Source organism: Rhamphochromis longiceps, linkage group LG13 (genome assembly GCF_057381845.1).
Source record: "Rhamphochromis longiceps isolate RC_006_pf linkage group LG13, R_longiceps_female_GT1.1, whole genome shotgun sequence".
NCBI lineage: Eukaryota > Metazoa > Chordata > Actinopteri > Cichliformes > Cichlidae > Rhamphochromis > Rhamphochromis longiceps.
Genome location: NC_140569.1, coordinates 7,104,104 through 7,176,192, shown reverse-complemented (window position 1 = coordinate 7,176,192; position 72,089 = coordinate 7,104,104). Strand labels below are relative to the sequence as shown.

Here is a 72,089-nt window from a genome sequence, read left to right as displayed (position 1 = left end):
CATACATTTTAGAAAGGGGTTAGTGGTGGGAACAGAAACGTGGTCCTCTCATTGTTATGCATGAAAAGTCTGGCAGACAGAGAAGGGAATGTGGAAAGAACAGAGGGGTGTAGAGGAAAGAACCAGTAGCAGTGCTTTCTATGCTATTAGTTCATAGAAATAATCAATTGGATAGAAAGGAACACTGCATTCAAGGACACCCCCCCACCCCCGAAAACAACCTAGTTTCTAATAATGGCTGCTAAAAAGTGTTTGTAAAGATGACATTAGACAGTTTATGACACAGCACAAAGAAATGTGATAAAATGAGTTTCTAAATTGATAGAAATAAAAACAGCAAGTGAAGGCGAGAAAGCTCTGTGTTTTCAGTTACGTGTCACTCTTTAAACTCAATATTTACATTTACATTAGTTTTCTAACTTATGCCATCTGATTGATTGATATTTCAATGCATAAAAATTTGGTTCTTTTTTTCCTTGAATGAACTATAGTATGAACCATTTGTGTAGCCGGTTCAAAAGAAAAGCAAGCCAAGCAGAGAAAACAGTTGAATCTACATTAATCTGGAAATGTGTCATATGTTTGTCATGTAACTGTTGTGTGGGGATTTTTGTGTCCCCCAAATTGGGGACTGTGTATAAAAATGGCTGGAATTCCCGAAACACAAAAACAACACATGTGATAAACCACTTGAATTACAGCTAGAAGATTCCACTCCAGTCACGTGTTGATTGTTTGATTTAAAAAAACCACTTTGGTTTTGTAAGTAGACAAAATGTAATAATTTAAAACCGTTCCACTGTCCAAACAGTTATTGACCTAGCTTTAAATCACAGCATAATTTGTTGTTTACTCGTTAGTGCTTCCGCTGTTACACATGTAGAGAAAGCCGTGTTTATTGTAACTGATTTCAGAGCCATGCAAGCTAAGGAGTGGCTTGTCTACTATGTTGGTCTCTGTAGTGAAAGACCACTGATTTAATACACATGCATACACACATCAAAAATAAAAAAGTGGCTTTTCCAGTGACAGTATTAGTTGAAGGGACATAGACAAGCTTGTGAAAAAAGCTAGAACTATACTAGTATTTTCCAATAGCTTGTAGCACAGCTAGCTATCAGTAGATGGTAGTAACTGCAACTCTCCAACTGCAGGGAAAAGATGGTAGTAATTTAATTTATGGATGTTGTTTGAGCTCTATGGAGAGAGACTGTTTCTCTTTTGGTATGTTTTAACTGATGCATATCTATAGATTTCATTTGGTGTCCTGTGAATATTATTGGTTGGCTGCAGATGCACATGTGTGCAAAGTTTTCATCAGGCTAATCTCAGGTCTCCTCATCTGCAAGCCAAAAACCTGATTAGGGTTGGATAGACCTAAATGTTTTACTTTTATATACTGTTGAAATTTAATGTGGGGCAGCATAGTGGCAAAGTGGTTAGCACAGTTGCCTCACAGCAGTAACGTCCTGCTGGTCCCCACTTAAAGATGGGGAGTTTGAATTTTCTCACAGTGTCTGTGAGGGTTTTCTCCCACAGTTAGTTGGGTTAGACTAAATGGTGGTTCCCAATTGGCTGTAGGAGTAAAGCTGAGTGCACATGGTTGTCTGTCTCTCTGTGTTAGCCCTGTGACTGGTGACCTGTCCAGGGGTTACCCTACCTCTTGCCCTATTCCAGAGAGACAGGCTTCAGCCCGCTGCAACCAAGAACTGGATAAGCAGAACAGAATGAATTGATGGAATTGATATAAAGTAATCCAGAACCCTTCTGGATCGTTTAGTTGTGCTGATGGGAAGAAACCGCATGAGATAAATGGACAGAAATTATGACACGGGAGATGTGGAGGCAGACTTTGTGCTAACACATTTACAGGCCAAAGCATTTAAAAGGGAGACTGGAAAGTATGGAGCAGGAAAAGTAAGATTCATGCAAGATAAAATTCTGTAATGGTTTTTGTTTTGTTAAGCTTAAATTTCAAAACTTACATTTAACTACTGATTTTATCTACTGTTCTGATTTTATCTGTTTTGATTTTATATACTGTTGTTTGTTTGTTTGTTTGTTTGTTAATTAGTTAGTTAGTTTATTTGCTTGTTTTATTCAATTTTAAATCATGCTTTTTATTTGTTCTTGTTTCTAATGTCTCTGTAAAGCACTTTGAATCACCTTGTTGTTGAATTGTGCTATACAAATAAACTTGCCTTGCCTTGCCTTACATTGTTTAAACATGTCTAATTCAATTAATCTTTAAAAGCCAGCAAATGTGTAAACAGAGTGGTTCAATTAAACTCAATTTCTTTATATTTATATATTGCCAAATCAGAGTTCCTTTGTATTGTGAAGTAAAGACTGTATAATAATACAGAGAAAATCCCAACACTCAATACGCACTTATGAGCACTTGGCGATGGCAAGAAGAAAACAGAATCAACCCACTAAAAAAAAACATACTCAGGTTGTGCATCCATCTGCCACGACCGGACAGGATAAAAAAACATTGGGGAAGGAAGCCAGAGATTAATAATAACTAATCACTAAATATAAAGTGGCATAGACACGCATTATGAGTAAAGACAAGGTGAGTTAAGAAGAAAGCCACTAGCAGCCAAGGCCTATTGCAGCATAACTAAGGGAGGGTTCAGGGTCACCTGATCCAACCCCTCACTATTTGCTTCACCAAAAAGGAAAGTTTTAAGTATAATATTAAAAGTGGAGGGGTGGAGCAAAGGGTTCATGGTGTGGTGCTGGAGGAAGGTTGGCTGCCGCAGCTGACATCAGTCATCTAATCACAATTCCCCTTATTTCAGTAGGACACCAGAACCTGGGGGAGAGAGGAGTCTGGATCAGTGCCGCAGTGACCGGCACGGAGACAACAAGGAGTGACTGGAAAGCTGCTCTGTACAGAAACTGCACTGTAAATAAAACAAACACAACTAGCAGACATCGTAGTGTGTGTCTGCGGTGCTGGGTTTGAGGACTGGGGACATTACAGATACTAACCCCACGTTTCTCTGCACTGAATCCATCAGAGTGTGAATGTTCTTGAAGCACTTAAACATAGAAAAAGTGCCTGTGTGATTAAGTGTGAATGGGTGTATAAGGCATGTTGTATAAAGTACTTTGAGTGCTCCGGAAGAGTAGAAAAGTGTTATATAGGAATCAGTCCACTGACCAGATCAGTCCAAGGGGGGGCTTGAAACCTGAATGCTCTGCCTCCCATTCTACTTTGTAATACCCTATAACTACAGGGAACCAGCAGTCTTAGACCAAAGTGCTCTATTGGGGTGATGAGGTCTTAAAGATAAAATGGGGTCTGTGTTTAAGTTCAATTTTGGATTTAACCTTTGCCAAAGAAGAGAAGCTGATATGCAAGAAATATGCTCTCTCTTTTTAGTCCCTTTCAGTACTCAAAAAAACCAAAAAAAAACCAAGCAATTTTAATGGATATTTAAGTTCAATGCCTGTTTCATCATGATGTTCACTCAAATCCTTTCATCCTTTGTGACTTCTTAGTCTATTATGCCTACACGAGTAATGTATCTTATGATAGCATTGCTCTGCTTGTCTTCCTGTCTCCATCCAGCAAGTAGAGTAGACCGAGAAAGGTCTCAAACATAATACTTGTCCTCATGCTCTTCACCGGTGTACTCCAGCAGGATGCAGATTGGCTGGGCAGGCCTGCAAATATCCCAGTGATTCAGTGTCATTGGCATTTTGAATCATTTTCTGAGTCCAAATAGAGCCTAAAGAGAGCGGGGCTTCTGCAGCAGAGCTAAGGTGCATATGAACGGACCATATTCTTGGTTGTTAATATAGTTTATTTCATCAAGTTACTTAGTTCATTCAACATTACTATGTAACTTGGTAAAACTAATAGTTTTAAATTCACATATAGAAGAAGACATTATGTCTGATATTTTATTCTAGTCTAATAAAATCTGTGGTTCGTCCCTGTATTCTGTACTGACATAATTTTAGAGCCCAAAACATTAAGTATCAAATTGGCTTCGTAGATTCACATGATGCCCAAGGGGATTATTATAGAGTAGACATGTGATATGAAGCTCATTAGTAGCGCTCTAAGACCTGACCTGGCATTTGGTTAAGTATTTTGGCAGTTTACTTTCTAAACTATCTCTGGTACCGGAAGATGCAACAGATGAAGCTTTAACAAAAATGGGCGCTCAGATACAGAAATGGAAGCCAATAATAATCAGTAATTTTGGAGAGGCGAGGGAACAGGGTTCCCACACTCACATGTCTTGTTTTGTTAACTGTACAAAGCACTTTGCAGTTTTATTAATGAAAGCAGCAAAAGAAACAATGTTCACTACCAATATGACTATTTTGACTCCTCCAAATGGAGGTGATATTGTGTAAGACTGCATGAACAGATGTGCAGTGCAACTGTTTAATGCTATCATGTCAATAGTGATAAAGATCTCTGAGGAATGTTTCCAGCATCTTCTTGAATCTATGCCATGAAGAATTAAAGCAGTTCTGAAGACCGAAGGCAGTACAACCTTGTAAAATATGTCAGTCAAACCAATCTTTTCAGACATGCTTAGTACAGTAACCAAAGAGCAAGTTAAACGTTCCAAAACTAACCCACATCAGAAGTCCAGTTCACTGACTTAAATTAGCTCAGGTAAAGCTTAACAGACACCTTGACACCAATGGGACTATGTATAGATATATAGATATATATCTGGACTGACATTTCCTGAATTTGATCTGAAAATACCACGAGAAGAAGACAAGAAAATCTTTTTGGCTATTAAAGAAAAACCAGCATCTGTAACCTTTGATTCTTGCTGGTTCACAAACTTCTGAAGGTTGATAAATTACAAATAAACATAAATAATTTTAAATGCTTATTATGTTAAATTATTAAATTCCAGTGAATGTTAAATGTTATTCCAGTTTCTAGGTAGTTGGCCCAATATCTAGTATTCCAATCATTAAATTATTTTATAACAGTATTGCTAGTTTCTGCAACTGCAGTATACTTCTTTTTACAGATTAAGTTGGCCAATTGTCAGTCAGTTGAAACAAAAACTGCAGCCTACACATTCTAGCTCCACTTGACCTGTCCTCACCCCTTGTCTTATGAAACACATTTACATGCCTGTAAAATCCTCAGTGATTAAGTCTCAGGCTGCAGGAACGAGGACAAGAAGTGGCATAATTAGCTGAATGAAAAGCATCAACTATGGAAGAGGTTGTTTTGAATGATCTGCGAGATCCAGTACAAGTTTCGCTTCACCCAGTAAGATTTGTATGCCATCTTATACAGTGCAAGTTGTCTATTGAGTTAAGCAGTCATGGACGCAGCTTATAAAATTTATGCTACACTGAAGCCCGCAAGATGACAGTCTCCTGTTCCAAAGCCACCTTTCCAGTGATACAAACCACTAAGGTAGAAAGTGGAACCCGACTGTAAAACCAGCATGCCTTGATTGTATTTTGGTAGTAAATAAAACTCTAGTTGTAAATAGGCTGTGTTATATATACATAACTGAAATATAACTGCTATAACCATTTTGGTAGAGAACTGTGTAATCATATTCAGTAACATGTAGATATGTCTTGTAATTAGGAGGATTTAACAAAACCAAAGCCTTTTTTCCCCAAGTCTCACAAAGCCGTTTACATTGTCCTAAACATGGCAGCTAGCTTGTCTAATGTAAATTTGCACTATCTGTTATATGCAATTATTGTTTTGCAACATAAAGCTGTGTCACACAAAAGCATCATTTGAATGAAGACTGATATTCCTAAACTGTGTAGCTACAAATTGAGCTTGTGCTTAGTATTGGATCTCAAGACTGCTTCGAAGCATTAACATTAGCTAGACAAAAAGCCCAACATATGCTGCTGCTACAGATGCTATCATATACCACTCATAACCAGCACAATTAGTTAATAATTCATGGCACGACAATGAGGGGAAGTGCCAGTCTGTCAGAACGTGTGTGTGTTTTAATGAGTAAGTGTGTTGTGTATGTATGTGAGCATTTGTGTGTGAGAGACAGAAAGCACTCTGGCCCTCAGGCTATGAGTTAGAAAGCTGAAATTCTAAAAAGGATGAGAAAACGATGTGGCCAATGCCGTTTCGTTGCTTTTCTTTAATCTTCCCCTCCTTTTTCCACATTAGGCAACAATTGCAGTCAACATGTGTACATTTACTATATTTAGCAGTGAGAATTTGGTCATCAGTATGTTGACAGTTTAAACTTTGGAAAGGAGCTCACAATAATCTCCCAAACACACAGAAACACAAACACACACCAGCTACTCACACCCATACATCTGCTTTATTCTTTTGAATGACTTATTGTTCTTGTACCCTAAGTGTGTGTGTGTGTGTGTGTGTGTGTATTCAGCAGTCCTGCAACATCTGCAGCTGTCTTCCTCTGATGCTTGCTCTCAAACACATACAAACACATGTACTTTTTTCCATGCATGCAAACATAAACACACACACACACACACACACACACACACACACACACACACACACACACACACACACACACACACACACACACACACACACACATGCATGCTCAAACACACACAGTGTTTTAAAAGCAAAAGAGATGCAACACAGATGGGGACAGTTTGTGTGATCTTTTTGAAGTGAATAGTCATTAACTGGAAAATCAAGCTGCTTTGAAGACCTCAAACACACACAGAGACTTTAATGATATGTGCAATACAAAGAGTTAGCTGAATGTACGGCACATTGCTTCAAGATGGTTGCAACCAAAATCCCATCCAGACACCTCACCATAATCTCACAGACATAAATATTTTATTCTTTTCACACACACGAGTCATTTTGTCTTATGCTTTTATCTCCCATGCTTCTTTTTTGAAGGCGGCAACATCTATTCCTAGCTTTCCAGGCACATGTGTAGTAAATGCATACAGAGACCTTTACTTCTTTGTGGCCTGCTGTCATGTTGAATAGCTAGTAGCAACAGCAGGTATGTTCAGGCCGAGCCACTGTTTGCTACCAAGCTGCCTGTTCTCATTGAAAACGCACAGAAATATGACACAAAGTGACATCGTGGCTGGGGAGGAGAAGAGATTGAAAAAGACAGCCACTCCTTCTGCGTGGATTTGTATTCTTAAATGTTTTGGGTGGGGGTGGTGATCCCTGTAGATCAATTGGATTGTCAAATAGCACTGTCAAGATCATGTCTATAAATAGCAACATATATCTTAGTTGACAACTTAGGGATTTTTTAAAAATCTGGGCTCATTTCCCTTTTTTTGGATCTAAATTATAAAAGGAAAGATAAAACATAAAAAAGAACATAGATGTTTGGAGATAATCCAATCTAACAATATAACTGTAAAACAGTATGGGATAGTGAAACCACAGTTATATGCACTAAAACTGGCATTTCAAGCAATTCTGTATTCAGTTAGATTTTGTTGTTTGGCTAAAACCATTAACAAGAAATAGTTGGCACAGTGTAATTTGTGCAACAAGTGGGTCACACTCTGTACCATGTGAATCCCACACTCCAAGTGAAAAACACAAAATCGCCAAGTCACTCCTTTACCAGAAGGTAGCTATTTTTCTAGTTCTGTTCTGCTGTGGGGCAGACTTGTGACTGCCAGTTTGATTGACCAGAAAGTCCTGATCCAATTTTTCTGGGAACAACACATGGTTGTCTTCCTCAGTGCATCATTGTAAATATACTAACCTTATAAAGTTATAAACTGTATATTAATATGCATTCAAAGCACCAATGCTAACTAAATACATGGTATGGTTTGGTCTGGTCCACTGCTTTTCATTATTTCATTTACTTTGCAAAAGTGAAATTAAAACAAAGGATTTGTTAAACACTTTTGCTACATATGACCACCTACAATTTTCACTTGTTTACAGGCTAAAAATGTGGAAAGTTTGGAGTATGAATGTGCATGAATGTTCTATAGAAATCACTGTGTAAATTGTCTGAATGAATGGATGTGAATGGATGAGACAAGATGTATACAGCCAACTAGGGATGGGTATCGTTTAGGTTTTATCCAATACCGGTGCCAAATCGGTACTTTTGAAACGGTGCCGGTGCTCAAACCGGTGCTTAAAGAATGGAGAACACAAAATTGGTCCAAAAACCTCTCATGTTCAGCTGGTTTTTTGTAAAAAGATAACAATGTTAGCCTTTTCTGCAGCTATGGGGCATATATGGTATCACTCTTGGCTGGAAGCAGTGCTTAATCAATGGAAAAAAACACAAACTTTGTCCAAAAACCTCTCATGTTTAACTGTTTTCCACTTTTTCTTTGGTCATTTTAGCCTTTTTGGCCAGGGTGAAGGGAGTATCTGCCATCAAACAAGAAGACAGCCGCATGTAGCTATGATGATGTTTGCTAGTTCACCTTACATGCATTAATGTAATAACGTGGTTAGCCTACTCAGCGTAAATTACACATGAACAACATTAAGCTACTCACGCAGAGAAGAACGGCTGCTGCTGCATCATCATCCTCATCATTTCTGCTACACTGACAGGGCTAGGGGCCAGGACTCTCCTCTTCGGGGTTTTTTGGGGGATATTGCTAACTCCGGGTCCGATAACAGGCAACCCACGCATAGTAGATGTGCTCGGTGTGAGGTCTCGCAGCAAACTATCATATGGCGCATTTCTGGGCTTTTAAAAAAAACGCTATGCGTCGCCAGGTGTTTCATCGGATTTGAGGTGTTGCCTCCTTTGACAGTATCACAGTATCAGCTTAAAGCACTTGTTGCTGCTGAGTTTGCATATTTTGCTGTGAAGTACAGCCAGACTTTGACCGCTTCACCTTGGGCATTTTTAATCTGTAGCTCTGCTCTAAAAGAACGTACGTACCTGGGCCCGCCTACTATCCTCGGAAACGTAAAATTATTGGCTAGAAGTGTATTACAGCTCAGGAAAAAAAAGCACTGAAATAAAGCACCGAAATGTGCACTGCTTTTCGGTCTGGTTACTACCGTTTATGTCAGAACCTATGTCTATGACACCGGTACCCATCCCTACAGCCAACGCATAAAAATACATTATAGAGCCAGAGAAAAGCATTAAGTGTTTATTATCATTATTATTTTGTCACCACTTCTTCTTTGTGGTTCTTATTTTTCTTATACAAACCCAGTAATTTTGGACTCATTTTGTAGGTGTGTCATTACAGGCTCTGGATAAGAATTTGTGTACACATTGAACAGATTGCAGGCCTTACAGTATAGTTTTTTTTAATTTTTATATGACTACATTACTCTGCAATTCTACTGGTAGACAAACAACTTAAGTGTCACTAAATAAAAATCTTTCAAAGCGTTTAATATTGGAAAGTCTTACTTTATCACAGCCTCTGTTGTCCAGCCTTTGTGCCTTTGGTCTCTTAGCTGAGCTGTAGCTTTAGGCTGAGTGGCTTGTAACTCTCCCAAAACAGACTCTAGTGTATGTAACATGTTACATCATTACCTTTCATGCTTCAGCTGTTAGCTTTTGAACACATTACATGCTTCTCTTCTTTCATGATGATTAAACTGGCAGCATGACAACTTTGTTAAATGAAACAGCTATTTTGCAGCTGCAGCTACTGAGGGTCATTAGAGTGAAAAAACAGAAAAGTCAGCCCTCGCTGCAGCCTGTTGGTAGATTGCTGGATGTCTCTCTAACAATCAAGTTCAACTGTAATCCATTACATTTTGACATTCATTTTAAATACAGTATCTGTTCCCCCAACCAACCCCAGCTGATATCAGTGACATGTAGGACGGGGCATATTGGAACATTTAAACCATAGCCCTCAGCTTTTTCCACTGATGTAAATCCAGCATCCAACTAAAAGTACTAAAATTATATTCAGCACAATGTGGAATATTAAGCTGGATACCAAATATAGAGTAAGAGGTATTTTAACGATGTCCTGCAATGCTGTTCAATATTTCAGTCGACTTAACAGGTGAAGGGCTAAGAGGTAAGAGTCTGACTGACAGTTTCATTCAGAGTTAAGCTCAAGCCACCATGCCTATTGGGTCAGTTCAGCAAAATTTATGACAGTGCTTAAACTTACAAACAAGTAAGTGGAAATGTTTAGAATGCTTTTACTTCACTAATTAGAAATAAATATTTTAGTAATTAGTTTTTAATATGAGAGCTGTGTACCTGTAAACCGTAAACATTGTCATGTTGTGATGAATAATTTATTTGTTTTTATTTATTTTTTAAAAAGGTGTTTTTCCTAAATTAATTAGTTTGAGAAAATAGTTTAATGACTATTTTTAACATCCATAAATTAATAGCTGGCAAACAGCCTCTCAGCAATGACTGAGGTAGTAATAAGGGTAACATTATTAAAATTGGATACAGCCAATCTTTAAGTACTATGAGGCTTATCTCACAGTGCAATTTAGGAATTAAGGTTCTAAATAATAAGACATAAATTAATTAAAAATACAGTTTTGCAATTAATACATCATCATTTATAGTAATTTCTCTCTGTAAATGGCTACCTTACCATGGCCAAGGAGTTTGTGTATCCCAGGGGCTCTGCTATTGGGGGCTTTTAGGGTTTCAAGGCACACAGGTCCAGATAGAGGCTAGATTTACTCTACCAGGGAGTTACCTGGGCCCCAACCTGGAGCCAGGCATGGGAAGCTAGAGTGAGAGCACCTGGTGGCAAGGTCAAGTAGAGTGTGACTTTGACAGCAGCTGAATCAAAAACATGGATGTGGGAGGAGTTTGTTGATTCCATGGAACAAGACTTTTGGTCAGGCTCAAAGTGAATTTGACAAACTGTCAGGTGACTCCAGAGGGGAATGTGGTGCTCTACAGTGGGAGTGGGGTGGTTCCGATCTCTGGGATTCTCTGCTTAGGGTACTGCTTCCACAAACAAGCTTCAGATAAGTGTCAGAGGATGTATGGATGGATATTTTATGATCACATATTCACAGATGCTCGGTTCACATTTACTTCAGATTTTCTTGCAGTCAGTGCCATTTCTTGATAGCTCAAGCATGGAAATGTAACTTTTTTGTAATTAGAAATGTAGTACTGAAACTCTTAAGTTAACCCCCCACAGGTACTAGAATGTATTGGTACTGTTGCGATGTCCTAAAATGAGAGGCACACAGCATGACCACAGATGATCTCACAGATGATATTTAAATGCTTACATCTGAGTCCAGGACACAGCAGCATCTGTTCACACTGTTCTTGCAAAGCCTGCTTATCTAATTACCTGTCTTACTGTGAGGGCTTTGCTAATAGCCTCTAGAAACTTTAAAATACAGTTTAGGGATTTGTTACAGCTGAACCTGAATATAAAGTGTTCTGAATGGAAATAGCCCTTAATGCCTCACTAAAAAGATGAAACTTTAAAGTGTAGTGACTTGTAATAAAGGATTTTGCTACAGGGAGTGCAGAATTATTAGGCAAATGATTATTTTGTCCACATCATCCTTTTCATGCATGTTGTCTTACTCCAAGCTGTATAGGCTCGAAAGCCTACTACCAATTAAGCATATTAGGTGATGTGCATCTCTGTAATGAGAAGGGGTGTGGTCTAATGACATCAACACCCTATATCAGGTGTGCATAATTATTAGGCAACGTCCTTTCCTTTGGCAAAATGGGTCAAAAGAAGGACTTGACAGGCTCAGAAAAGTCAAAAATAGTGAGATATCTTGCAGAGGGATGCAGCAGTCTCAAAATTGCAATTGCATTCAAAATAGTCAACAGGGTCGCAAGAAGCGTGTGGAAAAACCAAGGCGCAAAATAGCTGCCCATGAACTGAGAAAAGTCAAGCGTGCAGCTGCCAAGATGCCACTTGCCACCAGTTTGGCCATATTTCAGAGCTGCAACATCACTGGAGTGCCCAAAAGCACAAGGTGTGCAATACTCAGAGACATGGCCAAGGTAAGAAAGGCTGAAAGACGACCACCACTGAACAAGACACACAAGCTGAAACGTCAAGACTGGGCCAAGAAATATCTCAAGACTGGTTTTTCTAAGGTTTTATGGACTGATGAAATGAGAGTGAGTCTTGATGGGCCAGATGGATGGGCCCGTGGCTGGATTGGTAAAGGGCAGAGAGCTCCAGTCCGACTCAGACGCCAGCAAGGTGGAGGTGGAGTACTGGTTTGGGCTGGTATCATCAAAGATGAGCTTGTGGGGCCTTTTCGGGTTGAGGATGGAGTCAAGCTCAACTCCCAGTCCTACTGCCAGTTTCTGGAAGACACCTTCTTCAAGCAGTGGTACAGGAAGAAGTCTGCATCCTTCAAGAAAAACATGATTTTCATGCAGGACAATGCTCCATCACACGCGTCCAAGTACTCCACAGCGTGGCTGGCAAGAAAGGGTATAAAAGAAGAAAAACTAATGACATGGCCTCCTTGTTCACCTGATCTGAACCCCATTGAGAACCTGTGGTCCATCAAATGTGAGATTTACAAGGAGGGAAAACAGTACACCTCTCTGAACAGTGTCTGGGAGGCTGTGGTTGCTGCTGCACGCAATGTTGATGGTGAACAGATCAAAACACTGACAGAATCCATGGATGGCAGACTTTTGAGTGTCCTTGCAAAGAAAGGTGGCTATATTGGTCGCTGATTTGTTTTTGTTTTGTTTTTGAATGTCAGAAATGTATATTTGTGAATGTGGAGATGTTATATTGGTGTCACTGGTAAAAATAAATAATTGAAATGGGTATATATTTGTTTTTTGTTAAGTTGCCTAATAATTATGCACAGTAATAGTCACCTGCACACACAGATATCCCCCTAAAATAGCTAAAACTAAAAACAAACTAAAAAACTACTTCCAAAAACATTCAGCTTTGATATTAATGAGTTTTTTGGGTTCATTGAGAACATGGTTGTTGTTCAATAATAAAATTAATCCCTCAAAAATACAACTTGCCTAATAATTCTGCACTCCCTATGCCGTGTGGTGTTGTTTGTTTTTCTGTACTAAAGGAAGTGGCTTACTAATCATATTCTCTGTGAAGAAAATACAATATGACTTAATGTAATTTTAAATTATAATTTATTGGATTTTTTTTTCTTTGCAGTTGTTTTTTTGTTGTTGTTTGTTTGGGGTTTTGCCTGTTGCCATAGTAACAGGGTCCTGGGTGTGAACCTAGCCAGGTCCCATTTTGTTCTTTGGAGTGTGTGAATTTTCACTATCATCCATCCAACAGATAGAGATAATAAATAATCAAACAACTACTCTATGAAGGTACTGGAAACACCAGCCAAAACTGCATACTCAGAATGACATGTAAGGATTACATCCTTCTATCTCCTCCATCTCCTGGCACAGAGGAGAAATGGCAATAGTGAAATAGCCTTCTGTTGAGAGAGGAAAGATCTAGTGTTCTTCTAATGTTAAAATCTGCAAAACCATAAAACAGTAAATATGGAATTGAATAATGACATATGCTCCGATTTCACAGGCATGGGGACCTCATCCATATCATATTCCAACTGTATTATCAATAAATCTTTGCATTTGATCAGATCATGTTAAGTCCAAAGAGCAAGGGAGTTAATCGATTGTATTAATAATTAAATGACAATTAAACAGTACCTTTGTTTAAAAGAAACATAGTTCTGATTAGATTTTATATGGCGACTTATGGGAGCAATAAATCTATATTAAAATAAAAAAAAAATTCCTAAGGCTGTATAGAATAAAAACACTGGGGCTGGACGGGAGGACGGTAAGTGACGGAAGTGACGAGTAAGGTAAGCGACCCATGTTGTAGGTGACGTCAGACGCCGGAGAATTGGCGGAAAAAAAAAAAGCAAATGGTAGCTTAGAGTTTAACAAAGGTTTTTCAAGCTTCAATATTACCAAATATACTAATCGATTGTCATATAACTAACAACATCTGTTCTATCATCTCTAACACCCTGGAGGACAACGGGGAGAGTTTAGACGCTCTCCAAGATTACATCGACCGCTGTTTTCAAGATTTAGTCATGAAGAAGGCCCAGAGTACATCCTCCCCGACCAAAATTGAGACGCCGTCATCGAAGAGATCTCGCCCGGCAGAATCCCCCGGTACAACATCGCCTGCCGGCAAAGACATCGCAGACATCCTGGAGTCAATCGACAAGCGATTGTCCAGTTTCGATGCGAGGCTGTCCCTGGTGGAGATTTTACACCGGGAATTTAAATCTCTGAGAGAATCCCTGGAATTCAGCCAGCAGCAGGTGGAAACGCTTGCCGCTGAAAATACCACGCTACGGGAGTCGGTCAAATCTCTCACCGATAACGTGACCCAGCTAAACATTGAAAATAAAAAAATAAAAGAGTCCGTTATCGATCTACAAGCCCGTAGCATGAGAGATAATCTTGTGTTCTCTGGTATTCCAGAATCTACCGGAGAGGATGCGGAGGCAACGGTGAAAAGCTTCATCAAAATCCACCTGAAGCTGCCAGAGGACACCGTAAAGAACATCGACTTCGATAGAGTACATCGCTTGGGGGGCGTTCGGTCGCGGACTGGGAGACCACGGCCTATCGTGGCCAAATTCAGCCAATTCAAACAAAAGGAACAGGTGAAGAGTCGCGGCAGAGAGCTGAAAGGAACGGACTTCAGCGTGAACGACCAGTTCCCCAAAGAGATCCTGGAACGACGCAAGGTCCTGTTCCCAGTTCGACGTAGCTTTATCCAGAAAGGCTCCCGTGCTGTCATCGCTGTGGACCGGCTCTACGTGGACGGACAGCTGTACCGCGACCTCGGCACCACACCGTGGTTATACTGACTGCACTCCAGATAAGAACCCGCTACACTCTTTTCTTATTCATTCACACTCTCTCCTTTAACATGAGTTTAACCTAGTAATATCAATATGATGTCATAGCAGATATAACACCGTCACCCTCCGTCATTGCTTTAATTGGAATGTTTCCGTTTCGTTTCTTTTTTTTTGTTGTTGCTCACAGTTCATGTGGTTTCTTTCTTTTTCTTGTCTTTCGCTGCTGTAATCACCCACTTCCCCACTCACCTACAAACAAACACCCTCTATTTCTCCATATTTTCACACCACAATCACGCAAACACATCCGCTCAACGGCAGCACATTCACAACAGCCTCACAGCACGCACAGACTTGCAGGACACATAAACCAGCCACGCTTGTTCATATTAGTGAATATTCACACATAGTCAGACTTATGGAGCCTCTCACCACACTTTCTTTTTCCTCTCTCTCTCTTTCTATTTACAAACAAGGGATGTTTCCACACTCTCTCCACCTGTCTAAACGAAACACCCAGCGTACATCATTAGACATACACACACAATTATGGGCATTCTGAGGCTTGTCACATGGAATATAAATGGAGCTGGCACCAGAGGAAAGAGGTTAAAGATATTTAACCAGCTTAAAAAACTACAGGCAGATGTTGTTTTATTACAAGAAACTCACAGACCTGTCACAGGTTTAAACGAACTTAAAACACCTGAGTTTCCTAACGTGTTTGCAGCCTGTTATAATTCTAGACAACGGGGAGTAGCAATTTTAATACATAAAAATGTTAATTTTACAGTACTCGATACAGTTATAGATCCAGAGGGTAGATTTCTAATTATTAAACTATCAATATTGAACAAAAAACTATGTATTGTAAGTATATATGGTCCAAATGTTGATGAACCCTGATAAGTATGCCCAATAATAAGGCTCCAGGTCCAGACGGCTTCCCTGCAGAATTCTACAAAGAATTCTGGACAATTCTGGCACCAGTATTCCATGGAATGTTGCAGGAAATCGAGGAAAATGGCAGATTACCACCAAATATGAACTCTGCCAACATTAGTCTCCTGCTAAAACCAGGCAAAGACCCTTTATTTCCCTCAAGCTATCGTCCAATTTCTCTTTTAAATGTAGACCTTAAAATAATCTGCAAAGCTCTCTCAAAGAGATTAGAGAAAATAACCCCCCTCTTAATTCACCCTGACCAAACTGGTTTCATAAAAGGTCGGCACTCCTCAACAAACACTCGTAGATTACTTAATTTAATAGACTACTCATACAATAAAAACATTGAAACCATAATATTATCCCTAGATGCAGAAAAAGCATTTGACAGAGTTAACTGGAAATTTTTATTCGCAACTTTACACAAATTTGGTTTCGGAAACTCTTTTATAAACTGGATAAGAATATTATACAATTCCCCAACAGCTCGTATCAGAACAAATGACCAGACATCCCCCAGCTTCTGTCTCCTGAGGGGCACCAGACAGGGATGCCCACTCTCCCCTTCACTTTTTGCAATTTTTATCGAACCTCTAGCAGCAGCATTTAGACAGGCTACAACAATTAAGGGCATAAAATGTAAGAACATAGAACATAAAATCAGTCTCTATGCGGATGATGTGTTGCTTTTTCTGCAAAACACACAAACCAACCTCTCTGAGGTAATTACTCTAATAAACTGGTTTTCAAGAGTTTCAGATTATTCAATTAACTGGCCAAAATCTACAGTTCTCCCCATTAACTGCTCCTTCCATAATTCTTCCTCTGCCCCACTGCAATCCGGAAATATTAAATATTTAGGTATTAATGTTTCTCCTAAGTTTTCAGACTTAACTAAATTAAATCACATCCCACTTCTAAAGAAAGTAGAAGGCGATCTGACTAGATGGAAATCTTTACCCATATCACTCATGGGAAGGGTCGCCACTATAAAAATGATGATCTTGCCAAAAATAAATTACTTATTTTTGATGATCCCTAACAAACCATCACAAGATTGGTTCAGATCTCTGGATTCATATATTTCCAAATTCCTTTGGAAAGATAAACCCCCGCGCATCAGCTTAAAAACGCTACAAAGAACCAAGGATAGAGGAGGATTAGATCTGCCTAATTTTCACCAATACTTCTTAGCCAACAGGCTTCAGTTCATCTCAGAATGGTCAAAACATACCTTCCTAGATGAACCTTGGCTAGATGTTGAACAGGCACTATGCAAGGATCTAGAGATTTCAGACCTACCATTTATTAGCTCAAACATCAAAAAACATGAATGCTTTAAAAGTATCAACATCAGCTTCTCTCTGACAGCATGGTGGGAGTATCTAAAAATAACGGAGTCTTCACTAATCCCATGCAAACGTACTCCTATCTGGAATAACCCTGACATATTACAAAACAATAATATGATTAACTTCCCAGAATGGAGTTGTAAAGGAATTAAATACTTAGAACATATATTGGAGGGAACAGAATTGATCCCATTCGACAGACTAGTTGCACAATATGGGATCAACAAGAAAAATTTTTTAGAATATCAACAAATTAAATCCATAATAAAAAAGAAATTTAACCTCAGTCAAGTTGAATTACAAATACCACCAAGTGCGGCACATTTCCTTACTCTTAAATCCCCCAAATTATTATCTAAAATATATAGAACATTCTCTAAATTAGATGAATCAATATCCCTTCCTATTGCAAAGTGGGAAGCAGATTTATCAGTCAGTTTAGACCAAAACTTCTGGTCTCAGGTATGCTTAAAAACTTTTAAATTGATTAAAAATCCCAGTCTGCAATTAATACAATACAAAATATTACATAGAGTGCACTATACAGGTCATCGGATGTTCAAGATGGGCTTTACATCTTCCAACAACTGCTCACACTGTCAAAACAATACACCAGACAATTACATTCACGCTCTTTGGTTCTGTCCACCAGTGCAGACGTTTTGGCACGAGATATGTGAAGACTTATCAAAGTGTCTGAAATGTAACATTCCAACTTCCCCCTTAGTGTGTTTGTTGGGCAGCTTAGATAATGTCACCTCAGAAAACAATTTAGCCCATATGGTTTTCACTGCCCTATGCATAGCCAAGAAAACTGTCCTCATGAACTGGAAAAATAAAAACAATCTTAATTCTAACCAATATAGAAATTATCTATTAGATTACATTAGTTTTGATACAGCCTCGGCCACCACATCAGATCAATTGCTCTGGGCTCCTTTGATCGGCTCCATCACCTAGTGGGGGTGGGGGGTCATAGTTTGGTCCCGCCTTCAATGTTGTGATTGGTGTGGGGGCAGGGACAGGCTTAGGGCGTCGGGGGGTTGCCCGGAGGCATCTTCCTTGGGGGGCTCAACCCGGGGTAGCGGTCATGTCCGGTTGGGGGCCTTTTTCTGACCATTTCCTCGTGGCTGCGTGCAGCGGGGCTAGGGGAGGGTCTGTGGTGATGGACGTGGGTTACTGACCTGGTAGCCTGTCTGCCCCTGGGTGGGTCCGGGATGGGCGTGAGGGTCTGGGGGCGCTCCATCTCTGGGCCGGGGCCCTGGCTGGGCCTCGGGGCCTTGGGTCCTGGTTTGTGTGTTGCCGGGGTTGTGGGCGGGTGGGTGCATGGGAGCCCATCCCTGGCGCAGGGTGCCGCCGGCGTGTCGAGTCGCCTGTGGGGCTCTTCAACCGGTGGGGGAGATTGTTACACCTTGCAGGAGCTTTCTTCCCCTCAGGAACTCTCTGCAGGAGGGGGAGATACAGGAGAGGTGGAGGAAGATCTCAGCCTGGGCGTCTATTGTCTCATGTAGTCTGGAAGACGAGTGGATGGTGGGGTGGGTGCAGTTTTCTCTGTGGTGGGGTTGGGTGGACTGTCCCGGGCTCTGTGGGGCCGGGGGGCGCTGCTGCGCTGGGCCCCGGTCTGGATGGGCCTGGGCCCCCCTTTCCCTGGCGGGTCGCGGAGTGTGGGAGTGCCTACTGGGGTCAGCGGGGGAGCTGGCCCCAGGGAGGGGTCACCTGCCCCTCCCTTCCTTCCCTCCCCATCTCCAGCTGCCTCCCTCCTCCTGCTCCACCACAACCACCCACACATGCAGGGCCTTGGAGTAGGGGTATGTCACCAGGATGCAGAGGAGGCTACCCCCCCCTCTGTCCCCTTCTGGCTGCCTCTGCCTCAATTTTATCCCACAACTTAGACATTCACATTACTCACACCCTCATTACACATACATATAGGATCTTGGGGGTGGGCACGATACACGGAGTCCAAGTTACCATCAGGGTGTACGCCTCACCCCTGGCGTCGTTGCCCACCTCTCAATTTTAAATACATGTAGACATTGAGGGCTAGCAGGAGGGACTATGCGCTTACCTGCTGCTCTCTGGCAGGTAGCTCTATGCCCTCCTGGGTTTTAATTGCACCTTAGAACACACATGCATCAACACTACAATGAGCGGCTGGAGGGAGGTTTGGAGTCTTCTCTCACCCCCATTCTCTGCGGCCTACTGGAGCGGGGGGGCTAGGAGGAGTGGGCCATCCGACTGCGGTCTGGGGCCTCCCTGCTGCTGCGGAGTCGGGGCGGTCTGCCTCTCCCCACCGCAGGGAAAAGGGTAACACCACCTGGGTCTGGGTGCAGTTCCCCCCTCCAGGGGCAAGGGTACCTAGACCCGGTTAGTAGAGTACGCTTGGGGAGTGTGATCGTGTATACAGCGTCCCTTTATGTCTGTCTCCACGTCGGTTGAGTGTGAAGTACATATGAGAGCATGAGGGTGGGAATGGATGTTTGTGTCTGTGTGTGCCTGTATGTCTGTGTCTATATGTCAGGTTGGGTATCAGACGCCACCTCTCTGGGGACATCTCGGGCCCTCCAAGGTTTGGAGGCCTATCTCCACCCACCACCACTTCCCCTGCCGGTGGCGGACTCCCTCAGGTATCGGTGCGTTGGTGGTTCTTTGTATCTGGGGGTGGGTGTCCGGGTACACACCGGCTCACTCCTTGGCGGCCGCTTATTGGGGCTCGCTCGGGCCACTTTGGAGGTGGGGTGCCCCCGGCCTCTCGGCCTGGGGCTCGGTCACTCAGGCACAGCTGGCTGCCGGCGGAGCTCACGGGCGCGTCACTGCAACTCCCCCTGGCTTCTGCTCCGCGGCTGCTGAATGAGCTCTCATCTGGGACTCTCCTTAGCTCTTACTGGGACAGTGGCGCGGCTGCCCCTCTGTGGGTCTTCCTTGGTCTCTTGTGTTCTGGGTGCCTCTGGATGTCTGGAGTTTTGATCTCCTCCATACCTGCTTGATACCATAGAGGACAGGGCTGTGGCTCCCCACACTCTCTAGCAGATCATTACATGGAGAAACCTTTGGAATGCAAGCATGCTGATCCACACAGGTATGCACACAGGTGTACACATGGGTATTCACAGATGCGGACTACAGCTTTCTTGGCTGCTGCCTCAAAGCACACTGTGCGCTGTCTATCTTGCGTGCTGCACAATATCGTTTATTATTTAGTAACTATTGATATCTATGACTAGCTAGTTTATTGTGATGGTGCTTTTTTTTTTTTTATTATTATGTTGCTCTTTGTTGTTTGCTGTCTCCCCTGTTTTTTTTGTTTTTCTTTCTCTCCATACAGGTGACCCAGGAGTTTTTTTTTTTTTTTTTTTTTTTTTTTCTCTCTTCCCCCCCTTCTCACCGTCTCTTCTCCCCTTTGGTTTTCTTTCTTCCTCTCCCCCTCTTTCTTTCATTCTTTCCCCCTGTCCTATTAAAAAAAAAAAAAAAAAAGGATGACAAAGGATGAACTGAAGCTCCGCCATCACGTGATGTCACATGCTGCTGTTTCTGATGTCACTTCCAAAAAAAAAAAAAAAAAAATAGAATAAAAACACTTATTTTTGTCATGCATTTTGAGCCATACTCATCCCTCCGCTGTCATATTTTACATCAAAATATTCCATGTTTTTTTATGACTTTCTTCACTTCTTTTATTAGCTCATGATGCAGATAAGCCCCTGTATCTGCCCTGTCTCTTCCCTCAAGGGATTATGTCTAACTAGAACCATACGCACATCCAAACAAAGCCTTCCTAACTGGAAACACAACATGAACACTGCCATATGTACTGCGTTTGTACCCATAGGGCAAAGAGCGTAGAGGACAATGAGGAGCAGACACAGTTATCATTTGTGTCTTAGCATGAGAGTAGGTTGTGTGTGCCTTTTTGTTAACTCCGGGCACCGTTAGCCTCCCTGAGGGCAGAAGTGACAGAGAGGATAATTTGGCATTCATTAAAGCTCTCTGCAGTGACCTCATGACCCTGTTCAAGCTTTCCTGAAAGCACTCGATATCCACCAACTGATGTATGATTACCATCACCGGTCATAACCTCGGTCAAAATTTAGTTCACCTGTACAGAAGGGAAATCAGGCCACAGGCGTGCAGCTGTGGCTGTCTCATTTGGCAGGAATTGCTTCCTCCTCTCTGTCTGCACTGAAAGTCTGTGATTTTGTTGAAAGGGCTGTCAGAAAAAAATCTCAGATTGATTGGTGAGGTTACTGGGTCAGAGCCAGAAATGAAGAATGAAAGTGGAGGAGAGAAAATACAGGAATGAGATATAAGCTCGGAGACTAGGTTTGCTTTCAGTGGAGATTTCCGTTCATAAACTGTCTTTTGGCATCGTGATCCTGTAGGGATCATCATTGCTGCAGTGTTATACAGCAGACTCTCAGTGATGGATACTTTGCAGCTTTTGTTCATTGCTGTTGGTGACTGTTGGCGTTGCCAACCTAGCAGCGGTCTCTTTGGGTTTAGTGATTTGCCTTATTTATTTTTTAAAGCCTACCTTGATTCCCCTGCCATGAAGAGAGTTGCCAAAAGTGAATACGTAATCATGTGCTTGTAGCTCTCTGAGAAAACTATGCTAAGCAATGAAGAAAACTGGCAGAATATTTTCTAGTCATGTAAATGTGTGAAAGTTTGTCTTTGTAATGATTTCACTGATTGCAACTGTCAATGTTTATTATTATTGTTTTAAAACCTTATCTAAAGGAAGTGAAACACTTGAGATTATGTAATGTACCCTATTGTACTTGCATTTATGTGCAGCTTTTGTAGTCCTACTTAAGACTACAAGTCAGGATGTGAATCTAACATGTAGTCTAAAGCAGTGTTTTCCTGGCATGTTTTTTGATGGCAGGAGAAGCTTCCAGAGAAACCTGTACAAGCAAAATTAAAAATAAATGGATAGAATAAAGATGACAACAGCTTGAAAAATACACTGTAAAAAAGGAGAAAAAACTGTAAAATTAAAACTGTAAAACTGAACTGAAGAAGATTCTCAGATGAGAGGTGAAATATCTTCAAGAAACTTAAATGAAAACATTTTTGTAAGTGGTAAAATTAAAAAATTTAAATGGTAAAATATAAAACCAGTTGTTAAAAAATATGGGGGAAACATTATACGAAGAATTCCTTCATTTTAAATCCATACACAGCACTCTTTTTTTTTTGTACTGTTTTTTCTTTTCAGGGTAACTAATCAGAGAAGCATGTGTGTGGGAATGTATGTGAATGTTTTACTGTTACATCTTATTAGTATTTTAAGTATTCTATCTATTTTATTTATTGAATTTTATTGTTTTATTTATATTTTGATATTGCTAGGGATGATGCAATGATCGGGGACCATTCTTAATTTCGTTGTTCTCGTGACAATGACAATAAAGTTTCTGATTCTGATTCTGAGAAAGCAATCATCAGTTAACTAATTATCACAGTTTAAAAAAACCTTCTCATGGTACTTCCAGAAAGAATCAGTTTTGCCTAATGTATTGCCATTCAAGAGGCAATCTAACAGTAAATGTTTGGGGGGGGGGGGGTGTTCAGTTGTTGATAACTCCAGTCTTAGACAGGAATCCAAAGACAGAAAAGAAGCGTGTAACATATAAAACATCAAGAACTCGACATGAAGATCACTGAAATGCATTCAACCAACTTGAAGTTTGGTCTTAACTTGATATGTGCTCACATTTTAAGCAGCACATTCATTATTTAATTGTTTACTGATTTGTGAAGAGTCATTAAGGGTAGTGGAATGATTTAATACTGAACTTTCATAGTCAAATTGGGTGTCTCACAAGAGAGAGATCACTGCATCCAGTTTTGATTCCATATGTAGATCCAATAACCATATATATATACACACATATGTATATATATATACACATATATGTATATATGATCTTTTTAACATTATTGAGTAGACACAGTCAGTGAGAGTCAAACAGTGTGAGCTAATGAGATTTAATAACAAGTCTGACGCAGAACTTCTTAACCTTAGTCAGTTTGAGTCTTTTATTAAGATATTCACATAGACGTTCAAATGAAAACTAAGATTCATATAAACATTCTTGAAGTAAGATAAAGCAATTTGCCCTAAACTTTAGGGCAAATTGCTGGCTTGCTATATACATCCAGTCATATCCACACACACACAAAAAAAAAAAGAAATATAAAGAGAACCAGACTTAGTGCAGTTAAAGTCAGACACAGACTTTTTAACCTTGTTGACTTCATCTAAAGTGTTTTCTTTCTTTCTTTTCTGTCTTTTTCTCTTTTTTTTTTACATTAATGGTGCCTGACTTTGCAGGTTTTCTGCTAATTAGACCAGTAACCTTACTGCAGCCAACACAATAAGTAACCCTCCCACAGAGCTACACGCAGACTCTGTAGTCTCGACATCCTCTTGTCCCTTACCTCCATTTCCAGCTGTCTTCTTTTCTGTTTAACATCCATACTTTGTAGTTTACTGTGCATATTTCACTTCTGTCTCCCTTCCCCTCTTTCTTCAGGGCCATCTGTTTTGAATCACCATAATCAAAATGGAGTTTGATGTATTAACATACTGAATTCACTGACAGTGGCTTACACTTACTTAATTCCCTGGTCCTCATCCAACTCAAAACGTGTTCAGTCTCTGCAAACTAGCTGCAAACCCACTGTGATCCTGCTCGACCAGGTTCCAGATTCTATTTTGATGAAAAAGAAATTTCACACCAAAAGTATAGGGTGGCCAACATCTTTCACCTCTCATTTTTGCTCTGTGTTGACTTTAGTTGTTGTTCCTGACACATGTAAATATATTAAAATTGCTTTTAGGTAGTAATAACAGATTTGTGAGCTGTTTTTTTTTTTTCTTTTAACCAGGAGTGAGGTGGCTATCGCATTTCTAAATGTCAGCTGTATTTGTTAGTGTATATAAATTTTTGTCTTTAAAGTAAAAGTTGAAATCCTCCCTTGGTCTCATTTTGTGCATCGTGGTATACTGTAAAAACACTTCTTTCTTTTTTAATTTCTGCAACCTATGGACTAATTTGAATCTTAAGAAATTGGTTTGCTTTTATGTCTGAAATGAACAGTGTTATTGGGGGAGGACTAAAACAGCAGAAGCCAAAATTCTGATAAATTACTGCCCATTCAATATAATTACACTGCCAAACACATTTAGAATATTTTACCACCCCCATGTTTTCATGAATACTATACAGAGTTGTTATTCAAGTTTCTCTTGTAAATCTTTCTGGGTTTGCTGTCCTTGGGGGAACTGATGAGGCTGTCGCCCAAATTTCTGAAAAATGGATTGTGTCAGTTTGGAAAACACTTGCTGTGCACCTGTGTTGGTTTTAGACACAGAAACAATAAAATGAGAAGCATTGTGTTGTCTTTAAATCTTTTTTATCTACTTTTTTAAATTGGTGTGTGCTCTTCCTGATATATTCCTCTTTAATTTTAGAAAAGTCGAGGATAAAAAGCAATATTACAGGAAAACCATTGACAATTGAGATTTTTACATCTGACAGAAATTCAGAGCCCTACTTCTTGAAAACATCATGATTTCAGATGAAGCTTATTTAGACTAAAACCAGAAAAAAACTCCTATTTTAAGAAGAATATAGTTAAAACACACAATATAGTCTTTTCTTAAAAAAAATGCTGTTTGCCACACCCAAATTAGTTGTCACCTGGCTTTGACTGTGTTATTGACTACACGGCAAATATGAATAAAAACCACAACAGAAAAACCCCAAAGGTAGGGCTGTAAGAAAACAACTGTATCAATAGGATGATGATGATGATGATGATGATGATGATGATGATGATGATGATGATAATGAAATAAATGAGCAGAAAAGTCTGAAACGCTATGTGTTTGCTGCTTTCTCCATTGCTGTAAGTTTGGAACTCAATTGTCTTTTAAAATAATGGAAAGTTTGGTAAATCATAATTGTAACACATAAATTTAAATGGAGACACATGCTAACCTTAATATGATGTCCTTTGCATGGGAATTCCTCTGTACCGCTATACTGTAGATACAGTACTTATAGTAGAACTATTTGTAGCATACTGCAGGACCTACCATCCACCTCCTGGCCACATACATGCAGTTTATGAATCTATTGTTTTATTTATTCAAAACAGAAATTGCAAAGGGATAGTGCACTTGTTTTTTAATTTTCTTAAGCAAGACATGGTTGGCATTAGGTGGTAATATATCTACTAACTGCCCTCTCAGTTACACATTGAGGATGCTCTATACTGACTGAAAAGAAAGTGAACTGACCCCAGCTCAGGTGCATGCAAGTCTATTTGTGTCCTCCATAATGATCTATATCCCAAGCCTTATTCCTGTGACTAGACACAGGCGATAAATCCTGGTTAAACTTTGTCCTTCCTCTTTTCACTGGAAGACAGGGTGCATGATGGACTGTGTCTCTCTGCCATACAGTCTTCTATCCCATCCCTCCCTCATTTAGTTCATGTGCCCCTCACTTCATCCATCCCTCTTTTCTGTCCCTCATCCATGGCTGTTCAGTACTCTCTCCATGCATCACTTGCCCACTCATATCTCTCTCGTTTTCCTTCCTTTCCTAAAATCCATTTTATCTCCTTTTCACCCGTCTCCTCTTTTCATTGAAAATAGCCAGAGCTGGAATGATGGTAAGCCACTGCCCATCAGCCAATCGTTACTTTTATTTACCATATACACTCACAACTGTTCAGTAATTCAAGTATCAGCCAATCACATGGCAGCAATCCAATGTATTTAGGCAAGCAGACATGTTCAAGGCAACCTGTTGAAAAGTCAGAAATGGGAAGGAAGGGTGACTCTGAGTGACTCTGAACCCTATTATTATTATTGTTGTTATTGTTATTATTAGTAGTAGTATTATAGTCACTCTTAACTTTGTTTGCAAAAGTTTAAAAAAGCACCAAAAAAGCTGCCATAACTGCCTCACCACTCATGTATTTAATTTTCAAAAATTAACAAATTTAATAAAAGAACTGAAACAGTCAGTATCTGTGGGAATTTCATAGATTTGGCAATATTTTGAATTCGTTAAAATCCAAAACATTGCCTGGGAGAATACATTTTGCCAACAAAATCATGCAATTCAGAACTGTCATCAGAATAAAAAAAAAAATCAAGCTTTGTTCCCCATAAACAGTGTTTCCTGTAACCACTCTGGGCAAGACTGAGCTGTTAAGTACCGCTTATGACAAGTTACAAAGGATTATGGATCTTGTTGATAATAAGTATAATAAAATGAAAGCACAAATTTATCTTTTTAAATAAAACACTTTGGTTCTGGTTCTGGGAATTTAGATGTCGAAAGGCAAAACACTCCAGACAAGCGGGTATCAACATCACACACTGAAAAAAAATTGGAGTGACATTTACTTAAAAAAAGCTAGGCAACTTTTTCCACACAGAAAGTGCTTGTAATCTTTACTCGGGCTATTTCTAAGTAATATTTACTTACTAGAACCATCTATTTTTTATGTGAAATACACAAGTAAATTGCACTGGCAATACTCATCTACAGGTTGTAACTTTTACTCAGAATACCATTGCATCCAATTACAAAACCCAAGTGAACATTGCTGATATTTCTTTGTGTTTCTTACTCATCTTTTCTTTGTTATATTCTATGTAATTATTAAGTAATATTTATTATGAATGTACTAGTTAATATTAATCGAATTGAATAAATATTCTTATTATTCTATTAAATAATAAATCAATATTTTCTAAAACAAATATTTGCAGCTTAAGAGACACTTTTATTTCACAGTTGAAATGGCATAGATATATTTAAAATATCTACATAACATTATAACCACAAAAAACATGGCCATAGAACTTCTTGATCGCAAATTTCAAAACAGAGCATATACACATATACAAAAAAACAACAACATGCTATTCAAAAACTCAGTGTGCACTGTCCCCTTTCTTCTAATCAACTTTCAGAACACATACATCAACTCTGTCCATTAACAGTTGCAATCACTACCTTTGCAGACATTCTCAGAACGTTCAGGACAGAAAGAACTTGTATAAAACTGAGCAACATTTGAAATTACTGTCAGAAAACAGACAAAATGCAAACAAATTAATTGTGCTGGACAAAAGCACAAATAACACTGGAACACTCACACTAAAAGTTTCTTGTGGAGAGACTGGACCTTTGGTGACATTTTAAGGATGTCAAGCTCAAGAAACAGCTTCTGAAATACCTCAAACGTATATTTCAGTTTCAGTGGGTAACTTAAGTTGACAGCATAGATGACACCCATGAGCAGGAGGCAAGCGTTTGTCACACTTCCGCAGTCCTCCAGAATTTCTGTCCCCTCAATGATGACCGACACGTTCACAGGATCTTGGTTTTCCTGTGCCACATTGGGATGGATTACGATGATCTTCATCATGTGATTACTGCAGTCCTCTTTCAATGCTTCTTGGCTGACGTCCTCCTGTGAAAACAAACAAACCACAATTAGAAATAACTAGAATAGATTCCAAGTAAAAGAAAAGGTTAAGAGAAAAAAAAATGTAAAAATAAAAAAGAGGTAGAGAATCTTTGACCTTCAATATATCATCACAAGTGAAGACCAGATTATAAGGTTAGACAATTTTAATACAGTCATTATGATCATCAGATACCTGATGGTCTTTGATCAGCTCCTCTCCACTCTCTCCAAGATACTCAACTAAGCAACGAATGATAATGTCCCTTCTGCCATCGACATGATGCTATTAAACCCAAAAAGAAAATTTATTGCAGAAAATACACAACATAACATATGTAACATACATACATAACAGCACATACAGATGTAAACAGAAAGTTACCCATGGAGAATGTAAGCCTGCAGCTACATTCTAACGTTGTGAAGTGTACAACTTAACATGAATTTCTCAACGATGTGTGTTAAGACAAGAGTCCAGTGCATGTCATAATCTGTGGGTCCAGAAACTGTCTCTGCCCAGTGAGGAAAGTTTTCTGCCTCATCACTGGACATGCAAATGAATTTTTTGCAACATATCAGTACCTCCTATCACAATATTAACCAGTCAAGGACAGGAATTCCCACACACAAGAGTAATATTTTGGGAAATAATTGTATTGGAGTCTATGGGCAGCAGGAAGGGATCTCGCTGCACTCAGAGGGTCACTTTGAAAATTCTGTAAATTTCTCTGCTTTTGAGCGCATATTAAGTAAGAGATAACAGGTTTGTATACACTTGTAGAGACAATCATGTGCATAAATTGTTAATTGTGGCCACAGTGTCAGGATCAGGAGAACAGTTTCAGCCAACACAGACACTGATCAGAATAAAGGACAAGTTCAGTATTTTACACTTAAAGCCCTGTTTTCAGTTTATGATGAAATCGAACGATTTTGATTGAAATTTGGACACATGCTGCTGGCCCGAGCTTTTTTGGTTTCTGTGGTAGCACATCCCCACCTCCACAATGGCTTCATAGGTGCACTGGAACAATCCTTCCTAAAATGCATAAAACTGTCGTTTACAAAGACGTGAAACTCACCGAGTGGTCAGAAGTGTTCACTGATATGTTCACACAAAAATCGCTGCAAAAGATACTTTCCAACTGGTTTTTATTGTAGTTTTTGTCCAACTCCATTGACTTGTATTAGATGTGCTGTGATGTACGGTATTAGTCCGCCGCTATTCCATTCTATTATTCAAGCTCTCGGCGGAAGAATGTACAGGTGTAAGGCGTTTGAAAAAATAGGTCCAGTTTTACAACAAATGGTAAAACACCTGTTGGAAAGCATTTTTGCAACGATTTGTGTGTGAACATATCAGTGAACACCCCTGACCACTCGGTGAGTTTCACGTCTTTGTATGAAGCCATTGTGGAGGTGGGGGTGTGCTACCACAGAAACCAAAAAAGCTCCGGCCAGCAGCATGTGTCCAAATTTCAATCAAAATCATTCGATTTCATCATAAACAATCTGAAAACAAAGCTTTAAGTTTAAAATAACAAACTTGTCAACTTGTCCTTTAAATAAGAGTGATACATTCTCAGTGTGTATGACCTCATCTTTTCCATTAGATTATGTAATTAAAATAATTTAAAATTTTACCTTATTGAGTGAGTCCAACATTGGTTTTATTTTGGTCCCTGCAGTCCCGCCCTTCCTTCGAAATATCTCCAGGAGTTTGGTGGTGTACCTGTCCAATCTGGACAAAAACGTTCGCTCCAGATGAATTGTGGTTATTCGCTTAAACTCCTCTTTGATCTGAAATGAGAGATAAAACACAAAATCATGTCAAAGATGACTCATGAGATCTCACATACACTTAGTTGCTGCATGAACAAGAACTGGATTTACCTGATTTTCACAGAACAGAGAAGGCCACCTCTCTAAGAGGTCTTGGATTGCGGGGCAATCCTTGACAACCTCTTTTCTTCTCATAGCGAAAGACTTCTCCATTTTCTCATTAATTGCCCTCTCATTGTTCTTCTTCTTCATTTCCTTCAGCAAATCTAGTCTATCCATCTCTAAGGTTTCCTCAGTCTCACCGAATGGCAGTGGTGGCAGATAGTTGACTTCAGCTTTTTTGGCCCTTTTAAAGCCTTTAAGTGAACCCTCTTCACTGGAGCATCGTCTCTTCAGTGTGTTCACCTCGAGCTCTGGAATGGCTAATTGGCGACCTCTTAACTTTGCCCTGTAGTTGCCCATTTTATACTTTATCCTCTGTTGCCAACCATATAGGCCATTAAAAGAACCTGGCTCTTTGAGGCATGGGTATTTTGCTACCAAGGCTTCAGCAACAGCTAAAATCTGGACACCAGTTGGATATGCTGTGAAGCCAAATATAGTCTCTGCAAGCTTCTCAAGAATGCTACTAGTTACGCTTGGGTTGTTCAAAAGTGTGCCATCATTTTCATAAGCTTGCTTTCCTGCTTCCAGTGCAAGGTCTATATCATAAGAGAAGTCTGGTATTTCAAACTTAAATGGCCATGGCTTAGACCTGTAGGATGGTCCACTCTCATCTGGGGAGGACAACAGGATTGTGTCGCATACAGATGAGGAGGAGCTTGCTTCTGTAGATAGTGGAACTGGAGATTCGACTTCTGACATGTCCACAGTAGTGAGACTTAAGATTACTGGTTCAGTTTTTACTACTTTGAGGTTAGCTTTATCTTGTACTTCCTCAATCGAGGTCAAAGTGAAGAACTGACCATCGAAATCCATGTCCTGGTACATAACAGTGAATGGTCCTGTAATATCAAATGTCTCTCGAAGAACATCATTGAGGTCCTGAAGTGTGCTTGGGATGCCTGCAGGTAAAAGTAGTTTGTGGACATCATCCTCCCCAAAAATTATCCGCAGTTTCGCTGAGGGTGCCATATCAACAGGAAGAAGCTGCAACAACAGAAGAGAAATACAGACATTTATTCACAAGCTTCTCTCCTCACATTTCAAAAAGATAGGCAAATGTGGTGCTTTAAAGTTGTCAGGCGTCTTCCTGCAAGGGTGTATGAAGCCAAAGGATAAAAATCTTTAAGCTCTCTTTGCTCAAGTAACTGCACACTCCCTGTGTTCTCCAGCTCATAACTCCTCAGGTGTTCATTGTACCATGTATTTTGTTGTCTCACGAAAAAAGTCAGTTTGTTACAAATCACCATTATCTGTAACACTTCAGAAAAGTCAGGCAGTCCTGCAGTGGAACCACAACACAACAACATTCCCACTGCATAGTTGGTGCCTAAACTGCACACATTATTGGCAACATGCACAGCTGTAACAGCAGGGAATCTGCATTTCACCAGGTCTTTTAGATCATCCTTAAGCACATCTAAAGAGACCTCTGTTGTTTTTGTGACCGCAAGTGATGGTTTGACAGAATGTGATTGATGATATGCAACCATGAGCTGGTGCTTATTTGCAAGAGACAGCAAAATATTCCTGAAACAACCAGTGTGTCTTACCACCTTCTTGAAAAAGCTGTGTTTGGCCTCGAATCTCATTGTCCAGAGGGCAGCTAGGGGGCCAAATTCCCGAATGAGCTGAGGATAGTGCTCAAGGAAATGGTGCTTGGGAATGAGCTTATGTTGGGGGAAAACATCAAGGAATCTGCTTCGGTGTTCTGAAATGATGCTGTCAAGATAGCAAATGCTTTCTTCAGTATGGGCTCGAGACATGACAAGGTCCACAATGTCTTTCAGTGTCATCAGCATCTGCCATACAGGCTCTTGTTGGGGTACTTTTAAACCTATAATCAGAGGCAAAAGACGTAATAAGCACCAATTTTCATGTGCGTTGCCCCCTACTGATTTTCGAGTCGAAAAGTTAGCAGGAATGAGATGAGGGCGATTTGTTTTATCACTCCACTTGTATGGGAAATTGGAAATGGCATCATTCAGTTCCATGAGAGAAAAATATTTTTTCTTGATCAAGTTATCAAATGCCAAAGCCAGTTCCACTGGAACAATACCCTCCAGCAGATCATGTAAAACATCTGGAGGGTAACCAGATGTAACATGAAAATGCTCAAGTTTTTCTGACAATGCACACTGTTTTTTTACACCATAACAATGAGGGTGATCTGGACTAGACACAGCTGTCTGTACATGCAGTGTATGTTGATCTTTGGTTCTTTGATGAAAAGACCCAGATCTCACTTCATTGGACTGAAACTTGGATCGCTCCCCAACACAAAACCGGCAGATGTATGACCCTGCAAAGCTTTCGACAAATCCTGCCACAGAGTGCGCCCCCAAATTATCTGCCACCACACTGACCACAGTCCCTTTAATGGCTTTCCCTAACGCTGGAACAAAAAGACCATCTTTCTCCAAGCTTTGGATATCTGTTAACAGTGGCTCTAAAACTCGCTGGAATCCAAACTGCTTGGTGTCTTCAGCCTTACACAGAATTGCAAGGTAGATTGATGTCAATGTGGAACATAATTGCACCGGAATGTTTCCCAACACCCAATAGACAGCTGTGACTTTGTGCTTTTTTCGAGATGTCCCAAGAGGATTACATACCTCAAAGTCATCAATGTACAGGATGAGACTCACTCTGTTCTCCTCTACAGAGAAAAACTTGTTGTTTTGATAGTGAGATCCATCACGAAATGTCTGGTACTTAAAGTCATTTTCAGTTTTTTTTTCACCTTCAAATGTGTTTTCTTGAAAAGACTTACTTAGGACCTGCACCAAGGAGGGCAATATTGGGACATACTGGAAGGTTTTGCCCTTTTTTTTATCAAGTATGTGTTCTTCTGGTTCAACAACTGAAAAATGCTTCTTCATAAATTCTCTTCTCTTGTAATAAGTTGTGAAAGGGCCACCTGTCCCCAAGGCAGTACTTATAGGGTGTGTCTCACAAAGATTTTTCACTAAATCTGAGATAATGGCTGGATCCAGATCACAGTTATGGCTTTTCAAGGTGGACACCACCACATCTCTTAAAAGTGGACCAGATGCAGAGGTGGATATAAACTGAAGCTCATCTACTATTTCATCAATGCATTTGTTTGGGACATTGAACATGCTTTCTAACTTTAAAAATAGATGGCCAAATTTCTCTTTTATATCTTGAGACAACTCCTGTGGTTCCCCATCCCAAAGCTCTAAGCTCTCTTCCACATAGGTCTCATCCTGAGCAAACATGGGTTCATTAGGTTTGCTTTTTAATACTTCAGTTTTAAAATCCTCAAGGGTGTGTGACTGGTGTTTTCTGTGTCTATGTGTAGCAAAGGTGGAATAAATATTTGTACTGAAGTTGCAGTCTTTGAAGACACATGCAACTACTTCAAACTTCCTTAAGTGGTTGTTAAGATGCTCAAAATACTGCTTCTCTGAATTAAAAAAAACAGAGCAGCAAAGTAGACAAGTAAATGAAAGAGGTCCACTTTGTGTGACCATCTTCACATGGTGTCGAGACAAATGGGTCTTAAGGGCATTAAATGTTTTAAACGAGCAAGGGCAATCAGTGTGAAGACAAGGGACTGACTGGCTGCGACCACCATTTCCATGCTTTAGTCTGTAGTGTTTTAACAATCCCAACCTCTTCTCTGACTCAAAGCTACATATCTTACACATCCATCTCATGTTGTGGCACCTTAAACAGACAAATTATGTGACAAGTTAAACCTAATCGTTACTAATTTGATCTTACCTTGTGGAGTTCAAATTAGCAGTCAGAAGGTCCTATGTTCTGTAAAAAAAAAAGAAAAAAGAAAAAAAAAAGAAAAAAGGTTATCTATATGCTTTTCAACTAATTTCTACTAACTCAAGGATGCACACTGATATTATTATTATTTTTTTTACATATGTTAGTTCGGTGGCAAATTTAAAACAGGTCAATATGAAGACTTGAGTGAAATCGAGTGCGTATATCGTTTTTTGTTTTGTTATTTTTCAAAATACACCTCATGGCAGCTGTGCAGCAATTATTTTAAACTGGACCGTGGTCGTTTTATTCACAAAGACGTTAGTTAAGGCAGCAGGCGTGTGTTGTTTAGGTGGCCATCTAAGCTGTAAAGTGCTGTGGGAAATTCTGGACATACCTCCTGCCAGGAAAGTTAGTCAGCAAGTCTAGCAGGAAAATACACTATTTGCTAGCGCAGCTTCTTTCAGTGCGGAGAAACTGACTTAAGTAGGTGAGCCAACAGGAACGTACAAAGTTTGTTCCGCTTAAAACTTACATTCATGGTTCTACTTCTTCCCGTTTCCGTCAAGTCTGCCAACCGTCGAAATGTGGACCATGGTATGTCTGAAGAAAGACCGCTCAAATGTGGGGAGGGGCTTTGACGTCATGCTCCGAATGCAGAGAAGGTGGCCATATTCACTGATGTCACTCCATTACATTTTACTTGGAAATATCAACTAATTAAGCCAATGAATTGGTTTAGTGAATATTACTTGGATCGAATGATTCAATTTACATACAAAACTGAGGACACATAATTACAAACAATCCTCAAGTAATGCACTACAAGAAAAACTGCTATTTTAAAGTAATAGCACTGAATTTGTAATTTTTTGTAAAATTTATATAGCTAATTGAAATAATAATTACAGGGCCAAAAAAACATTTTTTTCAGTGCAGTCATACAGCTTTACCTCAATTTAACTTTGTTTTACAAAGCTGACTCACCCAAATCCTACTGTACATGCAACGCTCCTCTTGCCTTTCCACCCAGAATCTCAGCTAAACTGAGCTTTTTCCTTTTGTTTTTGTCTGCTTTAGGGCAAATCACCCCGTGTATAAACAGTACAAGCTGCCAGATGACATCCATGCTTACTTTGATACTAGAGCACACAAGAATGGATGCAGGGTCATACAACCAAAGCTTCTATAAATATATTTGTGGGATACATTTATTTAATTTCCAAACTGTGAAAGGCTAGACATTTCTCATTACATGTCAGGATTAACATGAAGGTCTCTGAATAGTAAAGGTTTTTTTTTTTAAGAGTTGCCTTAGCCACTATTAAAGATAACTGCAGTTTATCCAAAAAATAAAATGAAACAAATGGAAAAAAAAAGACTCAAAATAAAATTTTGCATTCTTCACTTTTTGGCTTTTTGATCATAAAAGCCTTTAAGTGAGAATTTAAAACACAAAAACACATCTTTGTTTATTACGTGGTCTCCAGCTTCCTTTCCCACCCCCACATCTTTTTTCTCCCTTCTTGCTCCCTCTTGCTCTTTCTCCTTTTCTGCTTCTCTTTTGCTATTTAGCTAGCAGACACACACACACACACACACACACAAAGCAACATCAACGTTGGCCATGGCCCTGCTGAGCAGGTGAACGAGAAGAGATGTCTGTGTAACAAATGACAAAGTGTCAACACCAGGAAATAGCTTAGCTGGACCTGTGTAAGTGTGTGTTTGTGTGAGTTTGGGGAAATAGTCTGGCATGCTTGATTACGCTTCAAGCAGCAAGCCAGCCGCTACAGTCTGGCAAAGTTCGACCTTTCAGGGCTACAGTAGATACAGAGACAGTGGGAGAGGAGGCTGAGACAAAGGTGAGTCACAACGAATAAACACAAACCCAATGCCAGTGATAGCCACAGTGCAGTTGTATCTTCAATTTGGGATTTTAGTCTGACACCTGGCCTCTATACTCTCACCTGCACAAAATGCAATTCATGACCCCTGAACCAAGACAAGCCATTGAAGAATATTTCCAAAAATACACTTTGGCATCAATCAAACCACTCAGACATCGAAAACATGTCATTTATGAGTGTGAGGTTTCTCCTGAAGACTGACGGTAATGAAGCTCAAGGCAATTCTTACCAAAGCTTAATGACAAAAACAACATAATCATCATTACAGATGAAAAAGTCTGCAGTCTCGACTGAAGAAGTCACTTGGATGAGTTTCTCCCACAAAACGCTACGTCCAGATGAACAGAATCAAGTTTTGGAGATTTACTTACCTGGATGATTGAGCATGCATCAAGATATTTTGAATATTTCTGAGATTCACAGCTCTGAAAAACTTTGTGTACTCTGTTTTTAGGTTAAAGTGCAGTTGTTGCTACTAGAAATGTAAAGTACGGCACCTGAACTTTATCAAGAAAAAGGTCACTCATTATTGTATGTTTTTAGAATCACACAATCAAGTATTAGCATGTTTAACATCAATACACAATCTGGATTAACGTGGTTGCTTTTGCTTTTCAATGCATGAAATCCTTGCCCTTAACAAAGAGGAGACAAGGGTAGCTGTAGTGGAGATTGATTGAAAAAGAAAAAAGGGAAAAGACACACAGAGAAAATTGAAAAGAGAACGAGCAAGAGAGAGGTGGGGCCTTAGCCTTAGCATTAATTGTGTTGAATTATTTAAGTGACTCTAAAGTGGAAGGACAACCGGAGCACTTCTTTCTCAAGTGCGTGTGTGTGTGTGTGTGTGTGTGTGTGTGTGTGTGTGTGAGAGAGAGAGAGAGAGAGAGAGAGAGAGAGAGAGAGAGTGGGGGAGAGATAGAGAGCATGTGGAGCTGATTCACTGATCAGCCACAATGTGCCACCCACCTGAACATTGTTGCAAACCAGCATGACCCCCCCCCCCCACCCGCCCTCTCACTGCCACCTCTGCTGCAGTGTCAATGCTGCTAAGAAACAGCTTGAGAAACCCGGCCTCCGAAACCCAATCTGATGTAGCGCTCACAGGATGTGCTACAAGAACAAGAAGACTTAAGCAAAGAATCTCCTACTTACATCAAAGTGCTAGACACCACGGGATCTCCTGAGGACCTTTGTACATGCCCAAGCGAAGGGGGGACTGACAAATGCAGGCAGCTGGCTTGTCATTGTATGTAGGCGTGGATGTTTTTCCTCGCTCATTTTATCCTTTCCAGTTATTTGGAACTAGTCATTCTTTTAGAACTGCAAGTAAAAGGTTACATTACACACACACACACACACACAAACACACATACAAGCTGGCATAAATAGACGATAAATCCGCCGTGTACTCTGTGAAAATTTACTGCTGTATGCTCCCTGGCAGGCTGGACAGCATCATGTTCAGTGTTAACACAAACAGACAGAAGCACTCAAACACACACTGATCTAATATGTGCGATCAGAGTCTTTATTAGTCATCTCCCATTGATCAGCTGCCTGCTGCATTTGCTCTCCAACAGCAACTTAACTTAGGTTTCCCATTCGTCTCTGTCTCTCCGCCTCTCTATTTCTTGGTTGTAAAAAATATTTCAGCTTTGCATCTATCAACCAAGCCAGTAGGTATCTCTCTTTCACTCCCATTACTTCACTATGACAAAATCTGCCTCATCTGTATACCGTTGGCATATTTGGAATATAATCTGCTTACATACACAGTAAAGCAACAACAGCAGAATGTAAGGAAATACAAGTATTGGTGAGCATGGCTGCTCCATGATTTCATTATGTGAAAAGAAAAAAAGGTAAAACAAAAGAAACAAACAGAGAAACTCTGATCCAGTCCAGCCAGATTCTCATCCTGTGTGCAGCTGATCTGTGACCAGGATGAGGATCAGTGCATCTCTTTCTAAGGCCAATGTACTCTTACTGAAACTGTGGATTGCCTTCTCTAGGCTTGGAATGAGTCGCTGCCCCAAATCGCCAACTTAAAATGTGCTCTTTCAGTTTTGATCAGTGAAAACAAGGTAAGTCAGGGGATTGCTGTATTGTTTTACCACTGATGGGATTATTGTTGTCGATTTTTGAAATAACTCACTTTGTATGAAATACCATTTCTTTATAAACAGCCAATTTTAAAAGTAACATAGAAGAAAGAAGATTTCTGTCTTCTGTGTTGAGATCTTCTGCTACTCTTGCACATTTTCTGAGAGATCCTCAGAAAAAAAGCAGTGATATCACATGGTCACCAGATATGTACAGTATGTTATGGTAACACATTTTTGAACCTTTGCAGAAAATTTGTAAGTCATTGCTAATGAATTAATGGAGTGCTACTCAGGAAATAATGAAGTGTGTTGATAGACAATGGAGTGCCGTCAGAGAGCTTTTATTACTTTCTCATCGTCAGACATTTAAGGATGGGGCAGCCGCTGGATTCCTAGCTTACAGCCAAGAGGGGGAAATGGGATTTTTAAATGTCTGCAGCAGAGCTCTGATTTTCAAATGGCTAGATCAATGCAATGATAGGTTCCTCAAACAGCTCGGACTGAATCATGCCAATTGTGCTGTGTGGGTTAAGCCTTTTTTTTTTTGCACTTCAGTTTAGCAACAGTAAGATACACTGAATTGCATAACATAGGGTGACTGTGGTTTTCTTATGGGCTTTCCATTACTTCCTCTCAGCAAGGTTGTCACTCTCTACACTTTGTTTCCAGGTTCCCTGATTTGATGGTGTCTTCAAGGTACAAACGGACCCTTCTCATGAGATGCGGAATGGAGTAAGCACATGAATAATTTGTATCTAATATCCCCTCTCCTTGCAGCAATATAAACATGCGTTTCTACAGTGTTCACCTTTCTTGATCCCCTATTCTCTGCCTACTTTTTGTTCATCTCTCATTCAGTCATGAAGTCTTTTTTTGTTTGTTTTGTTTCAAGTCCATTATGTTAACATTCAGTGGACAGGGCCAAAGGACAACATTATTAATTGAGAAGGCTTTGAGTATATGTACATGTGGGAGTGTGTAGGTGTGCACTTGCATTGTCATATTTAAATCTTTCAGAATACAATGCTGCATCACCCTGCAATATGTGTATCTACTTAAAGGTACTTTATACATAGGCATATGTACTTTATACATATACAAGGTGACTTTAAAAGAACATGTATGAAGACACAGGAATTAGTGAATTCATCCAACGTTAGAATGTCTCAATACACATCTGTATGAAAAGGAGTCGCAGAGGGGGAGGTAGCTGGAATGAGTGGTGGGCTTTCAGAGTGCAGACTCCTGTCTGAGATGAGGGCAATGCAACAAAACTTTAGTGAAAGATCATACTTTTGATTAAGGCTGGATCAAAACAGATGCTGACAGTCTGAACAATAGCAGATGACACTATTAATAACCAGCAGAAGAAAAAAACCCTGACACCCTGTCCTAAAGAAATGATTGGTGTAAAATTAAAAGCTTCCATACCATAGGAAATGACTGAAGTTGCATATTTTAAAGGCTTAGATTGCTAAAAATCTAATTGCTGTGGGACACTGAACCTTAAAGCAACACTTGACAATTAATGTGACACCTCTTACTGAGCTTAATGTGTAAATATACCATGAATAATTCTTTACTGTCAATCACGCTTTCATTGACGAAAGCTCCAGGATGAGACATCTCTTGTTGTCTGGTGGATTTAAAAGCTTTCTGCTGTTTGTTGTAGCGTTTTAATGTATGCAAACTTTAAATACTCAAATTGATTTTTTGTGCACTGCACATTATAAATCTCAAGTGGTGTTTGACTTAAATGTGTCAAAAGAAAACAAAACAAAATAACAAAATAAAAATAAATTAAAAATTCAAACCTTGCTAGGTCCTGAAAAAAGTTGATGGTAGATTTCCCACCCAAAATAAATCTCTAAGCAAAACTTATATTACTGAACAAATACATATTTAATTGTGTGAAATCCCACAGTTTAAGGAATGTGTTTTTTGATGTTTGTCAATTTTTGGTTTCTGCTTCTCTTTCATTTTGCTGTAGTCTCCAAATAATAACAGCAATGAAATGTGCAATACCAAACAATAAGTGAAGTGTGAGCTACCGTGAGACCCAGTAGACCTATTTTCTTTTTTTTTTGTAAGACCCAGCTTTTAAACTCTGTATGGCCTGTTTGAAGCCTGTGCAGGCACAAATACTATGAAATGCACTTAAGTGAGAAGTCCTTGGACAGGATTCTACATTTTAGAAGCATAAAGCTAAAAATACATTTGTGCCACCTTAAAAATTGAAAAAGGACCATGTGAGCAACTTTTAATTCAAAATCAGAGTAAGGGCCTTTCGTTTATTCTCTGCTGCGTTGCATTTTTTTTCCCCCTTTTGCTACTCAAATGTTCAGTTCAGGAGTTCATCACTGTAAAATGCAGCATGCCACACTGCCAGAGAAAAGGAGGGAGCAATATATATAATGTTACATTATATACAATGTAAAAAAGGACTATGTACTGTATTTGTCTTTGGTTTCTGTTTCTCTATATTAGTTGTCTGTTTTGTAAGGTGACATTGACAACATAGGGGGGTAAAATGACAAGAGGAGGTGAAATAGTATGTGCAAAGGATGGGCTGATGGATGGAACACAGTGGATACGCCGTCTACTGTTGTCATTTGTAGACTGATGTGTGAGAAAGATGACAAGACTAAATCTGCAGTAACAGCAGATACTTCTTTCTTCTGTGGGAAAGACAAGCTTTTGGATAGATGGCTTAATTAATCACTAGAATAGACACAGTTGCCATAGTCTGAGCTTATAAGTTGTAATGAAAAAGTTTTGGGACTTCTCACAAACTTTACTTTGGTTAACGTCATTTGCAAGGTCGTCTTCGTGTGCGCTGATGGACCACTTACACCACTGCTGCTAACTTTAGATCTCTCTATTGAAATACTGTTCCGGCCCACTATTACATCCTCATTTGCAGTTCTGAAACAGAATTCAACTTCGGTGTCAACGTGATGTTCACTGTGTCTGCTTCTGTCATTTTTTCAAGTTGTGTGAAAGAAAGACATAATACTGCAACTACAATAACATTATTTAGAGTAAAATCTTTTATCATTTACTTCACTATATTTTGTTTTGCTAGAAAGAGGATTTTTCATTGGTGACTTAAACGGTCACTGAGATATAAAAAGCTGCCTTAATACAGGACTTTATAAGGTATGATCATTAGGGCATTATTACTTCTGATGAGAGCTAGTTATCTAGCTATGACCCAGAGCAGTCTTTAATAGAGGGGGCCATAGTAGCCAAGCCTGAAGATGGTTTCTTAGATCAGGAGGTTGGCCAAGAGGATGCTCATTATGGTTGGACGCTGTGAATTCATCCCCTGGGTCAGACTGTCAGCTGTCACTGACTCTACTGTGACATCCTGAGGAATTTCTTCGGGAACATTTAGTGGAAAGGACCTGAAATATAGCTCACAGCACATTGAAAACTCACAAACTATTTGGCCATACCAAGGACAGTTGCTGGTAACCACATGCTCTGCTCACCACATTTGGCTCTCTTTGACTTTCTTCTCTTCTCTACAAAGAATTTCAATGGAAGAAATCCAGTAAGCATTAGGTGAGCATGTGCAAGTTGTCAGTTGTAAAAAACAATCCATCACAGCAGGAAACCTGAAAGTAATCAAGATGTACTCCATGAAATAAACAGAAGGGTCAAGTATACGTAATTTAGATTTACTTTTACACTGGGAAAAGTTGCTGTAGTATTACTATGTATGGGGTTGGAACACACAAATATAGTCTGTCAGCTTTTCCTCCCCTTTTCCTCTTTTTCTTCTCACTACTTCGTCTTGCAAAACACACTTGGTGGAAGTCACAACAGTTTATAAAATCCAATATTGAATTTAGTTTTGCCCAACAGCAGTGAAGTAGCATTGGCACTTCAGTTATTTTGGCAGCGCTAATGAATATATTAATGGAAGCATAAATGATGGCCAAATGTGTGAAAAGGATGATCACGGAGAGATGTGGATGTGCTGTGGATTATAGATGGATGAATGTCAGGATGAGAGAACGTGGTATTTACTGCAGCAAAGAAAAAAGGGTTAAGAAGTTAGAAAGCCAGCAAAGGAGAGGGAGGGTGAGACACAGGCGCAGAGAAAGCTTTTTGCAACCTGCCACCAGAGACATCACAGTTTTTCTGCTCAGAGGGTTTTCTCTAGTTAGAAAGAAAGGCTTTGTATGTCTTTATGTGTGTGTGAGTGTGTGTGCCAAACTAAGCCGCAACATGTTAACACCGCCGGGAATGCCTTCCGCTCTGCTGTCCTCTTCTGCACTACTCCATGACTTTTGTCTTTTTCTTTTGATGACCTTTTTTTTTTGTGGTTTCATTGAACTTTCCATTTCCTTCCTCCCCTTCTTCTTCTGCTTTTTTTTTTACTTCTTCTTCCTTTCCATGTTTTCTTTCAATGTGCCCTTCTTCTTTTAAGAAGTGTTGGCTCTTGTTTATTTATTGTCCCTATGCCATTAAGTCTATATCCCTCCCCATTAAACCCGAGTATCTTTGACAGGCTGTGAACATGCAAAGAAAAGCATCACTGTCAATAATATATTAAACAACATGCAAAAAGGAGTAAGATGTATAAAGAAAAGGATGAAATTAATAAAAGAAGAGAGAACAGTCTATTTGAGTAGTAACCATCACTGTGTCAGCTAGAAGAAGAAAATACTTTGTGCTGGATGTCAGTCTACAGAGAGTGACTTAAGGTAAATTTCTGTCTTTCAGCTGGGACTATTTATCAAATATCAAAAATGCACAGAATGAGGAAGGATACCTCTTCTTGGAGGGCTGTGGCACTTAAACAGATGAGAAAGAGATGCATTGTGACAGGCAGACAGATAGATAGACATTCGGGCAGACGTGGTACAAAATTGGTTGGTGTGAGCTAAAATCTACTTAGACGTGGGTCATGTCAAACAGGGCATTGCAAAGACAAATTGTATTTTTCAACCAGCTTGGCCACAGTTGGCAGATTTTTCAGATATGTATCTCCAATGTCCTTTCAGTGTCGTATTGCTTCATATCAAGGTCGGAATGATTAATCGTTGAAAAAAGGAAAGAAAAGTTTAAACACAAAAGTGTTTTGAAATAACACAATTGTGAAATAACACAATCAGCACACTTGTGTGTTGAAATTGGGACATATCTCCATCCCACAAAAGATGAATAATGAATAAACATGAGTAGTTATACTAATATGTTATTACCGTCAATAGAAGTGATTTAAATAAATCATCAGCAAAGAAAAGCCCAACATGTTTATTGTAGCCACTGTAACAACTTACGTGGAAAGTTAAAGTTAAATTAGTCATCACTCCATCTTGTGTTGCATTGAGGTAAACAGCTGGAAACACAGTGCTGATGCTGTAATTAATTCAAGGTTATTCTCCTAGATCCCCCTGTGTAGACTTACCGGTGCCCAAAAGACTTGCTCAATTTAAATGGAATAAAGCACTGCTGCTTTTTAAAGTTCTTTGTAGAGCTTATTTCATCTGATTGTGGCCTCTGTTACTTTGAGAAAGTCCTACAGGGTTTTCTAATTAAAAAAAAAAAATCTTCGAGACACTAGCATATGATTATTGTCTAGATCCACATCCACCTGACCCACATCCACCCATCCACATTAAGGGGACAGCTGTGGAGCGTGTGAGCAGCTTCAAGTTCCTGGGAGTCCACATCTGGACGACCAACTGCTCCAAGCTGGTCAAGAAGGCTCACCAGCGCCTCTTCTTCTTGAGGACTCTGAGGAAGAACCACCTGTCCTCAGACATCCTGGTGAACTTCTATCGCTGCACCATCGAGAGCATCCTGACCAACTGTATAACAGTCTGGTACGGGAACTGCTCTGCCTTGGACCGGAAGGCGTTGCAGAAGGTCGTGAAAACTGCCCAGCGCATCACCGGAGCACCACTTCCTGCCATAAAGGACATCTACAAGAAGCGGTGTCTGAAAAGGGCTGGGAAAATCATCAAAGACCCCAGTCACCCATCACATAGACTCTTCACCCTCCTGCCCTCTGGGAGGCGCTACAGGAGCCTCCGGACTAAGACCACCAGGTACCGGAATAGCTTCTGAACTCTGCCTCCTGACATCTGACCCACGTTAAACTCATGGACTGAACATACACACACCCACAACCATCTACACACACACACACACAATGGACAACTGTACCCTCAAACACACAATAATAACATGGACTGAACCACCACTCACAACCACTAGCACTTTATATAGCCTCTGTAGAAATTATCCACATATCTCACTTATCTTAACTGCACTACTGTATAGCTCTGTGTAAATAATCATTCTGTACATATGATAATTTTTAATCCTACAACTGTTTATAACTTGCATAGTTCACATTTCTGTATAACTGTATATCTCAGATTTCTGTAAAGTTATTTATTTCATATTCTGTATAGTTTTTCATATTTATATCCTGTTCATAGCCTGTACATAGCTTGTACTCACTACAGCCTGTACATACTTATAGTTATAGAATATTCATAACATACTTCATACCGTGTACATTATAACATACCATAATAGACCCATTTCTGTAATATACTCACATATCTATATTATTGCTAATATATATTGTAATATATCTATATCATGGCTAAAGCACTTCTGGATGGATGCAAACTGCATTTCGTTGCCATGTACCTGTGCATGTGCAATGACAATAAAGTTGAATTCTATTCTATTCTAGATATATTGTTTCACTGTGTTCACTGATTGATTTGATCATTGGAAGTTCAAACCTTGCAGATTCAAGATATAAATTTATAACACATGCATTTAGGAGGTGAATTGATTTTTTTTGTTATGAACTGGAAAGAGGAGTTGCAAAAGCACACTGTGATGTGTCCAGTGTTGGGGAGTAACGGAATACATGTACCGCCGTTACGTATTTAAAATACAAAATATGAGTAACTGTATTCCGTTACAGTTACCGTTTAAAAAGGTGGTATTCAGAATACAGTTACTTTGTTGAAATAAATGGATTACACTGCGGTACTTTCCTGTTTCATTTTGTCGCGGGTCAGGACTGTTTGGGTTTTGTTTGACAGCTACGTTCTGTTGTTCCAGGCGGCAGCGTTACGGTTGCCATGGTCTCTCTCTGCGACTGTGTGTTTCCTGGGTGAGAGAGCGCCTTTTCGTTGTTGTTGTTGTTGTTGTTGTTGTGCTAAGCTAACAGGCAGAATGCTACAAGCATAGCTCTAAAGAATGTAGCATCATGGGCAGTGTAGTCCGTGTTGCAGGGAGAATGGACTGCCATACACGTTATGGGTCTGTGAGCGCGAGGAGGGAGAAAAAGGGGAGTGGAAAGGTACGAGTTGTCATCGAGGAAAAACGGGAGCTGGAAACATGTAAATATAATAATAACCACTTCAGCCAAGAAGAGTGCCTGACGAGCCCAGTTGTAAGTACGCTATTAAGACTCGACTGTACACCGTGTTCGTGTTTTCCTCCGAAAATAATAAGTTCCGTTGGAGCAGCCTTTCAACACCTCTCTCTGTCTCTTGCAAGAAAAGTTGACCCACACAACAAAGTAAAGCTATTTTTCGGCTACAAGCCGACAGGGACCCCGCCGTATTAGTCAGAGGTCCCTTTACTACAGTTCGGAGTCGCGGACCTTCAGTAATAGTAATAAATCACACAGCAATAGTACATTCACGTTGTTGTAAAAAGCATGATAATATATTAAATAATCCAAAGTATTCAGAATACGTTACTGTCATTGAGTAACGTAACGGAATACGTTACAGAATACATTTTGGGGCATGTATTCTGTATTCTGTAATGGAATACATTTTAAAAGTAACCTTCTCAACACTGGATGTGTCCCATAAAACCACATCTTATTATAGGGCCAGATACCTGAAATAAGGTGCTATTATATTTTCTTACTGTAATATTTTTTCTCTTATCTATGTTCTCCCTTACTTCATTTCTCTCCATCAGTTTTTCCTCAGTACTTCATTCTTCCAACTTTATCTTAACATCTGCCTTCATGTCTGTCAAGGTCAAGTCCTATTTTGTTACCTCCATTTGTTTTCTTTTGTAATTTTTGCTCCTCTGTCCCACACTCTGACCTCACAGTATTTATTATGTACCTTGTATTTACATTTGACCCCTAATATGCAGTATGCAAGAGTCATGAGTCTTTTATGAGTCTTTTAAGTCTTTTATATAATGGAAACCTGGTAGAGAGAAATAAATATAACATAATTTTAAAGGTGCAAGACAGGAAAAACATAAATGTGAATACATGCATGGGCACTACTCACTAGTGGGAGAGCTGGGCTAGCACATTAGTTCTCTGTAGGTGTGGTTACAACTCCTATCTGTTTAGCTCTTCAGTATGTGGGTATTTTCAGCACGGTGAGTGTGTTTCATGTCATTTAGTCCAAATAGAAATTCTTGGGTTCTTGGTGTAGCTCTTCTTCTTGCTTGTTATTTTTTGTGTTTATGGCTCAGAGTGATGTCACATAATATTTAAAAAAGTACTTTATCAAGTCCTTTATCAAATCCTCAAATCCTTTCATTGTGCACTAGAGTGATAGGTTGACAGTCTGTCTGTCTAATATAGATGACTTTCAAAATTGTATATATGTACAGTGGCGGAAAATGGGAGAGAAATGAATTTCAGGCCATGAATTCAGACAATCTTTAGTGTTCCTTGTGTGTCACAGTATGACATGTTCTTTATGAACTAACATGTTGTACTTCCCAGGACAATACAAGTCAGAGGTGCTAAAATCAGACGAGTGTGGAGGATGAGAATAAAAAAAGGAGGTGTGATTTTTAAGAACTGAGTTAAAACTACCAAAAAAAGTGTACTGGGTTTTGTAGAATATATGAAGTTGCCATCCATGTCAAGGAGATTTCATGAAGATGGTGCCCTAAGGGGCAAGGGGTCGCTGAAGAGTTTGATGAAGAGTAAAATGATGCAGGCATTCTTCCCCCCAGTTTTTTCAGTCTCATAGAATCAATGCCAGTGGCCACTGAGACAGTGCATAACACACTTTACACAGTACAGTAAACGGTACATAAAATATCAAATAGTAAGAAAAAGATAAAAAGTTACATGATGTTGTTGTTGGTGTACAGGATGACAATATTGTGATACATTAAGGTAATGAAACTAGAAATAGTAATCATTTCCCAAATAGTTTTAAAGCAGTAATCATTCCTAAAACATTCAAGATTATTTAAAAACTGTGTGTGTAAAATAAAATATTCAAAGAGAAAAATTACATGATCTTGAACTTCTTGGGGAGGTTGTTTGAAAATATATGGACAACATTTTTACGGTAACATTTCTCTCTATCAAGGTGTTTAGTGAAAAGCAATTGACATGACTGAAGGATTTTGTAACATTCTGTCATTTCTGTCTTTATATGGCATCAAGTAAAAGCCAGACCTTAGGGTTTGCAGCACCTCAGGCCCAGCACACTATTTCTATGCTGAAATGTTCTTTACTGGGAGTCAGACAGCCTAATAGAGGGTCATCCATCCGGAGCCCCTGGTGCAGTCTGGGTGATCAATAGGGCACAGCCAGGCAGACACATTTGTAGGACATTCACATGCACCCATAATTTATTAGTAAATTGTCATATAGCTGTGCATGAGAAAGAAAAAACAAAGAGACAACAACAAAAAAATCCAACTACTGTACAATACATATGTATATAGCTGCAAAAGAAGACACTCAACATTCTGGGCTTTCGTTTTACTTCCTCTTTCACACACACACACACGCACACACACACACACGGTGTCTGGATACCCCAGCATCACAGCGCGCAGGAAGGAAACGGTGCGCCCACTGTGATCTATCTTCATAGCAGCAGCATCTGCTCTTAGCCCTGTCTGTCTGTGCAATGTATGAGTGGGAGGTAAATGCAGTGCCCAACACTATCACAGTGACATTAACACATGATAGGGATTAAGTGAAGTCCAATACTTTAGTGCTAATATTATACCATCTTTTTCTCCCTCCTTTCCAGTCTCGTTTCATATTACAGTAGAATCAGAATCAGAATCAGAAAGGGGTTTATTGCCAAATGTTGAGCAGGTTTACAACATTAGGAAATTGCTGCGGTGCTTCAGTGCAAGCGTAGTGTCATAAATAGCACTTAAATAGACATGAAAAAATAAAAGTAGGAATAAGAATCAAAAGTAGGTATTGTTATTGTTCTTCGTCTGTTATTGTTTTGTCTTTCAATTTGTTTTCTGTCAGATAAATGCAGTCACTTGGATTGCTACTTTCATGGACCACTTGCATGATAACTAGCACTATTATAGCAGCTGTCAACAGCTTTTTCAAGATTATTTTTATGGCTTCTCGGCTGTGTGAAAGTGTATGCAGCGACCATATAATGTCACTAATGCTGTTTACCACTCTGGTCTCAATGCCACCGGGCTCCCAGAACACATAGTCCAAAGATGTAGATTGGACTGACACTGACATGTTGCATAAAGGAGAGTGCGGTGATGCAAAATTACAAATTACAAACTCTGAAGGGTGGAAAATGATCATAGGATGCTGTTAGAATTTAACTATTTTGTTTTTTGTGCAACAATTGTCTTTCTGTGAAGGAGATACAGCGATTCTTCTGGTACTTGTTTGGACATTTCTAAAAAAAAGATTAAAATAAAATAAAAATAAAGATTAATGAACCCTACGGAAAAACTGGCTACATTATCTAAATGATTAAGCTGCCCTTTAATATACATGAGCTTTTGTAATTAAACACCTCGGCAGCTGGGTTACAACAAAATTATAACAGGAGATTTGTTACTCATCAAAGCATGTCAGTCATGTGTCTTTAAAGCTGTTTTTTGCAAGAGATTATTTAAAATCCTGTCACATACAACCCGCTGCTCTCCCAACCCTGATGAATCATTAATACAACCAAATATTATCAAACAAATGTCACAACAAATAATTCTAATCTGATTACTGGGTTTATTTCAGTAACTGTAACAGATTACAGTTTCAGTATTTTTGGTAATCGGGTTCATATTATCCTGTTGCATGTAAATCCCTCACTGCCCAACCCCGATGAGTCATAGCTTCCATTAAGAAATTGACACACATATTACACAGCTGTTATCTTCCATAGCCTTTTATCTTGCTGTGCTCTCAGCTGGTTCCTTATCTTCATAAAAGCAAGCTTTTATCCAGTGTTTTGCTTGTAGCATTGTCTTGAAGGTAGGGCGGGGTGTTTGTGTGGGTTTCATAGTATTGGATTTGATATTCCACTCACATGAAAAACATCCTCTTACATCTAAAATCAGGTGCCATCATTAGCATCCAGATACGTATTCTCTGCATTGTGCATTGCAAGTACCATTGCCTGTTATGTGATTTTGCAATGAGCTTTGCTTATCTTTAAGGGAACAACCTTTTATCCTGCTTCTTCCTCGTAATATTGTCTTGTTAGCCTGTGTAATCTCATTCCTTGTTTTTACCATTTCTCTGTTGTTGCTCCACTATTTTTTAAAAGCTATTTTTAATGGGCAGGGGATATAAATGCTGACTTATTTTAGGCTCTGCTCCTATTCTAAATGCTATTCTTAGCATTGTATGGAAGCTTATTGGACGTCTTTATTACAAGAGTGTTAAAATGACAGCTAAATACTGCAAATTTTGCACAGTCCATTTGGTTGGCACTTAAATACTGCGTGCCTTGCAGACTATATTAATCACAGGAGGAACTATGCCACCAACTCCAGTAGTAGTAGTGGAAGTCCAACATTCTTACAATGTGAGCAACGACACAGCTCATTCGATGTCTATGTTTACTGTAACTTAGTCATGTCAGCGAAAGCACCTGGCACACTGAGAGATCGATCATGTGCCAATTGGGATAGCAGTGGGGTACACTGGGTAAAACTCCTTTGGCATAGAATAAACAGTGCAGCCAGGCCTACTGTAATAGTTGCTTTGCTGATCCACTGAAGACAGGTAAATGAACACAAGTTTAATAGAAACTACTAGCAAGGGGACCCTACTAAGTCATTGAGTAGTGACTCTGATAAGTCACATTGATTTGAGAATCCTTTTAGAGTGCCTGGATGTATAAATAAAAATATAGATATTTGGCAGTTTATTAAAAATGTATGACAATAGAAAGCCAATACAGTATATTGCCATATTGATATTTTATTCCATTCCAACCTTGTGTCGAGTCAAAAGCCAGATCTTGTAGACCAAAAATGTTTCAATTTGGACTTTTGTTGTTAAAACTCTAACTACATCATTTTTATGAGCATTGTGATTCTTTGTACTTGAACTAGAAGTACATGTTTTGTACAAATCTCCAAAATATAGATTTCTCATTTGTATACCGAGCCTGTAAAGTGTTTTTTACAGCTGGGATTGAGAGAGAAGTATATGCAACATAAAGGTAAAGACATCACTGCTGTCCAAACTCTCCAGATGTTTTTGTGCAGCTAGGGAAAGGAAGTTAGCGAAGCAGCCATCTACAGTGTGAATATAAGTAAGAGTGATATAAAGTCTTGATGAATACTCACATACAGCCAGTTAACAATCAGCAGCATCAAGAATAATTAAGAAACAGGATGTTTTGGATGTACAGGGAGTGCAGAATTATTAGGCAAGTTGTATTTTTGAGGAATAATTTTATTATTGAACAACAACCATGTTCTCAATGAACCCAAAAAACTCATTAATATCAAAGCTGAATGTTTTTGGAAGTAGTTTTTAGTTTGTTTTTAGTTTTAGCTATTTTAGGGGGATATCTGTGTGTGCAGGTGACTATTACTGTGCATAATTATTAGGCAACTTAACAAAAAACAAATATATACCCATTTCAATTATTTATTTTTACCAGTGACACCAATATAACATCTCCACATTCACAAATATACATTTCTGACATTCAAAAACAAAACAAAAACAAATCAGCGACCAATATAGCCACCTTTCTTTGCAAGGACACTCAAAAGCCTGCCATCCATGGATTCTGTCAGTGTTTTGATCTGTTCACCATCAACATTGCGTGCAGCAGCAACCACAGCCTCCCAGACACTGTTCAGAGAGGTGTACTATTTTCCCTCCTTGTAAATCTCACATTTGATGATGGACCACAGGTTCTCAATGGGGTTCAGATCAGATGAACAAGGAGGCCATGTCATTAGTTTTTCTTCTTTTATACCCTTTCTTGCCAGCCACGCTGTGGAGTACTTGGACGCGTGTGATGGAGCATTGTCCTGCATGAAAATCATGTTTTTCTTGAAGGATGCAGACTTCTTCCTGTACCACTGCTTGAAGAAGGTGTCTTCCAGAGACTGGCAGTAGGACTGGGAGTTGAGCTTGACTCCATCCTCAACCCGAAAAGGCCCCACAAGCTCATCTTTGATGATACCAGCCCAAACCAGTACTCCACCTCCACCTTGCTGGCGTCTGAGTCGGACTGGAGCTCTCTGCCCTTTACCAATCCAGCCACGGGCCCATCCATCTGGCCCATCAAGACTCACTCTCACTCGCTTGGAGTAAGACAACATGCATGCAGAGGATGATGTGGACAAAATACTCATTTGCCTAATAATTCTGCACTCCCTGTACTGAGATCTGTGTGCATGTTCAGAGTGATGAATATAATTTTAAAAATGCTACTGAAATCTACCAAAATGACATTCAGTGCCAATAAAGTGTATTTTATATTGTAGCTTCTCATTTTCCCACATTTTTTATGTGCATTCAGTCTGTGAGTATCCTGTAAAATATGTACTTGTGACTCTATCTGAAAATGTGCAAGCAAGCGATAATGTTGCAGTTTGATGTTGTGACCAGATGATCTAAACTCCCCATATTATTTTCAAAGCATCCACATATTCCCCAAGTAGTAGCTGTCTTTTGCTGAAATCACTTGAGTTTCTACTTACAGAGATGGGGAGGCACACAGACAAACTCACTGTGCAAAATACCTATGGGGGCCGATGAAATCTAACCAGCCATGTAATCGGAAGATTTCTACCAGATGAATATTCACTTTTCCATCAATCTGTTGCTTCATCCCTCTCTTCCATATCACTGTTCCTCTGTCGTTCATTTCGGCCTCCATTTGCCTCCGTTCTTGCAGAAGCAGACGTTCTCACTTGCTAAAGTAAACATCACCAGATGGAAGGACTTATTCTGTGTGGGTGTATGTGGTGTGTATATGTACTGTTAGTCATCTTTTGCTGTCTTGCTTTCTATGTGTGTAATTATTTATTTTATTTTTTACTTATTCTGCACCATGCACATTCCTCTCCTTGGATTTCCTTCCTAAAAGCAAATATCCTTTTCCAATTTACACACAGATTCATACGAATGCACAAACACACACACACACACACACACACACACACACACACACACACACACACACACTTTAATGGACCAAAGAGCTCCCATGTGTCCACAGGGGGAAAGCCAATCGTCCCATCGTGGTATTACTGCTGTATGAAAAATGTATGACAGGATATGATACAGAGCAGAAGCCATATATACACAGTTGTGAATTAATCATTTGATTTTAAGAGCTCTCAATAAGTCTGCCAGTGGCTTTAAACTCTTTTTATTAATATTTTCTCTTACTTTAACTCACTGTTTTTTTTTTCGTTTTTTTTTTTGTCATCTTTGTCAAATGTTTCACTTTCTGTCTGCTCTTTTAAACACCAGCTATGATTAAATAAATACTGATCTAACCATTCTGCCCTACAAGAAGCCAGGCTGCCAGCTTCCGGTTTGAAATATCATCAATATTTAATTAAGTGATTATCTTTTTAGGACACAACGCAGATAAGAATTGGAAAGAGGCTTAAAAGTTGGCTGCAGTTAATGGATAATCCTCTTGTCAAAATAGCCACCCCTGCAGTGGTGTCACTGTCCACCCACCTGACCAAACTAAAGTCCTACAGATAATAATAACAATTAAAATAAATGATGGGACTGAAATGGCAATGGAAGGGGAATGGTTTTAGTGACCTTTTGTTCCTGGAAAGGGGGGAAGCTGTGCCTCTGCTACCTGTACAGACTTCCGCCTGCTCAGCTGTAAGAATGTATGAAGAAAATAAGATTTTATTTACTTATTTTAGAAAACAAATGCACTTTTTTGGTCATGGACTACAAGTCAAAATATCCAAATCTATGCCACATCCAGCCAGTCTTAACTTCAACTTTTCTTTTCATTAAATGCATAAAAATTACTTGAGATTTTTATGCATATTCTACAATTTTTAAAATTAATGGAAATGTCCTATTTTCTTCCACAACTGCAAGACTGTGATGGCTTTCAAGAGTGTGACAAAGACTTCATCACCACCACCTGCTTCTGCTTTGTATTTCACCCATAAATGATAGGACAACCCATTTGAGTTGTGTTCTTGATAAAGCCTACAGAAATTTTAACCCTAAGCCTCATGCCAGACTCAGTCAGTGGATGCTATTTAGCTGATGAGTGGGAGATAGAATATGAGTACATGTGAGAATGGATAGTAAATAGTCTAGTCGGAAAAAGCTGAGAATAAGGCACACAGAACCAGGACATTAAAGTGCAGCACAAGGACAATATCCTCTATAACCACTGAATACCTCTGAAAAGGGTAGTTTTGAGGCCCTGGTTGAGCTTTTGCTTGAATACCTTGAATATAGAAAAAAAAAGGTTTTGAGCTCAAGGCTTCAAAAGTCTTAAGATTTCCAACTGACCTTCCGTTAAAAATCATAACATTTCTGAAAAATATACATCATGCAGACTCCATTAGAACTTCATCTCACCATACTCTAAAATATTGTCAATCAACACCATCAGTTATCTGTAGTAGAGACAAAGGGAGTGTTTGCAACAATAAGGCAAAGGCTAAACCTAAATTTTAAACACTGCTATAATAGGGAGCTATTCTCGAACCACTTTAAAAAATTTTAAGTCTCAAGTTAATTCTCTTTTGAGGTAGACTGTTGCCTATGAATGCTTCCTTATAGGTACAGCCAAAATAAAATTAATCCAGCTGGGATTTTAACACTAGAACTGCTACAACAACCACAACATCAGCAGTAATGGCTTGGACATTATTTCTCGAAGAAGTGAAGGTGTACATTTTCATCTATTCTTTTCAAATTTAAACTATGATTAGACAAAACAAGCATTTAAGATGAATTCTTAGGGCGTTTATTCGTTTTACTTATGATTTAGGTCATTTCATTCAACATTGTAAAATTAAAATATACATTAGGAAAAACTAATAAACACAGGGTACAACAAATAACATAATAGCGAAGATATCTAAAAAAATTTTAGTTATTATGGAAGAACATTATGAAACAATCAGCATACCTGCAGCCTCTCATTCAGCGTCCACACTCAAAACGAAATCTATGGTTTAACTTACGTTGAAACCAAAAACCTGTTTTAACCCTACATCGTAACCTTTGACATACCCTGACATACACCTTCTGAGAAATATAACTAAACGCTGGCTCTTTTGTGATCGACAAGTTCTGTACTGTTTATTTCTCATGTGCATTTCTAGCTTTTTTTCATGGCATAGAAGCAATAGTAATAGAGTAGATATGAGAACTCACAAATGTCAGCAGATTCCTGGAACAATATTACTACTGAAATGGATGTGAGGGAATAGACAAAGATGAGAAAAAACTTGAAGGACAAATAGGTTTGCCTCCAGAAAAATGGCATCACATACAAAACAACTGGACATGACCACATGGTAATTAACATATAACCACACACAAGCATAAATGTGGACAATGACATTGGCCACTTGCATAGGTCTCCCTGCAGAAGTCTAAATCAGACATCAATCTTCATCTTCACATCCTAAGCTCTCCTGCTCAGTGCTGAAACCCATTTGGCTATTCTGCATATGATTTCACTCTCTATTTGCTCTGATTAGTTCACCACATTCTGGACTCCCTTTTAAGTTCAGCTTTGGTTCCACCACAGCTCAGAACAGCCAGCAACCAGCCTGGACTCACACTCCCCGCTCTGCTATGACTCAAAATCCCATCCTTAGTCGAGCAGTAATTAATCGTCAATCATCTAATTCCAGTCCCCTATACATTTACTTACCTATCACATATACCTATACATTCAGGTCAAAGTGAGTATATACAATCTTGTTGCTAAGCAACTTGGCATGCGGCAGCAGTGGTTCTACATTAATTTCTATGAGTTCAAAATGACGTCTTCAGTAGTTCTAGGTAATCTTTTTTTCCTGTGTCTTTTTATTCTGCACATCCCAAAATTCAGTATTTGATTAGCAAAAGCATTTTAAGCAAGTCAGGAAATATGAGATGATCGGGGTTTTATTTTAGCTGACTTATACAATTTTTTAAAATGCCAAGAGGTTCAAATTGACCCCCTTGGTGGTTCTACTGTGAATACCATGACTCTTTCAGAAGCAAACCACTAATGCTAGTGTTCAAAATCCAGTATCCAAGTTTAACCATTGCAGTCTTTTGTGGTGGTGCTGTTAGTCTCACAGTCAAACATGTGGTTCATCGCTGGGTAACATTACTCTCCTGGCATAACTACTGAACTTTTCCAGTTGATGATAGTCAACCAAAAGCAGCGGTGCACATTTTTCTTAACCGTTTGACAGATCCATCTGATATTCAAATTTGGCACACTGTGCAGTCTCCAAAAAATTCAGCGGTCTACATTTTTTTGACTAAAGTACTGTTTTAATGTTGACAGATACAAACAAACCACAACAAACATGATGAAAGTTATTTGGTCTTAGCTTTTGCTTCTCTATAATACTGGCGGGGTCAACACTTTCTGTGGCCATTCCCCTGCTAAACTGCATTAAGCTGCATTGCTTTAAAAGTCTCCACTGCTCGGGAAGCTCTTGTACAGTGGAGCGCCCATTAAGACACACAACTATTATATCTGTGTTGTTGTTGGAGGTGATAAATCAGTAGCTCTGAATAATTTACCAGCATGGAGGAGGAGTACGATAAGAGATTTAAAGGTACTACATTGAGAATGGAAAGCTCTCATTTTGTCTCTCTCACCCACTTTGTCCTTGCTCTTTTCCCTGATCAATTTCTATGCCCTCATATGTCTATGTATCGATTCTATTTTTCTCTCCAACTGGCTTTGGGAGGGAATCATACTGCTTAACCCCAAAACACATAAACGCACTAAGCCTTCTTTCTACAGTTTGTGAAAACATATAGTGTATCACCATAGGCAGAAATCTTAGTGAGCTATACTGTGATTTAGCATGTGGCAGACTTGTATCTTAATTTTGTTCTCAGGTGTTTTACAACTGATAAAGCTTTTTCTATGCATATGTATGTTTATTTTTAGGATCATCAGATGTTTTGGGAAAGACGAGGGTGAAATTTGCAGTAACCTCCGTATAAGTGCTTGCTTCCTATCTTAACCACACAAGGTCCGCTATTCCACACAGCATGTTTTTCTCTATTGTTTGTGTTCTGCCAAAACCTTGTGTTTCTCAAAGGTCAGCTTTTCAGCATCTGAATCTACAGTCTCAAATAGTCAGACCTTTGCCTACTGCTTACTCACAGTGCAATAGAAAGGTCTTGCTGGAGCTTTTCTTAAGACAGAATGAAGGTAAACTGGTGAAAACTGAAGGGTTTTCTTTATGTCATATACTTCACAATCCAGTGTTTCAATACCTGCTTCAAATGTTGTCATCACTCTTATAGATCCATGGTTTGTATGACACATACAATCTATTACAACAGTGACAATAGTGCCATAGTCTGGATTTTGTGGTTTGGTTATGGATTTAGTAATATTCAGGTCTAATTTTAGACTTTTATTTTGGAGCTTTGTTTTTCTGGTGAAAAAAATTTTTTTTTACTAATTTCTGGTGAAATTAGTAAAATAAAGACTTTATTTCATGACTAGGCAAATCAAAATGCTACAGTATCCTGTTGTGAATCTTGAGGTCAATGAGATACTTATTCAGTTGGAATTGGATAGAAATTGCCACTTCTGCAATTTAAAGCTTTGATTTGTAGTCACTGCACATGGGTGTTTCCCAGTAATATGCCAGAGCATAATATTTACACTGAATGCTGGGGATAAAAGTCAGGAGAAAAACATTCATTATGCTACTCGTTATGTTACTTTCATGTTACTCTGCAAAATGATCTGAAACACATTGTCTCATAATTACCAATTAACAATATAAACCTACAGGATATAGAAATCAGCTGATTGTAGCGGGAGTGCAAGAACTGATAAGTGGGATCGATGGGCAGGCCGACTAATTATTCCAAGGAATTGGACTGACGGGAACCGGTTTTCTACAAGAACCGGTTCTCGATTCCCATCCCTAGATTTATGGTAGGACTGATTTCAGCATTTGGTGTTAGTAAACTTATAATGTCTTAAAGTTGCGTCCTATGTGAATTTATTATTATGAGGTCATTATGACTTTTAGCCAGTATATAAAAATTATAATTCACAGATGTTACTGTTTTATTGTTAGCAGGTTTTTATAGTGTTCCCATTGCTATACTGTTACGATGTGGTTTTGCCTTACAGACATGCTCTCGTTTGAATATTATAACCCAATTTATGTGCTTACTTAAATATTACATTTGTAATTAAGTAGTAATAACTTGCTATTGCTACGTTAATACTTCCTGTTTCAGCTTATTACACCACTATTATTATATTATTACTAAGCTGCAGTGTTAGATTAAGAAATAAATGCTAATATTTAAACAGCATTTTTTTGATGATATAGGATTAGTCAGAATGACATATTGGAGTAATATTTTGTTGTTTGTTTGCAGTTGGAACAAAATCAATCTGGCTATAATTATTAAACAAACACACCAAAAATTATTTTGTAAACTGAAGTAAAAGTAAGCTTTCATGTATTTGATCCTAATAGATTCAACATACAATAAAATGCATGTTGTCCATCGCTGTTAGGAATTCAAGATACAGACTCAAATAAAGTGTAAAAATAAAAGTAAAATAAGGGTTGAATGTTTCAGCTGTCGAACCAGCATGTTTAATTTATGTGGGTTAATAAGACCAATCTCTGAATTTAGAAGTCTTCAGTCATCTAATCAAAACACTTGGTTCATAGCGCCATGTTCTTATTTAAAAACATAACAACCAATTAGCTTCAGCAAACTTCATTGCAAGTAATTAGCTGTGAAAAGGACAGTGTTAATTACAGTTATGATCGCTTATCATGTCAGATTTTATTTTATTTTTTGAAAGCCCACAAATGATTTTTTTTTTCCACGCATGGCTTACAAAAAAAAAGAAAAAAAGAAAAAAAAAGGTAACATTTCAGTTACCTTACCTTTGGGGTAGATTTTTAAGGATACTTTAGATATTTAATCTGGAAACGGTTTTATCTGATGACTGAGTTCTGTGTAGCAGAGTGGATAAATTGGGGCCATTCCTGCTATAAATATACAAAGGTATCTGATAAATTGGATTTGTAAGTTTCTGGGGCATATGGTGTTCTATCACATGCACGAAACTTCAGATTAGATCTGTTTAAACATTCACGTCTGTGTGGTTGCTTTTACCAGGGAATCAAACTAAATTTGTTCATGTAGCTCTAAATAGCTTACAAGATCTGATTTGCTTCATTTTAACCAGGACCAAATTTCTGTACTGAAAAGCTTGATTCAGTTGCCAACAGTAAACACTTACAACTCTTTGCTGCCTAGTTGATTGTATCATGACTATCACATGGCTCTTTGCCTCTTCAGTAATAGTATATGGGTTTGACTTTTGACTACGATGACCTGGATGACTGAGAACCTTCACAGACATACAGTGGGGCAAAAAACACCAACTGTGAGAGACAGAATGTGAAAAAAAAATCCATGAATTCACATGGTAGGATTTTTTAAAGAATTTATTCGTAAATTAGGGTGGAAAATAAGTATTTGGTCACCTCAAACAAGGAAAATCTCTGGCTCTCACAGACCTGTAACGTCTTCTGTAAGAAGCTTTTCTGTCCCCCACTCGTTACCTGTATGAATGGCACCTGTTTGAACTCATCATCTGTATAAAAGACACCTGTCCACAGCCTCAAACAGTCAGACTCCAAACTCCGCCATGGCCAAGACCAAAGAGCTTTCGAAGGACACCAGGAAAAGTATTGTAGACCTGCACCAGACTGGGAAGAGTGAATCTACAATAGGCAAGCAGCTTGGTGTGAAAAAATCAACTGTGGGAGCAATCATCAGAAAATGGAAGACATACAAGACCACTGATAATCTCCCTCGATCTGGGGCTCCACGCAAGATCTCATCCCGTGGGGTCAAACTGATCATGAGAACGGTGAGCAAAGATCCCAGAACCACACGGGGGGACCTGGTGAATGACCTGCAGAGAGCTGGGACCAAAGTAACAAAGGTCACCATCAGTAACACACTACAACGGCAGGGAATCAAATCCCGCAGTGCCAGACGTGTTCCGCTGCTGAAGCCAGTGCATGTCCAGGCCCGTCTGAAGTTTGCCAGAGAGCACATGGATGATACAGCAGAGGATTGGGAGAATGTCATGTGGTCAGATGAAACCAAAGTAGAACTTTTTGGTATAAACTCAACTCGTCGTGTTTGGAGGAAGAAGAATACTGAGTTGCATCCCAAGAACACCATACCTACTGTGAAGCATGGGGGTGGAAACATCATGTTATGGGGCTGTTTTTCTGCCAAGGGGACAGGACGACTGATCCGTGTTAAGGACAGAATGAATGGGACCATGTATCGTGAGATTTTGAGCCTAAACCTCCTTCCATCAGTGAGAACTTTGAAGATGAAACGAGGCTGGGTCTTCCAACATGACAATGATCCAAAACACACCGCCTTTGCAACAAAGGAGTGGCTCCGTAAGAAGCATTTGAAAGTCCTGGAGTGGCCTAGCCAGTCTCCAGACCTCAACCCCATAGAAAATCTGTGGCGGGAGTTGAAAGTCCGTGTTGCTCGGCGACAGCCCCAAAACATCACTGCTCTCGAGAAGATCTGCATGGAGGAATGGGCCAAAATACCAGCTACTGTGTGTGCAAACCTGGTAAAGACCTATAGTAAACGTTTGACCTCTGTTATTGCCAACAAAGGTTATGTTACAAAGTATTGAGTTGTATTTTTGTTATTGACCAAATACTTATTTTCCACCCTGATTTACGAATAAATTCTTTACAAATCCTACCATGTGGATTCATGGATTTTTTTTTCACATTCTGTCTCTCACAGTTGCAGTGTACCTCTGGTGCAAATTACTGACCTCTGTCATCATTTTAAGTGGGGGAACTTGCACAATCGGTGGCTGACTAAATACTTTTTTGCCCCACTGTATATGGGTTAAAGGTTTCTAACACAAGATTTACTACAGAATAAAGTCTGAAAAGATCAAATTGCCACCTTTATTTGTCGATTATAAATAACATTATTGGTCAACCAATACAATTCACCTTGTCACATATGGTCACGTACTGAAAAGTGTCATCAATAATAACATAAAAACACAAAGGAGTAAAAACAACCACTTTAATCTGCTACGTGAAACAAAAGTCCTGATATACTGCCAGGTAAATGACTTGTGCTCACTGAACTGTTAGCTAGAAGGGTATCAGATGTGGAAGAGCAGGACCCTTCTGTTTCTTGGCACTCTAAAATCAAAAAGCAGCACACCCAAGTCTGCTGACAAGCAAGTGCACTACATTTGTTGACATGGAAATAGAGATACACAACTCTAGTATCTGCAAACTTATGTCTCAAAGTTACTCAGGCATGAGTCTGCAAATGCTTTTGTGTAATGAAGCAGAAACTTTAATAAGGACTTTACAAGGCAGCGATTTGATTCTCTTTCTCTTCCTCACGCTGTCTCTCTCACTCATGCATACCTGCACACACCATTTAATTTAAATCCCACCCAGGTTGAGCGGTCAAGTGAGTGAGGAGAGAGTAGCATGTAATGAATATTGGGACATACTGTACATTAGCCGTCACAATGAGGTGTCCATGTCAACATTTTCATCTTCTTGCTTGCTTTTCTTTGCACTCCCTTTGAGCTGTTACTACCTACTCTACTACTCCCGTGCTTACACTCAGACTGCTGTAGACATGAGAGGACAAGATGAGAGTGACAGAGAAACACAGTTTTAAACAGATAAGTGTACAAGGAAAAATAAGGCAAAACCTAAAATCAGGTAATCATGGAAGTATTATGAATGACCAATAACAGTATTACAACTTGAATTTTTATCACTTATTCAGTTCTTTAAAGTAACATTTACAAACAGAGATGTTTGTAAATGTTTGATTCCGTACATTCGATGGATTGTGTTGTGGACATTTCACTTACTTTCTACTGAAAAAATTGCTCATATGAAAACTGCTGACAGCATGATTTTAGCCTATATAAATATGGAAATATATGTTGGTTGTGAAATTTGTAATGTCATTTGTCAGTGCTGTACACGCAGCAACAAAATTCTATTGTTGTATTGTGGTAACAAAGGAATTCGTACCTGGGTAATTAGACTTTCTTAAGTACGTATTATTTATATATATATATATAGCTCTAATGTAGCTTCTACATTACATATATATATATATATATATATATATATATATATATATATATATATATATATATATATATATATATATATATATATATACATAATTTAACTTTGTTATTATATGATATTCAGAAGGTGTTCTTCCTCTGGGTCACCATGTGCAGACTACACTCACTTGGTGAGCATATGAGAGCCACACAGAGAGTGAGAGTGTGAGGAGAAAAAGGGACCCTTGGTGAGGATTGTAACCACAGCAGGGGTACTTGTCTGCCATCTCTCACTGTGACAACCTATAAGAGAGATCAGGGGAGGTGGAGGGGGAGAAACCAAGAAATGCAGGGGTGGAGGGAGCCATGGAGGAGAGCTTTTTCTTGAAGCTCAGTGAAGCGTTGATGTTTTCTCTGTCCAGCTGAGAGCAAAGAGATAGAGAACCTATCTGCTGTACCAGGGGGTCTTCAGAGAAACACATGCAGGAGAAACAAACAAAGGACAGAGAGATGGTGAGTAAGGCTGAAGTAAGGAGGGAGAGTAAGATATTGATGTGAAGATAAAGGCAGATAGAAGCAGGAGGGATTAGGAGAAGACATCTGTGATAATAACTGTTATCATCATCACTGTTTTGTTCTCCTGTTACAGTGGGGGTGCCATTGGTCAGGTAGATCACCGTTGAATCAGCATGTGGGATATTTATGTAGAATTCTGCAGTTGGCTGAGATCACAAACTGCTTTAGATTTAGACATTAAGTACAATTGCATGAAGCATCAAATTTGACCTACAATATTTTAACATATTATTAATATACTCAGAGCGGTTTCTTTTATTTGCTTTCTTTGCTAAAATATTTGGCCTTTATGCCCATTACCCTCTCGACTGTGCAATGTGACTTGATATCATTTGCATGTAACTCAGTCCACTTCATTTTTTTTTATGCAGCACCAAATGACTACAACAGTTGCCACAAGGTAGGCTACTTTATATTGTAAGTTAAAGACACTACAATAATATAGAGAAAACCCCTAAACAATTAGATGACCCTCTATGGTGAAAGTGCTTTTAACAGGAAGACACCTCTGGCAGAAACAGGCTCAGGTGGGGGCATCCATCTACTATGAGCAGCTGGGGAGAGGGGAGGAAGACACGACAAAGATATGCCGTGTGACAGTGACAGTGTGGTTTGCATTGCTAGCCGTATTTGTTGTTGTCACAAGGTGGACTTCCATGGACAGGATTTCTAGTCACACTCAAATGTTACAGTATCTCCAGTTTGATGGCCTCAGGATCACCCTCTGTGTTTTTAGGATTAAATGGATTTTGTGGGGTTTTTTTGGCCTCATCAATTGATGACAAGTGTGAGGTAGTGGGAATAAAAATTAGCACCACTGAGTTTAAGGCCATGGTTCTCAGCTGTGGAATGGTAGAGTGCCCACTCAGGGTTGGGCAGAAGTTAATGCCCCAAAGAGTTTAAGTATCTCAGTGTCTTATTCATAAGTGAGGGGATACTAAAGTACTTTTGTAACATAAAACTTTGTGTTTTTTAATGACAAAGACTGGGTGATGGCATCAAAGATGTGTTATTTGCTTAACATTTACTTTGCCATTTTGTTCTCTATGGAGCTACTGAAGCGCATTTATTTAAAAAAAATATCAGAAAACAATTCAGGCAGTGGTTGTACAGTATCTAATGTCACTGAGAAAAAGTTCACCACACTGTTCATTTCCTGTTTCCAACCAACAGTCAATACTGTTGATTTTTAAAGTATGACCACAATTGTTCTCTGGTCTTGTTTATTATTGTAACTGTAATTAATAAGTTTCCTTAACCTTAACAAAGGATCGGCCTAAACCCCAACCTTTCAAAACAAGACTTTTGACCAAACAGTTTGTGTGCTTACCCACAAGTTAGCCATAACATCATGTCATCACAAAACTGACATTTTTTTTTTTATTGTAATAGATAAATCATGTGAGCTTTAGATGAAAAACGTTGCATCTGTGTTGTGCAAGAATGAAATAAATCAATAAAAAGAACAGAAAGTTAAACTCGCCTTCAGAATGAAACAAAGAGGTGCTTTCTGACATGAGTATCAGCTTGTCTTCCACACCATTTTAAACTACTGTACAACTATGCCTTGACCCGAGCCATCCACCCACTCTGACGGTTTTCCCACTCCCTACTTTCAGATCACATTACCTCCTAACGGTCATGATTCTAATCGTCAGAGGAGGGGTTTTCCTGTTCAGTGACTGATTATGTCTTGAGTTTTTTATAATGATAGTCTAACATATACTCACTGTTGAACAGCAAGCATTTTCAGAATGTCTATAAATATAAACACAATTGCTGAAGAACAAGACATTCTCAGTGCGTCTGACTGTGGTGATAACACAAGGGTCTATGAAAGATATCCATCTGGCCTGGGAATGCCCCGGGATCCCGTGGGATGAGCTTGAAGAATTGGCTTGGAAATGGGACACCTGACTGTCTTTGCTTTAAATATTCTGTAACGCTTGTGATTAAGCAGCAGAGGATGTACACTAAACAGCCCACCCTTTTGCAACAATGTGTATGTAGTAGTGTGCGTCATAGTGACATCCACATGATTCCCAGAATTGAAGCTTACAAGGACAGTCCATTTTTAGCGATGAACAAGGTACTATTGCTTTCATCTACCACATGTTTTTAAATTGCAGATTATTGGTGAAAACATAATTGAATTCATTTTATTTCAATTCAAGTTATTTGTATAGCCCAGTATTACTTGTAGAACTTCAAAGGGCTTCGCGGGCATAAAAAACCTGATAATCCATATATAAAAATAAATTATACATAAAATCCTTTAAAATGCAAACAAGGAAATATGGAGAAAGAAAGCAAACTTGGAAGTAACAGAAGCAGAAGGCTGATATGATACTGATAAAGATCAAAATTTACATTGCTCTGTTTCTACCATGTTTCTACTAAATGTGGCTTAATCCACAGACAACTATTGTAGCAAAGTGGCATTATTATTAAGTGAAAACAGTAATTAAATGCCAGATTAAAAAGGTGTGTATTTAAGAGTTTTGTGACATTTTCAGTAGACTTTGATTATTTGAAAACTCTATATTTAGACATTTTAAACTCTTCCACAGATTGACGGTATGAACAGCAAAAGCTGCATCCTCAGTTTTTCTATCCAAGACACATTTGATATCTGACAGTTTGGCAGTAGAGGATCTAAGAATGGGACATAAAGCGTAAGGTGGGACGTGAAGTTACAGACGGTAAAAAGTTTTAGATGTTCGTTAAGTTTTTAAGAAATTGCGGTCACCCAGTACAAGAGAAGCATAATTTCGAATCTAGGGCCTTTCTGTGTGGACTGTGCCTGTTGTCCCTGTGTCTGTACGGGTTCTCTCCAGGCACTTTCTCCAAATACATGCAGTTAATGGGGTTAGATTAAACTGACCATAGGTGGGAACATGAGTGTGAATGGTTGTCTCTGTGTTAGGGTTTACCTCACCTGCCTTATGGCAGCTAGTATAGGCTCCAGGCTTCCACAAACTGGAGGGGTGAAATGTATGGCCAGATGGATGGCTTTTGTTAGTGTTTGCTAAGCTACTCAGTGATCCAGACTGCAAATGAGGATTTCATAATCAATTGTGTTAAAAGCTACACTACCCATATGGAAAAGATATATATAAATCTTATAAAGTTTGTATCTGTCTTGTGTGAAACTTGTATGAAAAGCATATAAGTGTGAAAACAGATATAAGATCCCTTGAAAAATTATATAATGAAACTTGTATGTTTTGGATACTTACTAAAACAATGTATGAAAGTAATGCTAAAGTGGCCACTTTCATGAGTAATCACATATAAGTTTTTACTATTTCTTTTCCGTATGGGTAAAGTCACATATGAGGGCAGCAGTCATATACCTTTAAAGCCCGAACCATGAAATAATTTCCAGAAAATTCAGACTTTTTGAAAATGGAGAGTTTATTGAAACCATGCAATGTTAATTTCCCTAAATGACTTTTGAATTTCTATCATATTTGCTGAATCTGGCATTTTTAAAAATAGCTTAAAAATGTGTCTTCAACATTGAAGATACCATGGGACAAGGAAATATTTAAAATTGTTTCTCCTGATCTCAAATTTTAGTTATTCCCCCCCCCCATTTTTAGTTATTTTTTTCTACGTATAGTCACAAATTGTGAACAGTTGATTCTACTGAGGCAACTTGGGTCCTGCTGTGTGGGAGCATGTGTGTCTGCACGTGCATATGAGTGTGTTGCAAATTAATGTATGTTGTGGACCATCCTATTATTAAAACATGGAGATTACACATCATGAATGGGCCTTCTATTCTTCATTTTAAAAATTAATGAAGGGTAGGGAAGAAGGGAGCAGAGAACAGGAGGACGGTGGGTGGCTTGAGAGAAGCTCTGAAGAGGCGAGAGCAGAGGAAAGGACAGAGGCTTAGGCTTTAAACACAGTACGTAGAAGCTACATTAGAGCTATCAATAAATCAAGAAATAAGAGAGTAATTTAGAAGTCAAGGAAAAGAGGTACGTGCTACATCTCTTTCGCAGAGCTTGTCACCATATTCTTTTGCATCTTAAAATAACTGTCATTCCAGTGAACCGAACACTGTTTTTTTTTTTCATAATTGCCTTTTTTGTTTAATGATGTCATGAACCGTAGTCATACACCATAAATATGATTGCATATTTGTCATTAAAAATAATTTAACATGGAAAAATATTATATTGTTGCAACTAATTAGATTCCAACAACCTTGTAATGCTTGGGTGGAACCACATTTAATAATGAATGCTTCCTGCTTTGTTTTAGATGGTCTTAATTATTTATCTAATTTTCCAAAGGAAAGCATTCTCACGGTTAAATGCTTCAGTTTCATATGATGAGTTTTCACGTGACCATTCAATGATTATTTAAAGTGTATCTGTAGTTAACAAAAAACAATACTTGCATTAGAAAATCAATATTTTTATGAATATAATGTCATCATTACAGATAATGTGTAAAACAGTGCCTTAACTTCCTGCACTGTTTTATATGATAGCTGTATATCCGATTTATTGCTAGCTAACCTCATACTGCTTGGATAAAATGTAGCTAACTCTACTACATTTACTTTGAGTTTAGTGATTCTATTTTTAACATTTTAGGATCAAACCTATGGACAGAATTTCTAGGCGCAGCCAAGTGGCGGACGGCTTTCGCTTTGGTGGCCTCAGAATCTCATCTCTGATTTTTGCAGATGATGTGGTTCTGTTGGCTTCATTGGGTGAGGGCTTCCAGCTCGCACTGGAACGGTTCGCAGCCGAGTGTGAAGCAGCGGGAATGAGGATCAGCACCTCCAAATCTGAGGCCATGGTTCTCAGCCGGAAAAGGGTGGAGTGCCCACTCCGGGTCGGGGATGAGTTCCTGCCCCAAGTGGAGGAGTTCAAGTATCTCGGGGTCTTGTTCGCGAGTGATGGGAGAAGGGAGCCGGAGATCGACAGACGGATTGGGGCTGCAGCTGCAGTAATGCGGACGCTGCACCGGTCCGTCGTGGTGAAGAGGGAGCTGAGTGTAAAAGCGAAGCTCTCAATTTACCGGTCGATCTATGTCCCTACCCTCACCTATGGCCACGAGCTGTTGGTAGTGACCGAAAGAACGAGATCGCGGATACAAGCGGCAGAAATGAGCTTCCTCCGAAGGGTGGCTGGCCTCTCCCTTAGAGATAGGGTGAGAAGTTCAGCCATAGCCCCAAGTGCGATAGGAGAAGGATCGTTGAGTGTGAGAGGAACTGACCTGAAAAATAGGATCATGGCCAAGCTTGAAACCTGGATCCCCCGTAGCCGGTTACCAAGATTACGTGAAGTACCCTCAGAAGGTCTGCTAGATGATGTTAATGCAGCACTACGGGCAATACCTACAACCACGATTACCGACACTAACAAGCTGATCTACAATACGGCAGCAGTGATCAGTGAGATGCTTGGCTACAAGTTGAACAGCGACAAGGGGCAGTACCCTCCATGGAGAAGGAGGCTAGAGGGCAAGATCAAAGTAGCACGGAGGGAGGTTAGCCAACTAACGGAGTTGCAGAAAGGTAAGACAAATAAGGTGCCTAAGAAATACAGCAAGCTGTCCATACCTGAGGCCTTGGAAACTGCCAAGCAAAGACTCACAGCCTTGGCCAGCCGCTTGAGGAGGTACACCAGAGAGATAGAAGGCAGGAGAATAAACCAGCTGTTCTCCACAGAACCAGCAAAGGTGTACTCTCAGTGGCAAGGGAACAATAAGAGAACAGCACCACCAAGGCTGGAGACGGAGCAATACTGGAAGAGCATATGGGAGAAGGATGCAATGCTCAGTGGCTAGAGGATCTGAGGGCAGACCACAGCGACCTCCCTGAACAGGGTCCAGTAACCATCACAGTGGCAGATATCCAAGAAAGGGTCTCCAGTATGAAGAGTTGGACAGCACCAGGGCCCGACATGGTTCACGCCTACTGGCTGAAGAAGCTGACTGCACTCCACGAGCGTCTGGCAGCACAAATGAACCAGCTGCTAGTTAACGAGAGACACCCGGAATGGCTAACCGAAGGTCGGACGGTCCTGATCCCCAAGGACCCCAAGAAGGGACCGGTCCCCTCCAACTACCGACCAATAACCTGCCTCAGTACTACATGGAAGCTCCTGTCAGGCATCATATCGGCTAAGATGAACAGGCACATGGGTCAATACATGAGCGGGACACAGAAAGGAATTGGCAAGAATACCAGAGGCGCAAAACACCAGCTACTGGTAGACAGAACAATCAGCCGAGACGGCAAGACCAGACTGACCAACCTGTGCACTGCCTGGATTGATTACAAGAAGGCCTATGACTCAATGCCCCACAGCTGGATACTGGAATGCCTAGAATTGTACAAGATCAATGGGACCCTAAGAGCCTTCATCAGGAACTCAATGGGGATGTGGCGTACAACACTAGAGGCCAACTCCAAGCCCATAGCACAAGTCACCATCAAGTGCGGGATCTACCAAGGAGATGCTCTGTCCCCACTGCTGTTCTGCATAGGCCTGAACCCCCTCAGTGAGATCATTAACAAGACTGGCTACGGATACCGACTACGGAACGGAGCAGTTGTCAGCCACCTCCTGTACATGGATGACATCAAGCTGTATGCCAAGAGTGAACGAGACATCGATTCACTGATCCACACTACCAGGCTATACAGCAATGACATTGGAATGTCGTTCGGACTGGAGAAGTGTAGCCGGATGGTAACAAAGAGAGGGAAGGTAGTCAGAACTGAGGGGATTGAACTACCAGAAGGCAACATTGCAGACATAGAGGACAGTTACAAGTACATGGGGATCCCGCAGGCGAATGGGAACCATGAAGAGGCCGCTAGAAAAGCTGCAACCACCAAGTACCTGCAGAGGGTCAGGCAAGTCCTGAGGAGTCAGCTGAATGGTAAGAACAAGATCCGGGCCATCAACACGTACGCCCTACCCGTGATCAGGTACCCTGCTGGGGTAATAGGCTGGCCAAAGGAGGAGATAGAAGCCACTGACATAAAGACAAGAAAGCTCCTTACCATGCATGGAGGGTTTCACCCCAAGTCCAGCACCCTGAGGCTGTACGCTAAGCGGAAGGAAGGGGGCCAGGGACTGGTGAGTGTCAGCACCACAGTCCAGGATGAGACAACGAACATCCAAGAATACATTGGGAAGATGGCCCCAACTGACCGAGTGCTCAGTGAATACCTCAGGCAGCAGAAACCCAAGAAAGAGGAGGGAGATGAGGAACCATCATGGAAGGACAGAGCCCTGCACGGTATGTACCACCGGCAGATAGAGGAGGTGGCTGATATCCAGAAATCCTACCAGTGGCTGGACAAAGCTGGACTGAAAGACAGCACAGAGGCACTAATCATGGCAGCACAAGAACAAGCTCTGAGCACAAGATCCATAGAGGCTGGGGTCTATCACACCAGGCAAGACCCCAGGTGCAGGCTGTGTAAAGATGCCCCAGAGACAATCCAGCACATAACAGCAGGGTGCAAGATGCTAGCAGGCAAGGCATACATGGAACGCCATAACCAAGTGGCCGGCATAGTGTACAGGAACATCTGTGCCGAGTATAACCTGGAAGTCCCGAGGTCAAAATGGGAGATGCCCCCAAGGGTGGTGGAGAATGACCGAGCTAAGATCCTGTGGGACTTCCAGATACAGACGGACAAAATGGTGGTGGCTAACCAACCGGACATAGTGGTGGTAGACAAACAGAAGAAGACGGCTGTAGTGATCGATGTAGCGGTTCCGAATGACAGCAATATCAGGAAGAAGGAACACGAGAAGCTGGAGAAATACCAAGGGCTCAGAGAAGAGCTCGAGAGGATGTGGAGGGTGAAGGTAACGGTGGTCCCCGTGATAATCGGAGCACTAGGTGCGGTGACTCCCAAGCTAGGCGAGTGGCTCCAGCAGATCCCGGGAATAACATCGGAGATCTCTGTCCAGAAGAGCGCAGTCCTGGGAACAGCTAAGATACTGCGCAGGACCCTCAAGCTCCCAGGCCTCTGGTAGAGGACCCGAGCTTGAAGGATAAACCGCCCGCAGGGGCGTGCTGGGTGTTTTTTTTATTTTTTTATTAGGGGTGCAACGATATTCGTATCGATATTGAACCATTCGATACAGTGCTTTCGGTTCGGTACGCATATGTATCGAACAATACAAAATTTGTAATTTATTTCATCAACTTTCCTTCTGACGATGCTGTCTGTGTTGAGCGTTCAGTTCGACTACTCCGACTAGGCTACACTGTCGAGCGCAGATCCACTGAGCGCTCAACACAGACAGCATCGTCAGAAGGAAGAGCACAGGGCAAGCTAGCGAGACAGAAGTTAAGCTCTCCTTGCAACATGGCAAATTGAACCTCCCCCACCCTCATTCAGATGTGGCGTTTGGAATTACTTTTGGTTTTCATGTGATGTGTGACCCTGAAGGTAAGCGTGTCATGGACTAAAGTAAAACAGTATGTTGGATGTGCCACGCAATGCTCAATTACATGGGTGGGAACTAGTGGGAACTAGCGCAGTTAACTCGTTAACGTGTTGGCTGTCTAGCCCCATGCACGGGGCGGTCAGGGGTAGCTCATTAACGGAGATTTGCCATGTTGTGGCGTTAACGTCATTTCAACGAGATTAACCTGAAAGCACTAGTGGGAACACAACGAATATGACTGCACATTTACATCATCCTAGTGCAAAAACAACAAGCATGCATGCTACAAACTTTAGCCGAGTCATTTAGACAGCCGTTAGCACATGAGTCTCCTTATGGGGACCTGATATGTTTAATATGCTGCTGAGAATATATCCCAGAAGAAGCGTATAGTATAGCTTTTATTTTGGAAAGAGCCATTTCTCTGTAATAAACTCTCTTTTCCATAGATGACTGATTCCTCAATCAGATACAGGGCTCGCAATATCGCTAGCCCGACGTCCAGGGGCTAGCGATTTTTCCAGTCGGGCTACCAAAATCTATCTCTGCCCTGCCCGTCGGGCTATTGTAGGAAGGAAAAATATATGTCAATGCTTTTGCATTCTTTCGGAAATTTAGCTGGGTAATTATGTCATTGGCATCGGTGAGCCACTGTCAATATGTGACATATTGAAATCGCGTTTGAATTTGTGCTTGTTTTTTTGCTTTCACTTTGCAATCGCTCGGACAGCACTGATTGGTGAGTGATGATAATTTGCGCACCAATTCCTCTGACATCGTCTTATTAATCGTTAGCTTATTACACAAACATGACAAGTGAAATCTCCCGCAGCAAGCTTAAACATGTGAGAGGTTGATCGCGCAGAGAATCGCTGAGCGTTATGTGAGTGCGTGTGTGAAAGCAGCAGGATATATATTTCAGTTCTGCTGAGCCAAATAAGACAGGTCAGGGTGAAGAAGTGACAGCCAAAGAAAAGCTTACCACAAAACGGAAAAGTTATGACAAATCAGACTATAAGGCAAAAAGAAAGTGCAGCTTTATGGTTTCATGGACAAAAGAATTTATGTGGCTGCAATATGACGAGCTATAAGTGGTCTGCAGGTGCGCATTCGCTGTCAAAATAAAAAACACGCACAAGGGTTAGGGTTAAATTTAAAAACTGTACTTTTGAGTTAAAATATATATTTATAATTTTAATAAATGACAAATTAAAAAGGCATGAACATTTTTTTGTATCGAAAAAATATCGAACCGTGACACCAAAGTATCGAACCGAACCGAACCGTGAATTTTGTGTATCGTTGAACCCCTAATATATATATATACACTCAACAAAAATATAAACGCAACACCTTTGTTACTGCTCCCATTCCCCATGGGATGGACGTAGAGACCTAAAATTCAGTCCAGATACACAATATAACCATCCCTCCCAAACAGTGGTCACAAATCAGTCCAAATGTGTGGTAGTGGGCACATCTGCCATATTGAGATAATCCATCCCACCTCACAGGTGTGCCACATCAGGATGCTGATCTGACATCATGAGTAGTGCACAGGTGTACCTCAGACTGCCCACAACAAAAGGCCACCCTGGAATGTGCAGTTTTGTCTCACAGCAAAATGCCACAGATGCCACAAGCAATGAGGGAGCGTGCAATTGGCATGCTGACAGCAGGAATGTCAACCAGATCTGTCGCCCGTGCATTGAATGTTCATTTCTCAACCATAAGCCGTCTCCACAGGCGTTTCAGAGAATATGGCAGCACATCCAACCGGCCTCACAACCGCAGACCTCGTGTAACCACACCAGCCCAGGACCTCCACATCCAGCAGGTTCACCTCCAAGATCGTCTGAGACCAGCCACCCAGACAGCTGCTGGAACAATTGGTTTGCACAACCAAACAATTTCTGCACAAACTGTCAGAAACCGTCTCAGGGACGCTCAACTGCATGCCCGTCGTCCTCATCGGGGTCTTGACCTGACTCCAGCTCGTCGCCGTAACAGACTTGTGTGGGCAAATGCTCACATTCGATGGCGTCTGGCACGTTGGAGAGGTGTGCGCTTCACGGATGAATCATGGTTCACATTGTTCAGGGCAGATGGCAGCTGAGAATGTCCCAGTTCTTGCATGGCCAGCATACTCACCGGACATGTCACCCATTGAGCATGTTCGGGATGTGCTTGACCGGCGTATACGACAGCGTGTAC

At 39.9% G+C, this 72,089-nt stretch overlaps 2 protein-coding genes across 3 annotated transcripts; one reads left to right on the top strand and one right to left on the bottom strand.

Moving 5' to 3' along the window:
• The first annotated feature begins 13,778 nt into the window (after nt 1-13,778).
• LOC146655295 (uncharacterized) lies at nt 13,779-15,673 on the top strand. 2 transcript variants are annotated; one of them, XR_014914322.1, is made up of 2 exons: nt 13,779-14,227; nt 14,391-15,673. XR_014914322.1 is itself a non-coding variant. In XM_085428038.1 (2 exons), exons 1-2 carry the CDS (start codon nt 13,994-13,996, stop codon nt 14,780-14,782), a joined length of 474 nt encoding a protein of 157 aa, XP_085284164.1. In that variant the 5' UTR covers nt 13,779-13,993; the 3' UTR covers nt 14,783-15,673. The 2 variants fall into 2 exon arrangements, 1 of the variants encoding a protein (XP_085284164.1); XM_085428038.1 differs by having other exon boundaries at nt 13,779-14,075.
• Nucleotides 15,674-26,873: 11,200 nt separating this feature from the next.
• LOC146655294 (uncharacterized) lies at nt 26,874-30,501 on the bottom strand. Its single transcript, XM_085428182.1, has 4 exons — nt 29,470-30,501; nt 29,221-29,376; nt 27,770-27,859; nt 26,874-27,579 (listed from the first exon to the last, which is right to left on the bottom strand). The coding sequence occupies exons 1-4, from the start codon at nt 30,490-30,492 to the stop codon at nt 27,259-27,261; spliced, it is 1,590 nt and encodes a 529-aa protein (XP_085284308.1). The 5' UTR covers nt 30,493-30,501; the 3' UTR covers nt 26,874-27,258.
• Between the last annotated feature and the right edge of the window lie 41,588 nt (nt 30,502-72,089).

Excerpts from the sequence above, each read along its gene's own strand:
- LOC146655295 (XM_085428038.1), top strand. The coding sequence starts at position 13,994 with ATGAAGAAGGCCCAGAGTACATCCTCCCCGACCAAAATTGAGACGCCG. Across the intron at positions 14,076-14,390 it reads TCGCCCGGCAGAATCCCCCG|AATCTACCGGAGAGGATGCG; the intron begins GTACAACATCGC and ends CTGGTATTCCAG.
- LOC146655294 (XM_085428182.1), bottom strand. The coding sequence starts at position 30,492 with ATGGCACCCTCAGCGAAACTGCGGATAATTTTTGGGGAGGATGATGTC. Across the intron at positions 29,377-29,469 it reads CTCTGTTCTGTGAAAATCAG|ATCAAAGAGGAGTTTAAGCG; the intron begins GTAAATCCAGTT and ends CTCTCATTTCAG. Across the intron at positions 27,580-27,769 it reads AGCTGATCAAAGACCATCAG|GAGGACGTCAGCCAAGAAGC; the intron begins GTATCTGATGAT and ends TTGTTTTCACAG.